At 41.5% G+C, this 72,089-nt stretch overlaps 1 protein-coding gene across 2 annotated transcripts; it reads left to right on the top strand.

The window, feature by feature from the left end:
- Positions 1-30,386: 30,386 nt before the first annotated feature.
- Positions 30,387-66,946, top strand: NAT16 (N-acetyltransferase 16 (putative)). 2 transcript variants are annotated; one of them, XM_056570180.1, is made up of 5 exons: positions 30,387-30,533; positions 42,552-42,664; positions 60,210-60,568; positions 61,895-62,119; positions 62,293-66,946. In XM_056570180.1, the coding sequence occupies exons 3-5, from the start codon at positions 60,371-60,373 to the stop codon at positions 62,842-62,844; spliced, it is 975 nt and encodes a 324-aa protein (XP_056426155.1). In that variant the 5' UTR covers positions 30,387-30,533; positions 42,552-42,664; positions 60,210-60,370; the 3' UTR covers positions 62,845-66,946. The 2 variants fall into 2 exon arrangements, with proteins under 2 accessions (XP_056426155.1, XP_056426156.1); XM_056570181.1 differs by having other exon boundaries at positions 42,552-42,678.
- The last annotated feature ends 5,143 nt before the right edge of the window (positions 66,947-72,089 follow it).

The following is a 72,089-nucleotide window of genomic DNA, read 5'->3' as shown; positions in this document are numbered from 1 at the left end:
GACACACACACATATACACATACATGCAGACACACATACATACAGACACACACACACACACACACACACATACAGACACACACACATATACACATACATGCAGACACACACACATGCAGACACACACACACACATGCAGACACACACACACACAAACATACATGCAGACACACACACACAGAAACATACATGCAGACACACACATGCAGACACACACACGCACACACACACGCACACACATGCAGACACACACATGCAGACACACACACGCACACACATGCAGACACACACATGCAGACACACACACACATACATGCAGACACACACACACACATGCAGACACACACACATGCAGACACACACACACACACACATGCAGACACACACACACATACATGCAGACACACACACACACAAACATACATGCAGACACACACACACACAGAAACATACATGCAGACACACACATGCAGACACACACACGCACACACACGCACACACATGCAGACACACACACACACACATGCAGACACACACACACACATACATGCAGACACACACACACATGCAGACACACACATGCAGACACACACACACATACATGCAGACACACACAGAAACATACATGCAGACACACACGCAGACACACACACACGCAGACACACACACACACATGCAGACACACACACAAACATACATGCAGACACACATACACATACATGCAGACACACATACACATACATGCAGACACACAAACACATGCAGACACACACACACACACGCAGACACATACATGCAGACACACACACATGCAGACACACACACACACATGCAGACACACACACATACATGCAGACACACACACACACAAACATACATGCAGACACACACAGAAACATACATGCAGACACACACGCAGACACACACACACACACACGCAGACACACACACACACACACATGCAGACACACACACAAACATACATGCAGACACACATACACATACATGCAGACACACACACACATGCAGACACACACACACACATACAGACACACACACAAACATACATGCAGACACACACACACATACATGCAGACACACACACACATACATGCAGACACACACACACACGCAGACACACACACACGCAGACACACACACACACACGCAGACACACACACACACATACACACATTGGGGGACATGTATCATTATTTGTGTATGGTAGAAGCAGTTTACCCCTTTTGACGAATTCTAAATTATGCGCAGAAGCGCTAAATTATCAATCAGGCGCAATGAGTTTCATAAATTGCGGTCAAATATAGTCATCTCAGCAATCCACTTTTTGAAAAATAGAATCGATGATTTAGAGCATCTCACTAAGTCCAAGATGGCTTATATTTGCGTAAAAGATATGGCCATCGCGCAAGATTTCTGCAGGTAAATGAAGTGTACGCAGTTAATAAATTCATGCGTACTAAATATGTGACTCCAAGGTACCCCGAAACCTACACATCTGGAGGAAATGCTCCACCAGAATGTACGCAACAAAAAGACACAAAAAAAGACAGCTTGCGCAAAATTTTGCGTGAAAAATGTGAATTTGATACATGTCCCCCAATTAGTTTTTTATAGATAAATAGATATTTTTTTTTCTTTTTTTGCATTCTCAGTGCATATTAGCTTTTAAAAATATGCCATGTTACTAGGTTTATTTTTAGCTTCTTGTCTATAAGGAGTTAATGTGCTAATGCAATATGTCATAACTTTATATATTTACATATATATATATTAATTTATATAGCTTCCTCTCTATAAGGAGTTAATGTGTATGCCTTCAGCACACAAGGGGTTCATGCACAGGTGTTCTCTTAATTAGTCTATTACATATACGTTATAGGGTGGCAACTATGGCGACAACTGTGACTTTTTTTTTTAGTGTTTTTTTTTTTAACCCTTTGAGGATGGAGCTATTCCTTCTCTCCTTCTGAAAATCATAACGCTTTAAATTTTCTACCTACAGACCCATATGAGGGCTTGTTTTTAGTGCCGCCAATTTCAATTTGTAATACTGTCAATCATTTCACCACCAAATCTACAGTGAAACCAGAAAAAATATATATTGTGAGGCAAAATAGAAAAATAAAGTGCCATTTTGTAACTTTTGGAGGCTTCCGATTCTACGCAGTACACTTTTCGGTAAAAATGACACCTTATCTTTATTGTGTAGGTCCATACGGTTAAAATGATCCCCTACTTATAAAGGTTTGATTTTGTTTTACTCATTTTAAAAAATTATAACTTTTTGTACGGAAATGACAAAGTTTAAAATTGTCCTCTTCTGGCCCCTATAACTTTTTTATTTTTCCGTATACGGGGCTATATGAGGGCTCTTTTTTTTTTGCGCTGTGGTCTGAAGTTTTATCAGTATAATTTAGACTTTTTGATTGTTTTTATAAATTTGTTTAGGGTATGCAATGGGACCAAAAATTAGCAATTTTGGACTTTGGAATTTTTTATGTACGCCATTGACCGTGCAGTATAACATGATACATTTATAGTTTGGACATTTACGCACGGGGCAATACCACATATGTTTATGATTATTTTTGTTTACATATTTTTTATGGGAAAATGGAGGGGATTCTAATTTTTATTAGGGAAGGGGTTAAATCACATTTATTAACTTTTTTTCCTCCTTTTTTTTTTTTTTAGCCCCAATATAAACCCTAGAAGGAGCTAGCTAGTGAGTTCTAGTTTCAGTTTAGCACATGCTGAGGAACATACGGTCTTGGCGCTTGTTTTGGGCACGCGGTCATGGTGTTTGTGCTGTGCATATGGTCTTGGCAGTTATGCACCAAACAAACTATGACTGTATGCACAGAACAAACTATATGAGTGTATACACAGAACAACTTTATTGATGTACGCACAGAACACACTATATGAGCGTATGCACAGAACCAACTATATGAACATATGCACCGCATGACTATATGAGCGTATGCACAGAACAAACTATATGGCAGTAGTCACTAAACAAACTTGTCGAGCTTATGCATAGAACCACTATATGAGCGTATGCACTGAACAAACTATGAGCGTATAAGCATATGCACAGAACAAACTATATGAGTGTATGCACAGAATAAGTATAAGAGCATGTGCATAGAACAGACTATGTGAGTGTATGCACAAACCTATAAGATTGCATGCACTAAACAACAATATGAGCATACACAAAACAAACTATCCGAACGTATGCACAGAACAAACTATGAGCATATGTACAGAATAACTATATGAGCGTGTGGTTAGAACAAACTGATCTGAGCTTATGAGCATATGCATGGAACCAACTATATGAGCATGTGCACAGAATAACTATATGAGCGTGTGCACAGAACAAACTACAGGCAAGTATGCACAAAACAAACTATGTAAACGCATGAGCATATGTACAGAACAATGGGACATTTTTTAATCACCTCTAAATAACTATACAGCTAACTGTATACCAAAGGGGAACAAATTTAAACGATTAAAACTAAATCCTACATGGCTGACAAATTATGTTAAAATGTAAAAAAAAAAGCTTAATAAAATCTGTAAAAATGTTATAAAAACAGCAAAAGGATGTACCTTTAAAAACGTTGGAATTTTTTATGTACGCCATTGACCGTGCAGTATAACATGATACATTTATAGTTTGGACATTTACGCACGGGGCAATACCACATATGTTTATTTTTGTTTACATATTTTTTATGGGAAAATGGGGGGGATTCTAATTTTTATTAGGGAAGGGGTTAAATCACATTCATTAACTTTTTTTCCTCCTTTTTTTTAATTTTTTAGCCCCAATATAAACCCTAGAAGGAGCTAGCTAGTGAGTTCTAGTTTCAGTTTAGCACATGCTGAGGAACATACGGTCTTGGCGCTTGTTTTGGGCACGCGGTCATGGTGTTTGTGCTGTGCATATGGTCTTGGCAGTTATGCACCAAACAAACTATGACTGTATGCACAGAACAAACTGATCTGAGTTTATGAGCATATGCATGGAACCAACTATATGAGCATGTGCACAGAATAACTATATGAGCGTGTGCACAGAACAAACTACAGGCCAGTATGCACAAAACAAACTATGTAAACGCATGAGCATATGTACAGAACAATGGGAAATTTTTTAATCAACTCTAAATAACTATACAGCTAAATATATACCAAAGGGGAACAAATTTAAACGATTAAAACTAAATCCTACATGGCTGACAAATTATGTTAAAATGTAAAAAAAAGCTTAATAAAATCTGTAAAAATTTTATAAAAACAGCAAAAATTCAAAATGAGAGACAGGTGGCCAAAGAAAGCAAAACTAATCTTAAATATTTTTTTTAGATATATAAATGCAAAAAAACCAAGGACAGAGCATGTAGGACCCCTTAATAATGATAATGGGGAGGTTGTCACGGGCGATCAAGAGAAGGCGGAGCTACTGAATGAGTTCTTTAGTTCTGTATATACTAGGGAAGAAGGAGGAGCTGAAATTGGCCAGGTCAGTGCTGGTAACACATCATGTAATGTACTGAACTGGCTTAAAGGTGTACCCCTAGACATCTTATCCTCTATCCAAAGGATAGGGGATAAGATGTCAGATTGCCGCGGTCCCGCTGCTGGGGATCCCCGGGATCCCCGCTGCAGCACCCCACTATCATTACAGCACAGAGCGAGTTCGCTCTGTGCATAATGACGGGCGATACAGGGGACGGAGCAGCGTGACGTCATGGCTCCGCCCCTCGTGACATCAGGGCCCGTCCCCTTAATGCAAGTCTATGGGAGGGGGCCCCCTCACGCCCCCTCCCATAGACTTGTATTGAAAGGGGCGGGCCGTGACATCATGAGGGGCGGGGCCGTGATGTAACGATGCTCCGGCCCCTGTATTGCCCATCATTACGTGCAGAGCAAACTCGCTTTGTGCTGTAATGATAGCGGGGTGCCGCAGCGGGGATCCAGGGGCTCCCCAGCAGCGGGACCGCGGCGATCTGACATCTTATCCCCTATCCTTTGGATAGGGGATAAGATGTCTAGGGGCGGAGTACCCCTTTAATGTAGAGATGGTACAAGGTTTGTAAGCAAATCTCCAGGACCAGATGGATTACACCCAAGAGTTCTTAGAGAGGTAAGTTCAGTAATATCTGTACCCTTGTTCATGATATTTAGAGATTCTCTGGTGTCTGGTATTGTGCCAAGGGACTGGCGCAAGGCGAATGTGGTGCCAATCTTCAAAAAGGGCTCTAGGTCTTCCCCAGGAAACTATAGACCGGTAAGTTTAATGTGCATTGTGGGTAAATTGTTTGAAGGACTTATAAGGGATTACATACAGGAATACATAGGGGATAATTGTATTATAAGTGATAGCCAGCATGGGTTTACTAAGGATAGAAGTTGTCAAACCAATCTAATTTGCTTTTATGAAGAGGTGAGTAGAAGCCTTGACAGAGGAATGGCTGTGTATATAGAGGGGGGGCTGTGTATATAGAGGGGGGCTGTGTATATAGAGGTGGGCTGTGTATATAGAGGGGGGGGGCTGTGTATATAGAGGGGGGCTGTGTATATAGAGGGGGGCTGTGGATATAGAGGGGGGCTGTGTATATAGAGGGGGGCTGTGGATATAGAGGGGGGGCTGTGTATATAGAGGGGGAGCTCTGTATATAGAGGAATGGCTGTGGATATAGTGTTTCTGGATTTTGCTAAAGCATTTGATACTGTCCCTCATAGACGTCTGACAGGTAAGTTAAGGTCTTTGGGTTTGGAAATTTTAGTTTGTAACTGGATTGAACACTGGCTCATGGATCGTACCCAGAGAGTGGTGGTCAATGATTCGTACTCTGATTGGTCCCCGGTTATTAGTGGTGTACCCCAAGGCTCAGTACTGGGCCCGCTGTTGTTTAATTTATTTATCAATGATATAGAGGATGGTATTAACAGCTCTGTTTCTATCTTTGCAGATGACACCAAGCTTTGTAGCACGGTACAGTCTATAGAGGATATGTATAAGTTACAAGATGACTTGGATAGACTAAGTGTCTGGGCATCCACTTGGCAAATGAGGTTCAATGTGGATAAATGTAAAGTTATGCATCTGGGTACTAATAGCCTGCATGCGTCGTATGTCTTAGGGGGGATTAAACTGGCAGAGTCACTGGTAGAGAAGGATCTGGGTGTACTTGTAGATCACAGACTACAGAATAGCATGCAATGTCAGGCTGCTGCTTCCAAAGCCGGCAGGATATTGTCATGTATCAAAAGAGGCATGGACTCAAGGGACAGGGACATAATACTCCCCCTTTATAAAGCATTGGTACGGCCTCACCTGGAATATGCTGTTCAGCTTTGGGCACCAGTCCATAAAAGGGACACTGCGGAGCTGGAAAGGAGCAGAGACGCGCGACTAAACTAATATGGGGCATGGAACATCTTAGCTATGAGGAGCGATTAAAGGAGTTACAATTGTTTAGTCTTGAGAAGAGACGTTTGAGGGGGGATATGATAAACGTATATAAGTATATAAATGGCCCATACAAAAAATATGGAGAAAAACTGTTCCAGGTTAAGCCCCCTCAAAGGACAAGGGGGCAATCCCTCCGTTTGAAGAAGAAAAGGTTTAGTCTCAAGGGGTGACGCGCCTTCTTTACCATAAGAACTGTGAATTTATGGAACAGTCTACCTCAGGAACTAGTCACAGCAGGAACGATTAATACATTTAAAACAGGGTTAGATACATTCCTGGAACAAAATAACATTAATGCTTATGAAGAAATATAAAATCCCATCCCTTCCCCCAATATCCCACCACACCCCTACCCTTCAATTCCCTGGTTGAACTTGATGGACGTATGTCTTTTTTCGACCGTACTAACTATGTAACAAACGAAATTAGCATATACCCAAAACAACTATATGAGCGTATGCTCTGAATAACCTGTATGCGTGTATGCATAGAACAACTATATGAGCGTGTGCAAAGAACAACTATATGAGCGTATACTCTGAATAAACTATATGTGTGTGTGCACAGAGCAACTATAAGAGCGTAAGCACAGAAAGAACAACTACATGTGCGTATGCACAGAACAAACTATATGCGCGTATGCACAGAATAAACTTTATGAGCGAATACACAGAACAAACTATATGAGCGTATGCACAGAACAAACTATATGAGTGTATGCACAGAACAAACTATATGAGCAGATGCACAGAACAAACTATATGAGCAGATGCACAGAACAAACTATATGAGCGTATGTCCAGAACAAACTATAGGAGTGTATGTACAGAACAAACTTTGTTAGCGTATGTCCAAAACAAACTATATGAGCGTATGTCCAGAAAAAACTACATGAGCAGAAGCACAGAACAAACTATATGAGCGTATGTCCAGAACAAACTTTATGAGCGTATGTCCAGAACAAACTATATGAGGGTATGAAGCACTGATGAAATGTGAGAAATGTTAAAACTTCACTTTTATTGCGTTCCCATAAAACATATTAGTGAACATATCAAAAAATGATGTGCAAAAATATTCGGCCGCCACCTTATTGCTGAAAATAAAGTTCATAGAAAAAACGGCAGTCATTTCTTTCATTTGTTCGGCTGAGCACACCCAAAAACACACTGCTGTTATATGTCTCTATACACACCAATCTTTGTTGTACAGCAGATTCATATATTTTACATCAAAACCGCAGTGCATTTTTGAGTGTGATCAGCTGAACAAATGAAAGAAATGACTGCCGTTTTTTCTATGAACTTTATTTTCAGCAATAAGGTGGTGGCCGAACATTTTTGCACACGATTTTTTGATGCGTTCACTAATATGTTTTATGGGAATAAAAGTGAATTTTTATATTTCTAACGTTTCGTCAGTGCTTTATACCTCATTATGCAGTGAGAAACAATTAGATACACTGTGTGATACACGGATCAGTGCAATATATATGAGCGTATGCACAGAACAAACTACATGAGCAAATGCACAGAACAAACTATATGAGCGTATGCACAGAACAAACTATATGAGTGTATGCATAGAACAAACTATATGAGCATATGTGCAGAACAAACTATATGAGCGTATGCACAGAACAAACTATATGAGCATATGCACAGAACAAACTATATGAGCGTATGTGCAAAACAAACTATATGAGCGTATGCACAGAACAAACTATATGAGTGTATGCACAGAACAAACTATATGAGTGTATGCATAGAACAAACTATATGAGCATATGTGCAGAACAAACTATATGAGCGTATGCACAGAACAAACTATATGAGCATATGCACAGAACAAACTATATGAGCGTATGTGCAAAACAAACTATATGAGCGTATGCACAGAACAAACTATATGAGTGTATGCACAGAAAAAACTATATGAGCGAATGCACAGAACAAACTATATGAGCGTATGTGCAGAACAAACTATATGAGCATATGTACAGAACAAACTATATGAGCGTATGTGCAGAACAAACTATATGAGCGTATGCACAGAACAAACTATATGAGTGTATGCACAGAAAAACTATATGAGCGAATGCACAGAACAAACTATATGAGTGTATGCACAGAACAAACTATATGAGCGTATGTGCAGAACAAACTATATGAGCGTATGCACAGAACAAACTATATGAGCGTATGTAATGAACAAACTATATGAGCGAATGCACAGAACAAACTATATGAGCGTGTGTCCAGAACAAACTATATGAATGTATACCCAGGACAAACTAAGACTGTATGCACAAAACTAACTACATGAACGTATGCACAGAACAAATGCTTGTACAGCATAACTGCTATGGGTGTATGTACAGTATAGATTCTATGAGCGTATAAACACCAATAATGTTATGAGCGTATGTACAACATAAATGCTACGGGTGTGTGTACAATATAAACGCTACAAGCGGATGCAAGGTATAAATGCTACTAGCGTATGTCCAGTATAAATGGTATGAGCCTATGTCCAGTATAAATGCTATGAGCGTGTGTATAGTACAAAAGCTACGAGTGCACATACAGTACAAAAGTTACCAGTGTACGTACAGCACCAACACTACAAGCGTATGCACCACACAAACGCTACGAGTGCACAGTCAGCAAAAACGCAAGACCCTCCCTGCCTGAAAGCGGGAGGGCCATGTCGTTTCTCCAAACAAACTAAGAACATATGCACCGAATAACTATATGACCATATACATGGAACAAACTATGAACATATGCACATAATCAACCCTCATAGCTTATGACAAGTATGTCATGAACTAAGAATTCCATATCCATGATTTTCAATGAGAGCGGGGTAAGCCTGAATAGATCTTGCAGGGAATTGATGCTACTACTGCGAGGATGAAAGCGACATAACGCATAACACACAAAAATGAGGGGGAGCGACGATAACAACCCCTGCGACCCTGTAATATCTCTACAATAGGCTATAAAGGAGCAATGCTTATGTCAGAACGCTTATGCGACAGCATAGACCCATAAGGATACATGCTGGATCTGCACCGGACCCAGCCCCTTAACCCCAATAATCACCTGCCCGTCCAATACCACCTTCCCTCTGCCTGCGCCAGCTCATGCTGAAATTGCTGTAGGGCTCCGAAGTACACACCTGCTGAACGTAAATACCGACATAGCAACTGGCAAGCCGCGGCTGGTGCAGAATGAGGTGTTGAATACATGTGCCTGGCTCCCGGTCTCCACCGCAACTTATACTTACCACCCAATGATCGTAGCTGCGGGAACCGGGAGCGCAGACAGGCATACTCACCACCCGGACGGACGCCACTTCCTCCTTCCGGTCAGCTGACTTGCTAATGTCACGTGACGAACCCATGGCGTGGAAAGCTGGAACAACGACGGGTTTTTAAAGGTACATCCGCCCCTCCATATATATACAGTGGGGATCAAATTTGTAAATTTGTAAAAATGTGTATTAATGTGCATAAAGAAGCCAAGGAAAGATGGAAAAATCTCCAAAAGGCATCAAATTACAGATTAGACATTCTTATAATGTCAACAAAAGTTAGATTTTATTTTCATCATTTACACTTTCAAAATAACAGAAAACAAAAAAATTGCATCTGCAAAAATTTGGGCACCCTGCAGAGTTAATATCTTGTACTGCCCCCTTTGGCAAGTATCACAGCTTGTAAACGCTTTTTGTAGCCAGCCAAGAGTCTTTCAATTCTTGTTTGAGGTATCTGCCCATTCTTCCTTACAAAAGTCTTCCAGTTCTTTGAGATTTCTGGGCTGTCTGTCACGCACTGCTCTTTTAAGGTCTATCCATAGATTTTCAATTATGTTGAGGTCAGGAGATTGTGAAGGCCATGGCAAAACCTTCAGTTTATGCCTCTTGATGTAATCCCCGTGGATTTTGAGGTGTGTTTAGGATCATTATCCATTTGTAAAAGCCATCCTCTCTTTAACTTCAGCTTTTTCACAGATGGCATCAAGTTAGCATCCAAAATTTGCTGAAATTTTATTGAATCCATTTTTCCTTCTACTCGTGAGCTGTTCCCTGTGCCCCTGGCTGCAATAAAACCCCAAAGCATGATTGACCCACCCCCATGCTTAACAGCTGGATAGAGGTTCTTTTCATTAAATTCTGTTTCACTTCTTCTCCAAACGTACCTTTGCTCATTCCGGCCAAAAAGTAAAATTTTAACCTCATCGGTCTACAGAACTTGTTTCCAAAATGCATCAGGCTTGTCTATATGTTCATTTGCAAAGTTCAAACGCTCATTTTTGTGGTGAGGACGTAGAAGAGGTTTTCTTCTGATGACTCTTCCATAAAGACCATATTTGTACAAGTATCTCTTTATAGTGGAATAGTGTACCACAACTCCAGTGTCTGCCAGATCTTTCTGGAGGGATTGTGCAGTCAAACGTGGGTTTTGAATAGTTTTTCTCACAATCCTGCGAGCTGTTCTGTCTGATATTTTTCTTGATCTTCCAGATCTTGCTTTAACTTCCACTGTGGGGGACTCAATTATTATTAGGGGGACAGACAGGGCAATCTGTCACAAAGACCGGGATCGCCGAACAGTGAGTTGTCTGCCTGGCGCACGAGTTCGGCACATCGCGGATCGGGTTGACAGGTTGTTGGGCGGGGCTGGAGAGGACCCAGCAGTCATGGTACATATTGGCACCAATGACAAAGTAAGAGGTAGGTGGAGTGTCCTTAAAAATGATTTCAGGGACTTAGGCCGCAAGCTTAAGGCAAGGACCTCCAAGGTAGTATTTTCTGAAATATTACCTGTATTACGAGCCGCACCAGAGAGGCAGCGGGAGATCAGGGAGGTAAACAAGTGGCTCAGAAGCTGGTGTAGGAAGGAAGGGTTTGGGTTCATGGAGAACTGGGCTGACTTCGCTGTCGGTTACCGGCTCTACCGTAGGGACGGGCTACACCTCAATGGGGAGGGTGCAGCTTTGCTTGGGGAGAAGATGGCTAGAAGGGTGGAGGAGTGTTTAAACTAGAGACTTGGGGGGAGGGAACCTACAGCAAAGAGGGGGAAGATAGTGTAAATAGAGAGGTGGGAATTATAAATGTACCTGGGGGTGGAGCGGAGGGAGGGGTTAGAATAGTTAATAGGAATAAGCTTCATAGGAAAATAAAACTTACACTTGAATCCCATTAACCCCAATAACATAAAGGATGGAAATGTAAAGTGTATGTTCACAAATGCCAGAAGCCTAGCAAATAAAATGGGGGAGCTTGAGGCCTTGATACTGGAGGAACATATTGATATAGTTGGGGTCACTGAGACATGGCTGGTGATATAGTTGGGGTCACTGAGACATGGCTGGACTCCTCGCATGACTGGGCTGTCATTCTGCAGGGGTTTACATTGTTTCGCAAGGATAGAATGAACAGAAAAGGTGGTGGAGTCTGTCTGTATGTAAGAAGTGGTATGAAAGTCAGTGTGAACGATGCCATAGTGTGTGATGATTCTGAGGAGGTGGAATCACTGTGGGTAGAATTACAAAAGGAGGGAAATATTGAAAAAATAATATTTGGGGTAATCTACAGACCCCCTAATATCACTGAAGAGATAGAAGGTCGACTGCATAAACAAATAGAGAGGGCCGCCCGGGCAGGTACAGTGGTAATAATGGGAGATTTTAACTATCCAGATATAGATTGGGGTCCGGGGTTGGCTAAAACTACAAAGGGGCGACAATTCCTAAATTTATTGCAGGATAATTTCATGGGCCAGTTTGTGGAGGACCCAACAAGAAGTGATGCCTTGTTGGATCTGATCATTTCCAACAACGCAGATCTGGTTGGTAATGTAACTGTGAGGGAAAACCTTGGTAATAGCGACCACAATATAGTTACTTTTGACTTAAAATGTAGAAAACAAAGACAGACGGGGAAGGCAAAAACATATAACTTTAAAAAGGCAAATTTCCCTGGGCTGAGGGCTGCACTACAGGACATAGACTGGGTGGAGGTGTTCTCAAATACTGATACAGAAGGTAAATGGGACATCTTTAAATCAACTCTAAATAACTATACAGCTAAATATATACCAAAGGGGAACAAATATAAACCATTAAAACTAAATCCTACATGGCTGACAAATGATGTTAAAAGAGCAATAAACAACAAAAAAAATAGCCTTCAAAAAATACAAATCTGATGGGTCAGCGATAACATTTAAACAGTACAAAGAGCTTAATAAAATCTGTAAAAATGTAATAAAAACAGCAAAAATTCAAAATGAGAGACAGGTGGCCAAAGAAAGCAAAACTAATCCTAAATATTTTTTTAGATATATAAATGCAAAAAAACCAAGGACAGAGCATGTAGGACCCCTTAATAATGATAATGGGGAGGTTGTCACAGGCGATGAAGAGAAAGCGGAGCTACTGAATGGGTTCTTTAGTTCTGTATATACTATGGAAGAAGGAGCTGACATTGGCCAGCTCAGTGCTGGTAACACATCATGTACAGGTCAGTGCTGGTAACACATCATGTACAGGTCAGTGCTGGTAACACATCATGTAATGTACTGAACTGGCTTAATGTAGAGATGGTACAAGGTAAGTTAAGTAATATAAATGTGAGCAAATCTCCAGGGCCGGATGGACTACACCCAAGAGTTCTTAGAGAGGTAAGTTCAGTAATATCTGTACCCCTGTTCATGATATTTAGAGATTCTCTGGTGTCTGGTATTGTGCCAAGGGACTGGCGCAAGGCGAATGTGGTGCCAATCTTCAAAAAGGGCTCTAGGTCTTCCCCAGGAAACTATAGACCGGTAAGTTTAACGTGCATTGTGGGTAAATTGTTTGAAGAACTTATAAGGGATTACATACAGGAATACATAGGGGATAATTGTATTATAAGTGATAGCCAGCATGGGTTTACTAAGGATAGAAGTTGTCAAACCAATCTAATTTGCTTTTATGAAGAGGTGAGTAGAAGCCTTGACAGAGGAATGGCTGTGTATATAGAGGGGGGCTGTGTATATAGAGGGGGGCTGTGTATACAGAGGAATGGCTGTGGATATAGAGGGGGGCTGTGGATATAGAGGGGGGCTGTGTATATAGAGGGGGGCTGTGTATACAGAGGGGGGCTGTGTATATAGAGGAATGGCTGTGGATATAGTGTTTCTGGATTTTGCTAAAGCATTTGATACTGTCCCTCATAGACGTCTGACAGGTAAGTTAAGGTCTTTGGGTTTGGAAATTTTAGTTTGTAACTGGATTGAACACTGGCTCATGGATCGTACCCAGAGAGTGGTGGTCAATGATTCGTACTCTGATTGGTCCCCGGTTATTAGTGGTGTACCCCAAGGTTCAGTACTGGGACCGCTGTTGTTTAATTTATTTATCAATGATATAGAGGATGGTATTAACAGCTCTGTTTCTATCTTTGCAGATGACACCAAGCTTTGTAGCACGGTACAGTCTATAGAGGATGTGTATAGGTTACAAGATGACTTGGATAGACTAAGTGTCTGGGCATCCACTTGGCAAATGAGGTTCAATGTGGATAAATGGAAAGTTATGCATCTGGGTACTAATAACCTGCATGCGTCGTATGTCTTAGGGGGGATTAAACTGGCAGAGTCACTGGTAGAGAAGGATCTGGGTGTACTTGTAGATCACAGACTACAGAATAGCATGCAATGTCAGGCTGCTGCTTCCAAAGCCGGCAGGATATTGTCATGTATCAAAAGAGGCATGGACTCAAGGGACAGGGACATAATACTCCCCCTTTATAAATCATTGGTACGGCCTTACCTGGAATATGCTGTTCAGTTTTGGGCACCTGTCCATAAAAGGGACACTGCGGAGTTGGAAAGGGTGCAGAGATGCGCGACTAAACTAATATGGGGCATGGAACATCTTAGCTATGAGGAGCGATTAAAGGAGTTACAATTGTTTAGTCTTGAGAAGAGACGTTTAAGGGGGGATATGATAAACGTATATAAGTATATTAATGGCCCATACAAAAAATATGGAGAAAAACTGTTCCAGGTTAAACCCCCCCAAAGGACGAGAGGGCACTCCCTCCGTCTGGAGAAGAAAAAGTTTAGTCTCAAGGGGCGACACGCCTTCTTTACCGTGAGGACTGTGAATTTATGGAACGGTCTACCTCAGGAACTGGTCACAGCAGAAACAATTAACAGCTTTAAAACAGGATTAGATACATTCCTGGAACAAAATAAGATTAATGCTTATGAAGAAATATAAAATCTCATTCCTTCCCCAATATCGCGCCACACCCCTACCCCTTAATTCCCTGGTTGAACTTGATGGACATATGTCTTTTTTCGACCGTACTAACTATGTAACTATGTAACTATGTTCCTGATGACTGCCATTTCTTAATTACATTCCGAACAGAGGATATTGACATCTGAAAACGTTTTGCTATCTTCTTATAGCCTTCTCCAGCTTTGTGAGCGTCAACTATCTGATCTGTCACTGTGCGCTGTGCAATGACGAGTGACGTCCACAACACGACGTCACTCATCAGTCAGTGCGCGGCGCACAGTGATAGATCAGGAGGCCGCCGGAGCATGAAGGACCACAGTCCCCAGGGCACATGTAACTATAAAACCGGGGACGGGGAGGGAATTTGGAAGTGGCGGCGGCGGGATATTTAACTATAAAAACGGGGACGGGAGGGAATTGGGCAGTGGCGGCGGCGGCGGGATATTTAACTATAAAACCAGGGATGGGGAGGGAATTGGGCCGTGGCGGCGGCGGCGGGATATTTAACTATAAAACCGGGGACGGGGAGGGAATTGGGCCGTGGCGGCGGGATATTTAACTATAACACCAGGGACGGGGAGGGAATTGGGCCGTGGCGGCGGCGGGATATTTAACTATAAAGCCGGGGACGGGGAGGGAATTGGGAAGTGGCGGCGGCGGGATATTTAACTATAAAACCGGGGACGGGAGGGAATTGGGCAGTGGCGGCGGCGGCGGGATATTTAACTATAACACCGGGGACGGGGAGGGAATTGGGCCGTGGCGGCGGCGGGATATTTAACTATAACACCGGGGAAGGGGAGGGAATTGGGCCGTGGCGGCGGTGGGATATTTAACTATAACACCGGGGACGGGGAGGGAATTGGGCCGTGGCGGCGGGATATTTAACTATAAAAACGGGGACGGGAGGGAATTGGGCAGTGGCGGCGGTGGGATATTTAACTATAAAACCGGGGACGGGGAGGGAATTGGGCCGTGGCGGCGGCGGGATATTTAACTATAAAACCGGGGATGGGGAGGGAATTGGGCCGTGGCGGCGGCGGCGGGATATTTAACTATAAAACCGGGGACGGGGAGGGAATTGGGCCGTGGCGGCGTTGGGATATTTAACTATAAAACCGGGGACGGGGAGGGAATTGGGAAGTGGCAGCGGCGGGATATTTAACTATAAAACCGGGGATGGGGAGGGAATTGGGCCGTGGCGGCGGGATATTTAACTATAACACCGGGGACGGGGAGGGAATTGGGCCGTGGCGGCGGCGGGATATTTAACTATAAAACCAAGGATGGGGAGGGAATTGGGAAGTGGCGGCGGCGGGATATTTAACTATAAAACCAGGGATGGGGAGGGAATTGGGCTTTGGCGGCGGCGGGATATTTAACTATAAAACCAGGGACGGGGAGGGAATTGGGCCGTGGCGGCGGCGGGATATTTAACTATAAAGCCGGGGACGGGGAGGGAATTGGGAAGTGGCGGCGGCGGGATATTTAACTATAACACCGGGGACGGGGAGGGAATTGGGCCGTGGCGGCGGTGGGATATTTAACTATAACACCGGGGACGGGGAGGGAATTGGGCCGTGGCGGCGGCGGGATATTTAACTATAACACCGGGGAAGGGGAGGGAATTGGGCCGTGGCGGCGGTGGGATATTTAACTATAACACCGGGGACGGGGAGGGAATTGGGCCGTGGCGGCGGGATATTTAACTATAAAAACGGGGACGGGAGGGAATTGGGCCGTGGCGGCGGTGGGATATTTAACTATAAAACCGGGGACGGGGAGGGAATTGGGCCGTGGCGGCGGCGGGATATTTAACTATAAAGCCGGGGACGGGGAGGGAATTGGGAAGTGGCGGCGGCGGGATATTTAACTATAAAACCGGGGACGGGAGGGAATTGGGCAGTGGCGGCGGCGGCGGGATATTTAACTATAACACCGGGGACGGGGAGGGAATTGGGCCGTGGCGGCGGCGGGATATTTAACTATAACACCGGGGAAGGGGAGGGAATTGGGCCGTGGCGGCGGTGGGATATTTAACTATAACACCGGGGACGGGGAGGGAATTGGGCCGTGGCGGCGGGATATTTAACTATAAAAACGGGGACGGGAGGGAATTGGGCAGTGGCGGCGGTGGGATATTTAACTATAAAACCGGGGACGGGGAGGGAATTGGGCCGTGGCGGCGGCGGGATATTTAACTATAAAACCGGGGATGGGGAGGGAATTGGGCCGTGGCGGCGGCGGCGGGATATTTAACTATAAAACCGGGGACGGGGAGGGAATTGGGCCGTGGCGGCGTTGGGATATTTAACTATAAAACCGGGGACGGGGAGGGAATTGGGAAGTGGCAGCGGCGGGATATTTAACTATAAAACCGGGGATGGGGAGGGAATTGGGCCGTGGCGGCGGGATATTTAACTATAACACCGGGGACGGGGAGGGAATTGGGCCGTGGCGGCGGCGGGATATTTAACTATAAAACCAAGGATGGGGAGGGAATTGGGAAGTGGCGGCGGCGGGATATTTAACTATAAAACCAGGGATGGGGAGGGAATTGGGCTTTGGCGGCGGCGGGATATTTAACTATAAAACCAGGGACGGGGAGGGAATTGGGCTGTGGCGGCGGCGGGATATTTAACTATAAAGCCGGGGACGGGGAGGGAATTGGGAAGTGGCGGCGGCGGGATATTTAACTATAACACCGGGGACGGGGAGGGAATTGGGCCGTGGCGGCGGTGGGATATTTAACTATAACACCGGGGACGGGGAGGGAATTGGGCCGTGGCGGCGGCGGGATATTTAACTATAACACCGGGGAAGGGGAGGGAATTGGGCCGTGGCGGCGGCGGGATATTTAACTATAACACCGGGGACGGGGAGGGAATTGGGCCGTGGCGGCGGGATATTTAACTATAAAAACGGGGACGGGAGGGAATTGGGCCGTGGCGGCGGTGGGATATTTAACTATAACACCGGGGACGGGGAGGGAATTGGGCCGTGGCGGCGGGATATTTAACTATAAAAACGGGGACGGGAGGGAATTGGGCCGTGGCGGCGGTGGGATATTTAACTATAAAACCGGGGACGGGGAGGGAATTGGGCCGTGGCGGCGGCGGGATATTTAACTATAACACCGGGGACGGGGAGGGAATTGGGCCGTGGCGGCGGTGGGATATTTAACTATAACACCGGGGACGGGGAGGGAATTGGGCCGTGGCGGCGGGATATTTATCTATAAAAACGGGGACGGGAGGGAATTGGGCCGTGGCGGCGGTGGGATATTTAACTATAAAACCGGGGACGGGGAGGGAATTGGGCCGTGGTGGCGGCGGCGGGATATTTAACTATAACACCGGGGACGGGGAGGGAATTGGGCCGTGGCGGCGGTGGGATATTTAACTATAACACCGGGGACGGGGAGGGAATTGGGCCGTGGCGGCGGCGGGATATTTAACTATAACACCGGGGAAGGGGAGGGAATTGGGCCGTGGCGGCGGCGGGATATTTAACTATAACACCGGGGACGGGGAGGGAATTGGGCCGTGGCGGCGGGATATTTAACTATAAAAACGGGGACGGGAGGGAATTGGGCCGTGGCGGCGGTGGGATATTTAACTATAACACCGGGGACGGGGAGGGAATTGGGCCGTGGCGGCGGGATATTTAACTATAAAAACGGGGACGGGAGGGAATTGGGCCGTGGCGGCGGCGGGATATTTAACTATAAAACCGGGGACGGGGAGGGAATTGGGCCGTGGCGGCGGCGGGATATTTAACTATAACACCGGGGACGGGGAGGGAATTGGGCCGTGGCGGCGGTGGGATATTTAACTATAACACCGGGGACGGGGAGGGAATTGGGCCGTGGCGGCGGCGGGATATTTAACTATAACACCGGGGAAGGGGAGGGAATTGGGCCGTGGCGGCGGCGGGATATTTAACTATAACACCGGGGACGGGGAGGGAATTGGGCCGTGGCGGCGGGATATTTAACTATAAAAACGGGGACGGGAGGGAATTGGGCCGTGGCGGCGGTGGGATATTTAACTATAACACCGGGGACGGGGAGGGAATTGGGCCGTGGCGGCGGGATATTTAACTATAAAAACGGGGACGGGAGGGAATTGGGCCGTGGCGGCGGCGGGATATTTAACTATAAAACCGGGGACGGGGAGGGAATTGGGCCGTGGCGGCGGCGGGATATTTAACTATAACACCGGGGACGGGGAGGGAATTGGGCCGTGGCGGCGGCGGGATATTTAACTATAACACCGGGGACGGGGAGGGAATAGAGAAGCGGCACTCTGGCCCCACAGAAGCCACTGCACGTAGATGATTTAAAGTGCTTGCTTTAAATCATTGAACTGCAGAAGCCGCCAGAAACAGTATATCGAGGTACACCTGCACACACACGCACCCTCATTTTTACAAGGATATTTTGGTAAAAAAAACTTTTTTACCAAAATTTCCTTGGAAAAATGAGGGTGCGTGTTATAGGCCGGTGCGTGGTATACCCCGATAAATACGGTATCCTCTATCCGCAGGGGTACGAGACGCACTGCTCCACAGGAGAGGCGGGGCTCCATACAGGAGATCATGGGTGGCCCCAGCGCTCGGACCCCCACGCGATCTAAAGCCTAACCCCGATCCTACGGGTAGGGGATACGTTTTATTCCATGAGATATATCCTTTAATTACTTAGTACAAGGAGTGCAGGATAAAACTGATAAAACTGACCAGGAAAGACTAAAGAAGAAAGAAGAGACAGAGAGGATATGATAGAAACGTTATATACATAAAGGAGAAAAACTACCAAGAGGACATAGTGTTATATAGAGGACATAATGTTATATAGAGACAAAGTGTTATATAGAAGACATAGTGGTATGACACAGTGTTATATAGAGGACATACTGTTATATATAGACAAAGTGTTATATAGAAGACATAGTGTTATATAGAGGACATAATGTTATATAGAGGACACAGTGTTATATAGAGGACATAATGTTATATAGAGACAAAGTGTTATATAGAAGACATAGTGGTATGACACAGTGTTATATAGAGGACATAATGTTATATAGAGACAAAGTGTTATATAGAAGACATAGTGGTATGACACAGTGTTATATAGAGGACATAATGTTATATAGAGACAAAGTGTTATATAGAAGACATAGTGGTATGACACAGTGTTATATAGAGGACATAATGTTATATAGAGACAAAGTGTTATATAGAAGACATAGTGGTATGACACAGTGTTATATAGAGGACATAATGTTATATAGAGACAAAGTGTTATATAGAAGACATAGTGGTATGACACAGTGTTATATAGAGGACATACTGTTATATATAGACAAAGTGTTATATAGAAGACATAGTGGTATGACACAGTGTTATATAGAGGACATACTGTTATATATAGACAAAGTGTTATATAGAAGACATAGTGGTATGACACAGTGTTATATAGAGGACATACTGTTATATATAGACAAAGTGTTATATAGAAGACATAGTGGTATGACAGAGTGTTATATAGAGGACATACTGTTATATAGAGACAAAGTGTTATATAGAAGACATAGTGGTATGACACAGTGTTATATAGAGGACATACTGTTATATATAGACAAAGTGTTATATAGAAGACATAGTGGTATGACACAATGTTATATAGAGGACATAATGTTATTTAGAGACAAAGTGTTATATAGAAGACATAGTGGTATGACAGAGTGTTATATAGAGGACATACTGTTATATATAGACAAAGTGTTATATAGAAGACATAGTGGTATGACACAGTGTTATATAGAGGACATACTGTTATATATAGACAAAGTGTTATATAGAAGACATAGTGGTATGACACAGTGTTATATAGAGGACATACTGTTATATATAGACAAAGTGTTATATAGAAGACATAGTGGTATGACACAGTGTTATATAGAGGACATACTGTTATATATAGACAAAGTGTTATATAGAAGACATAGTGGTATGACACAATGTTATATAGAGGACATAATGTTATTTAGAGACAAAGTGTTATATAGAAGACATAGTGGTATGACAGAGTGTTATATAGAGGACATACTGTTATATATAGACAAAGTGTTATATAGAAGACATAGTGGTATGACACAGTGTTATATAGAGGACATACTGTTATATATAGACAAAGTGTTATATAGAAGACATAGTGGTATGACACAGTGTTATATAGAGGACATACTGTTATATATAGACAAAGTGTTATGTAGAAGACATAGTGGTATGACACTGTTGTATAGAGGACATAGTGTTATATAGAGGACATAGTGTTATGTTTTTTATAGAGGGGAAAGATTTCTGCAGTATTATGAGGAATTATTACATTACTGAGAGAGTAGTGGATGCATGGAATAGCCTTCCTGCAGAAGTGGTCGCTGCAAATACAGGGAAGGAGTTTACGCATGAATGGGATAGGTATAAGGCTATCCTTCATATAAGATAGGGATAAGCATAAGCCTATCCTTCATATAAGATAGGGATAGGTATAAGGCTATCCTTCATATAAGATAGGGATAGGTGTAAGGCTATCCTTCATATAAGATAGGGATAGGTGTAAGGCTATCCTTCATATAAGATAGGGATAGGCATAAGGCTATCCTTCATATAAGATAGGGGTAGACATAAGGCTATCCTTCATATAAGATTGGGGTAGACATAAGGCTATCCTTTATATAAGATAGGGGTAGACATTAGGCTATCCTTCATATAAGATAGGGGTAGACATAAGGCTATCCTTCATATAAGATAGGGAAGGCATAAGGCTATCCTTCATATAAGATAGGGGTAGACATAAGGCTATCCTTCATATAAGATAGGGGTAGACATAAGGCTATCCTTCATATAAGATAGGGGTAGACATAAGGCTATCCTTCATATAAGATAGGGAAGGCATAAGGCTATCCTTCCTATAAGATAGGGGTAGGCTTAAGGCTATCCTTCATATAAGATAGGGATAGGTATAAGACTATCCTTCATATAAGATAGGGATAGGCAAAAGGCTATCCTTCATATAAGATAGGGATAGACATAAGGCTATCCTTCATATAAGATAGGGATAGACATAAGGCTATCCTTCATATAAGATAGGGATAGACATAAGGCTATCCTTCATATAAGATAGGGATAGACATAAGGCTATCATTCATAGCCACCCAACTCCCCTGAGGAAGTCACAGGGTGACGGAGCGAGTGGAGTCTAGTGGGATGTCAGTCCCTTCTGGTACTTTGTAGTATTTCTCTGGTCCTCCTACTTTGATAGGAGTTTGTCTAGGCTGCAGACAGTATTTCGGGGAATGCTTGTATTATGTATACTGTGCTGATTTATACAGTGTTATCATTCCATATTGTATTACATTGTTTGATACTAGCTGATAATTATCCCTGCGAGATGTGTATACGAGAGGGGTAGTTTGGAGGTTCAGGAGATCTGAAGATTCAGGAACGGGCCCCCAGGGTGGGATCTGCGGCCCCCCTGGTATGTGGAGTTGGCTTGGTAGGAACTATTTGAATTGTTTTAAATGTCTTATGTAAGTCCTGCTGATGTGTCATAATATAGATTTATATATTCTTATGGAATTAGAAGCGCACTTGTAATTGGTGTGAGATATTTTCTCTTTTGGTTTTGTTGTACAAGTACTGCACTATAGTGGCACCCTTGGTTTATTATTATTATTATTATTATTATTATTATCATTATATATTTTTTTGGCCTGAGCCTGCCCTTGATACATTTCTTTGGGTAATATTGTAGCACACTAGTTATTGTTACATTGTATCAACATATGATGTATATTATTGTAGCACAGTAGTTACTGTTACATTGTATCAACATATGATGTATATTATTGTAGCACAGTAGTTACTGTTACATTGTATCACTATGTGATGTATATTATTGTAGCACAGTAGTTACATTGTATCACTATGTGATGTATATTATTGTAGCACAGTAGTAACTGTTACAATGTATCACTATGTGATGTATATTATTGTAGCACAGTAGTTACATTGTATCACTATGTGATGTATATTATTGTAGCACACTAGTTATTGTTACATTGTATCAACATATGATGTATATTATTGTAGCACAGTAGTTACTGTTACATTGTATCAACATATGATGTATATTATTGTAGCACAGTAGTTACTGTTACATTGTATCACTATGTGATGTATATTATTGTAGCACAGTAGTTACTGTTACATTGTATCAACATATGATGTATATTATTGTAGCACAGTAGTTACTGTTACATTGTATCACTATGTGATGTATATTATTGTAGCACAGCAGTTATTGTTACATTGTATCACTATGTGATGTACATTATTGTAGCACATTAATTATTGTTACATTGTATCACTATGTGATGTATATTATTGCAGCACAGTAGTTACTGTTACATTGTATCACTATGTGATGTATATTATTGTAGCACAGTAGTTACTGTTACATTGTATCATTATGTGATGTATATTATTGTAGCACAGTAGTTACTGTTACATTGTATCACTATGTGATGTATATTATTGTAACACAGTAATTATTGTTACATTGTATCACTATGTGATGTATATTATTGTAGCACAGTAATTATTGTTACATTGTATCACTATGTGATGTATATTATTGTAGCACAGTAGTTATTGTTACATTGTATCACTATGTGATGTATATTATTGTAGCACAGTAGTTATTGTTACATTGTATCAACATATGATGTATATTATTGTAGCACAGTAGTTACTGTTACATTGTATCAACATATGATGTATATTATTGTAGCACAGTAGTTACTGTTACATTGTATCAACATATGATGTATATTATTGTAGCACAGTAGTTACTGTTACATTGTATCACTATGTGATGTATATTATTGTAGCACAGTAGTTACTGTTACATTGTATCAACATATGATGTATATTATTGTAGCACAGTAGTTACTGTTACATTGTAGCACTATGTGATGTATATTATTGTAGCACAGTAGTCACTGTTACATTGTATCACTATGTGATGTGTATTATTGTAGCACAGTAGTTACTGTTACATTGTATCACTATGTGATGTATATTATTGTAGCACAGTAGTTACTGTTACATTGTAGCACTATGTGATGTATATTATTGTAGCACAGTAATTATTGTTACATTGTATCACTATGTGATGTATATTATTGTAGCACATTAATTATTGTTACATTGTATCACTATGTGATGTATATTATTGTAGCACAGTAGTTATTGTTACATTGTATCACTATGTGATGTATATTATTGTAGCACAGCAGTTATTGTTACATTGTATCACTATGTGATGTACATTATTGTAGCACAGTAGTTACTGTTACATTGTATCATTATGTGATGTATATTATTGTAGCACAGTAGTTACTGTTACATTGTATCACTATGTGATGTATATTATTGTAACACAGTAATTATTGTTACATTGTATCACTATGTGATGTATATTATTGTAGCACAGTAGTTATTGTTACATTGTATCACTATGTGATGTATATTATTGTAGCACAGTAGTTACTGTTACATTGTATCACTATGGGATGTATATTATTGCAGCATAGTAGTTATTGTTACATTGTATCACTATGTGATGTATATTATTGTAGCACAGTAGTTACTGTTACATTGTATCATTATGTGATGTATATTATTGTAGCACAGTAGTTACTGTTACATTGTATCACTATGTGATGTGTATTATTGTAGCACAGTAGTTACTGTTACATTGTATCACTATGTGATGTATATTATTGTAGCACAGTAGTTACTGTTACATTGTATCACTATGTGATGTATATTATTGTAGCACAGTAGTTACTGTTACATTGTATCATTATGTGATGTATATTATTGTAGCACAGTAGTTACTGTTACATTGTATCACTATGTGATGTATATTATTGTAGCACAGTAGTTACAGTTACATTGTATCACTATGTGATGTATATTATTGTAGCACAGTAATTATTGTTACATTGTATCACTATGTGATGTATATTATTGTAGCACAGTAGTTACATTGTATCACTATGTGATGTATATTATTGCAGCACAGTAGTTACTGTTACATTGTATCACTATGTGATGTATATTATTGTAGCACAGTAGTTATTGTTACATTGTATCACTATGTGATGTATATTATTGTAGCACAGTAGTTATTGTTACATTGTATCACTATGTGATGTATATTATTGTAGCACAGTAGTCACTGTTACATTGTATCACTATGTGATGTATATTATTGTAGCACAGTAGTTACTGTTACATTGTATCACTATGTGATGTATATTATTGTAGCACAGTAGTTATTGTTACATTGTATCACTATGTGATGTATATTATTGTAGCACAGTAGTCACTGTTACATTGTATCACTATGTGATGTATATTATTGTAGCACAGTAGTTACTGTTACATTGTATCACTATGTGATGTATATTATTGTAGCACAGTAGTTATTGTTACATTGTATCACTATGTGATGTATATTATTGTAGCACAGTAGTTACTGTTACATTGTATCACTATGTGATGTATATTATTGCAGCACAGTAGTCACTGTTACATTGTATCACTATGTGATGTGTATTATTGTAGCACAGTAGTCACTGTTACATTGTATCACTATGTGATGTATATTATTGTAGCACAGTAGTCACTGTTACATTGTATCACTATGTGATGTATATTATTGTAGCACAGTAGTTACTGTTACATTGTATCACTATGTGATGTATATTATTGTAGCACAGTAATTATCGTTACATTGTATCACTATGTGATGTATATTATTGTAGCACAGTAGTTACTGTTACATTGTATCACTATGTGATGTATATTATTGTAGCACAGTAATTATCGTTACATTGTATCACTATGTGATGTATATTATTGTAGCACAGTAGTTACTGTTACATTGTATCACTATGTGATGTATATTATTGTAGCACAGTAGTTACTGTTACATTGTATCACTATGTGATGTATATTATTGTAGCACAGTAGTCACTGTTACATTGTATCACTATGTGATGTATATTATTGCAGCACAGTAGTCACTGTCACATTGTATCAACATATGATGTATATTATTGTAGCACAGTAGTTACTGTTACATTGTATCAACATATGATGTATATTATTGTAGCACAGTAGTTACTGTTACATTGTATCACTATGTGATGTATATTATTGTAGCACAGTAGTTACTGTTACATTGTATCACTATGTGATGTATATTATTGTAGCACAGTAGTTACTGTTACATTGTATCAACATATGATGTATATTATTGTAGCACAGTAGTTACTGTTACATTGTATCACTATGTGATGTATATTATTGTAGCACAGCAGTTATTGTTACATTGTATCACTATGTGATGTACATTATTGTAGCACAGTAGTTACTGTTACATTGTATCATTATGTGATGTATATTATTGAAGCACAGTAGTTACTGTTACATTGTATCACTATGTGATGTATATTATTGTAACACAGTAATTATTGTTACATTGTATCACTATGTGATGTATATTATTTTAGCACAGTAGTTATTGTTACATTGTATCACTATGTGATGTATATTATTGTAGCACAGTAGTTATTGTTACATTGTATCACTATGTGATGTATATTATTGTAGCACAGTAGTTACTGTTACATTGTATCACTATGGGATGTATATTATTGCAGCATAGTAGTTACTGTTACATTGTATCACTATGTGATGTATATTATTGTAGCACAGTAGTTATTGTTACATTGTATCACTATGTGATGTATATTATTGTAGCACAGTAGTTACTGTTACATTGTATCATTATGTGATGTATATTATTGTAGCACAGTAGTTACTGTTACATTGTATCACTATGTGATGTGTATTATTGTAGCACAGTAGTTACTATTACATTGTATCACTATGGGATGTATATTATTGTAGCACAGTAATTATTGTTACATTGTATCACTATGTGATGTATATTATTGTAGCACAGTAGTTACATTGTATCACTATGTGATGTATATTATTGCAGCACAGTAGTTACTGTTACATTGTATCACTATGTGATGTATATTATTGTAGCACAGTAGTCACTGTTACATTGTATCACTATGTGATGTATATTATTGTAGCACAGTAGTTACTGTTACATTGTATCACTATGTGATGTGTATTATTGTAGCACAGTAGTTACTATTACATTGTATCACTATGTGATGTATATTATTGTAGCACAGTAATTATTGTTACATTGTATCACTATGTGATGTATATTATTGTAGCACAGTAGTTACATTGTATCACTATGTGATGTATATTATTGCAGCACAGTAGTTACTGTTACATTGTATCACTATGTGATGTATATTATTGTAGCACAGTAGTCACTGTTACATTGTATCACTATGTGATGTATATTATTGTAGCACAGTAGTTACTGTTACATTGTATCACTATGTGATGTATATTATTGTAGCACAGTAGTTATTGTTACATTGTATCACTATGTGATGTATATTATTGTAGCACAGTAGTTACTGTTACATTGTATCACTATGTGATGTATATTATTGTAGCACAGTAGTTACTGTTACATTGTATCACTATGGGATGTATATTATTGCAGCATAGTAGTTATTGTTACATTGTATCACTATGTGATGTATATTATTGTAGCACAGTAGTTACTGTTACATTGTATCACTATGTGATGTATATTATTGTAGCACAGTAGTTACTGTTACATTGTATCACTATGTGATGTATATTATTGTAGCACAGTAGTTATTGTTACATTGTATCACTATGTGATGTATATTATTGTAGCACAGTAGTCACTGTTACATTGTATCACTATGTGATGTATATTATTGCAGCACAGTAGTTACTGTTACATTGTATCACTATGTGATGTGTATTATTGTAGCACAGTAGTTACAGTTACATTGTATCACTATGTGATGTATATTATTGTAGCACAGTAGTTACTGTTACATTGTATCACTATGTGATGTATATTATTGTAGCACAGTAGTTATTGTTACATTGTATCACTATGTGATGTATATTATTGTAGCACAGTAGTTACTGTTACATTGTATCACTATGTGATGTATATTATTGTAGCACAGTAGTTACTGTTACATTGTATCACTATGGGATGTATATTATTGCAGCATAGTAGTTATTGTTACATTGTATCACTATGTGATGTATATTATTGTAGCACAGTAGTTACTGTTACATTGTATCACTATGTGATGTATATTATTGTAGCACAGTAGTTACTGTTACATTGTATCACTATGTGATGTATATTATTGTAGCACAGTAGTTATTGTTACATTGTATCACTATGTGATGTATATTATTGTAGCACAGTAGTCACTGTTACATTGTATCACTATGTGATGTATATTATTGCAGCACAGTAGTTACTGTTACATTGTATCACTATGTGATGTGTATTATTGTAGCACAGTAGTTACAGTTACATTGTATCACTATGTGATGTATATTATTGCAGCACAGTAGTTACTGTTACATTGTATCACTATGTGATGTATATTATTGTAGCACAGTAATTACTGTTACATTGTATCACTATGTGATGTATATTATTGTAGCACAGTAGTTACATTGTATCACTATGTGATGTATATTATTGTAGCACAGTAGTAACTGTTACATTGTATCACTATGTGATGTATATTATTGTAGCACAGTAGTTACATTGTATCACTATGTGATGTATATTATTGTAGCACAGTAGTAACTGTTACATTGTATCACTATGTGATGTATATTATTGTAGCACAGTAGTTATTGTTACATTGTATCACTATGTGATGTATATTATTGTAGCACAGTAGTTACTGTTACATTGTATCACTATGTGATGCATATTATTGTAGCACAGTAGTTACTGTTACATTGTATCACTATGTGATGTATATTATTGTAGCACAGTAGTTACTGTTACATTGTATCACTATGTGATGTATATTATTGTAGCACAGTAGTTACTGTTATATTGTATCACTATGTGATGTATATTATTGTAGCACAGTAGTTACATTGTATCACTATGTGATGTATATTATTGTAGCACAGTAGTAACTGTTACAATGTATCACTATGTGATGTATATTATTGTAGCACAGTAGTTACATTGTATCACTATGTGATGTATATTATTGTAGCACAGTAGTTACTGTTACATTGTATCACTATGTGATGTATATTATTGTAGCACAGTAGTAACTGTTACATTGTATCACTATGTGATGTATATTATTGTAGCACAGTAGTTATTGTTACATTGTATCACTATGTGATGTATATTATTGTAGCACAGTAGTTACTGTTACATTGTATCACTATGTGATGTATATTATTGTAGCACAGTAGTTACTGTTACATTGTATCACTATGTGATGTATATTATTGTAGCACAGTAGTTACTGTTACATTGTATCACTATGTGATGTATATTATTGTAGCACAGTAATTACTGTTACATTGTATCACTATGTGATGTATATTATTGTAGCACAGTAGTTACTGTTACATTGTATCACTATGTGATGTATATTATTGTAGCACTGTAATTACTGCTACATTGTATCACTATGTGATGTATATTATTTTAGCACAGTAGTTACTGTTACATTGTATCACTATGTGATGTATATTATTGTAGCACAGTAGTTACTGTTACATTGTATCACTATGTGATGTATATTATTGTAGCACAGTAGTTACTGTTACATTGTATCACTATGTGATGTGTATTATTGTAGCACAGTAGTTACTGTTACATTGTATCACTATGTGATGTGTATTATTGTAGCACAGTAATTACTGTTACATTGTATCACTATGTGATGTTTATTACTATATATTGTATTTTTATTCTTTTGACACATTGTATCACTATACACAGATTGCGGTATTTGTTTCCCAGATTTGTATTTGTATTTTACTGTATTGCCTCAGGTTATAGTTTTATTGTTCTATACAGTCACAGCCATATTTACATCTTGTTCAGGCTTTTACATTATATCATCACGTTTTTACATCTTTTTCTGCATTTACTTGCTGATTTTATTCATGAATTGCCCTTCATCTTTGCCCTTCTCAGTGATAACACCCATGCGCATTGGGCAGAGGGGAAGTGTTTTGCCCACCAAGGCTGATTGCCCCTCAGTGATGCCTGGCACAGACATTCCCTTTATTTTCTGTCTCTATGGTGGTGGGGGTATGACACGTGCTGTCACCCGGAGAGGAGACAAGTGCCAGATGAATGCACCCTTCCTCTCCCTGATCTCAGAGGCCAGCATCTCTCACCATACATGTGCCCATTTCATGCCCAGCCCTCTGAATGGAAGTTGGATGTGGGAGGGATGCAGGGATAGGGAGAGATGGAGGGATGGTGAGAGACATGGGGTGCTTTTCTTTCTTCCATAGAGGGGGGAGGGGAGCAGCGAAAGGATTTCTGGATGGGGAGGGCTCATAGAGATGATATAGAGAGACAGAGGCACAGAGAGCAGGAGGGAGGAAGGCAAAGGAAGAATACCAAGGACTGTCACCGCACCGCTTCGGTAACATTGCCTAGATTCTGTCTACCCTGTGGATTTATATGTAAATGTGAGGGTCTGTATATAGAGAGGTTGAGGGTGAGGGGTCTGTATATAGAGAGGATGTAGGGTCTGTATATGGAGAGGATGGAGGGGTCTGTATATGGAGAGGATGGAGGGGTCTGTGTATAGAGAGGATGGAGGGGTCTGTATATAGAGAGGTGTAGGGTCTGTATATGGAGAGGATGGAGGGGTCTGTATATGGAGAGGATGGGGGTGAGGGGTCTGTATATGGAGAGGATGGAGGGGTCTGTGTATAGAGAGGATGGAGGGGTCTGTATATAGAGAGGTGTAGGGTCTGTATATGGAGAGGATGGAGGGGTCTGTATATGGAGAGGATGGGGGTGAGGGGTCTGTATATGGAGAGGATGAGGGTGAGGGGTCTGTATATGGAGAGGATGAGGGTGAGGGGTCTGTATATGGAGAGGATGAGGGTGAGGGGTCTGTATATGGAGAGGATGGAGGGGTCTGTATATGGAGAGGATGAGGGTGAGGGGTCTGTATATAGAGAGGATGGAGGGGTCTGTATATGGAGAGGATGGAGGGTCAGTATATGGAGAGGATGAGGGTGAGGGGTCTGTATATAGAGAGGATGTAGGGTCTGTATATGGAGAGGATGGAGGGGTCTGTATATGGAGAGGATGGAGGGTCTGTATATAGAGAGGATGGAGGGGTCTGTGTATAGAGAGGATGGAGGGGTCTGTATATAGAGAGGATGTAGGGTCTGTATATGGAGAGGATGGAGGGGTCTGTATATGGAGAGGATGGGGGTGAGGGGTCTGTATATGGAGAGGATGGAGGGGTCTGTGTATAGAGAGGATGGAGGGGTCTGTATATAGAGAGGTGTAGGGTCTGTATATGGAGAGGATGGAGGGGTCTGTATATGGAGAGGATGGGGGTGAGGGGTCTGTATATGGAGAGGATGAGGGTGAGGGGTCTGTATATGGAGAGGATGAGGGTGAGGGGTCTGTATATGGAGAGGATGAGGGTGAGGGGTCTGTATATGGAGAGGATGGAGGGGTCTGTATATGGAGAGGATGAGGGTGAGGGGTCTGTATATAGAGAGGATGGAGGGGTCTGTATATGGAGAGGATGGAGGGTCAGTATATGGAGAGGATGAGGGTGAGGGGTCTGTATATAGAGAGGATGTAGGGTCTGTATATGGAGAGGATGGAGGGGTCTGTATATGGAGAGGATGGAGGGTCTGTATATAGAGAGGATGGAGGGGTCTGTGTATAGAGAGGATGGAGGGGTCTGTATATAGAGAGGATGTAGGGTCTGTATATGGAGAGGATGGAGGGGTCTGTATATGGAGAGGATGGGGGTGAGGGGTCTGTATATGGAGAGGATGGAGGGGTCTGTATATGGAGAGGATGGAGGGGTCTGTATATGGAGAGGATGAGGGGTCTGTATATAGAGAGGATGGAGGGGTCTGTATATGGAGAGGATGAGGGTGAGGGGTCTGTATATAGAGAGGATGGGGGTGTCTGTATATGGAGAGGATGGAGGGGTCTGTATATGGAGAGGATGTAGGGTCTGTATATGGAGAGGATGGGGGGATCTGTATATAGAGAGGATGGAGGGGTCTGTATATGAAGAGGATGGAGGGTCTGTATATGGAGAGGATGGAGGGGTCTGTATATGGAGAGGATGGAGGGGTCCGTATATGAAGAGGATGGAGGGTCTGTATATGGAGAGGATGTAGGGTCTGTATATGGAGAGGATGGAGGGGTCTGTATATGGAGAGGATGGAGGGGTCCGTATATGAAGAGGATGGAGGGTCTGTATATGGAGAGGATGAGGGTGAGGGGTCTGTATATAGAGAGGATGGGGGGTCTGTATATGGAGAGGATGAGGGTCTGTATATGGAGAGGATGAGGGTGAGGGGTCCGTATATGAAGAGGATGGAGGGGTCAGTATATGAAGAGGATGGAGGGGTCTGTATATGAAGAGGATGGAGGGGTCTGTATATGGAGAGGATGAGGGGTCTGTATATGAAGAGGATGGAGGGGTCTGTATATGGAGAGGATGTAGGGTCTGTATATAGAGAGGATGGGGGGTCTGTATATGGAGAGGATGAGGGTGAGGGGTCCGTATATGGAGAGGATGGAGGGGTCTGTATATGGAGAGGATGGGGGGGTCTGTATATGGAGGGGATGGAGGGGTCTGTATATAGAGAGGATGGAGGGGTCTGTATATAGAGAGGATGTAGGGTCTGTATATGGAGAGGATGGGGGGTCTGTATATAGAGAGGATGGGGGTGTCTGTATATGGAGAGGATGGAGGGGTCTGTATATGGAGAGGATGGGGGGTCTGTATATAGAGAGGATGGGGGGGGTCTGTATATAGAGAGGATGGAGGGGTCTGTATATGGAGAGGATGGGGGTCTGTATATGGAGAGGATGGAGGGGTCTGTATATGGAGAGGATGGAAGGGGTCTGTATATGGAGAGGATGTAGGGGTCTGTATATAGAGAGGATGTAGGGGTCTGTATATGGAGAGGATGGGGGTGTCTGTATATGGAGAGGATGGAGGGGTCTGTATATGGAGAGGATGGGGGGTCTGTATATAGAGAGGATGGGGGGGTCTGTATATAGAGAGGATGGAGGGGTCTGTATATGGAGAGGATGGGGGTCTGTATATGGAGAGGATGTAGGGGTCTGTATATGGAGAGGATGGAGGGGTCTGTATATAGAGAGGATGGGGGGTCTGTATATGGAGAGGATGGGGGTCTGTATATAGAGAGGATGGGGGGGTCTGTATATGGAGAGGATGGAGGGGTCTGTATATGGAGAGGATGGGGGGTCTGTATATAGAGAGGATGGGGGGGGTCTGTATATAGAGAGGATGTAGGGTCTGTATATGGAGAGGATGGAGGGGTCTGTATATAGAGAGGATGGAGGGGTCTGTATATGGAGAGGATGGGGGGGTCTGTATATAGAGAGGATGGAGGGGTCTGTATATAGAGAGGATGGAGGGGTCTGTATATGGAGAGGATGGAGGGGTCTGTATATGGAGAGGATGGGGGTCTGTATATAGAGAGGATGGGGGGTCTGTATATAGAGAGGATGGAGGGGTCTGTATATGGAGAGGATGGAGGGGTCTGTATATGGAGAGGATGGAGGGGTCTGTATATGGAGAGGATGGGGGGGTCTGTATATAGAGAGGATGGGGGGGTCTGTATATAGAGAGGATGAGGGTGAGGGGTCTGTATATAGAGAGGATGGAGGGGTCTGTATATAGAGAGGATGTAGGGTCTGTATATGGAGAGGATGGGGGGTCTGTATATAGAGAGGATGGGGGTGTCTGTATATGGAGAGGATGGAGGGGTCTGTATATGGAGAGGATGGGGGGTCTGTATATAGAGAGGATGGGGGGGTCTGTATATAGAGAGGATGTAGGGGTCTGTATATAGAGAGGATGGGGGGGTCTGTATATGGAGAGGATGGGGGTCTGTATATAGAGAGGATGGGGGGGTCTGTATATGGAGAGGATGGAGGGGTCTGTATATGGAGAGGATGGGGGGTCTGTATATAGAGAGGATGGGGGGGGTCTGTATATAGAGAGGATGTAGGGTCTGTATATGGAGAGGATGTAGGGTCTGTATATGGAGAGGATGGAGGGGTCTGTATATGGAGAGGATGGAGGGGTCTGTATATGGAGAGGATGGGGGGTCTGTATATAGAGAGGATGGAGGGGTCTGTATATAGAGAGGATGGAGGGGTCTGTATATGGAGAGGATGGAGGGGTCTGTATATGGAGAGGATGGGGGTCTGTATATAGAGAGGATGGGGGGGGTCTGTATATAGAGAGGATGGAGGGGTCTGTATATGGAGAGGATGGGGGTCTGTATATGGAGAGGATGGAGGGGTCTGTATATGGAGAGGATGGGGGGGTCTGTATATAGAGAGGATGGGGGGGTCTGTATATAGAGAGGATGAGGGTGAGGGGTCTGTATATAGAGAGGATGGAGGGGTCTGTATATAGAGAGGATGGGGGGGGGGTCTGTATATAGAGAGGATGAGGGTGAGGGGTCTGTATATAGAGAGGATGGAGGGGTCTGTATATGGAGAGGATGGAGGGGTCTGTATATAGAGAGGATGTAGGGTCTGTATATGGAGAGGATGTAGGGTCTGTATATGGAGAGGATGGGGGTGTCTGTATATGGAGAGGATGGAGGGGTCTGTATATGGAGAGGATGGGGGGGTCTGTATATGGAGAGGATGGGGGTGTCTGTATATGGAGAGGATGGGGGGGTCTGTATATAGAGAGGATGGGGGTGTCTGTATATGGAGAGGATGGAGGGGTCTGTATATGGAGAGGATGGAGGGCTCTGTATATGGAGAGGATGGAGGGGTCTGTATATGGAGAGGATGTAGGGGTCTGTATATAGAGAGGATGGGGGGTCTGTATATGGAGAGGATGGAGGGGTCTGTATATGGAGAGGATGGGGGGTCTGTATATAGAGAGGATGGAGGGCTCTGTATATGGAGAGGATGGAGGGGTCTGTATATGGAGAGGATGGAGGGGTCTGTATATGGAGAGGATGGAGGGCTCTGTATATGGAGAGGATGGAGGGGTCTGTATATGGAGAGGATGGAGGGGTCTGTATATGGAGAGGATGGGGGGTCTGTATATAGAGAGGATGGGGGGTCTGTATATAGAGAGGATGGAGGGGTCTGTATATGGAGAGGATGGGGGGGGTCTGTATATAGAGAGGATGGGGGGGGTCTGTATATAGAGAGGATGTAGGGTCTGTATATAGAGAGGATGGAGGGGTCTGTATATGGAGAGGATGGGGGGGTCTGTATATGGAGAGGATGGAGGGGTCTGTATATGGAGAGGATGGAGGGGTCTGTATATGGAGAGGATGGAGGGGTCTGTATATAGAGAGGATGGGGGTGAGGGGTCTGTATATGGAGAGGATGGGGGTGTCTGTATATGGAGAGGATGGGGGGTCTGTATATAGAGAGGATGGAGGGGTCTGTATATGGAGAGGATGGGGGGGTCTGTATATAGAGAGGATGGAGGGGTCTGTATATAGAGAGGATGGGGGGGTCTGTATATGGAGAGGATGGGAGGGTCTGTATATAGAGAGGATGGAGGGGTCTGTATATAGAGAGGATGGAGGGGTCTGTATATGGAGAGGATGGGGGGTCTGTATATAGAGAGGATGGGGGGGTCTGTATATAGAGAGGATGGGGGGGTCTGTATATGGAGAGGATGGAGGGGTCTGTATATAGAGAGGATGGGGGGTCTGTATATGGAGAGGATGTAGGGTCTGTATATGGAGAGGATGGGGGGTCTGTATATAGAGAGGATGGGGGGGTCTGTATATAGAGAGGATGGGGGGTCTGTATATGGAGAGGATGGAGGGGTCTGTATATGGAGAGGATGGGGGGGGGGTCTGTATATGGAGAGGATGGGGGGGTCTGTATATAGAGAGGATGGAGGGGTCTGTATATAGAGAGGATGGGGGGGGTCTGTATATGGAGAGGATGGGGGGGGCGACCTGGATATGTCTATAAAGGCGACAATGCTGCATCGTGACACCAGGACAGAGAGGAGGAGGAGGAGGAGGAGGAGGAGGAGGAGACATCATGAGGGGAAATGGAGAGGGATGAAGGCTGGCAGGTGGCGAGACTATGTGAAAGTATGGATGGGGGGATCCTGATGTCTGTGTATTAGGATGAGGAGAGATTTGTGTGTCCTGATATCTGTGTATTAGGATGAGGAGAGGTCTGTGTGTCCTGATGTCTGTGTATTAGGATGAGGAGAGATCTGTGTGTCCTGATATCTGTGTATTAGGATGAGGAGAGATCTGTGTGTCCTGATATCTGTGTATTAGGATGAGGAGAGATCTGTGTGTCCTGATGTCTGTGTATTAGGATGAGGAGAGATCTGTGTGTCCTGATATCTGTGTATTAGGATGAGGAGAGATCTGTGTGTCCTATCTGTGTATTAGGATGAGGAGAGATTTGTGTGTCCTGATATCTGTGTATTAGGATGAGGAGAGATCTGTGTGTCCTGATATCTGTGTATTAGGATGAGGAGAGATCTGTGTGTCCTGATATCTGCATATTAGGATGAGGAGAGATCTGTTTGTCCTGATATCTGTGTATTAGGATGAGGAGAGATCTGTGTGTCCTGATGTCTGTGTATTAGGATGAGGAGAGATCTGTGTGTCCTGATGTCTGTGTATTAGGATGAGGAGAGATCTGTGTGTCCTGATGTCTGTGTATTAGGATGAGGAGAGATCTGTGTGTCCTGATATCTGTGTATTAGGATGAGGAGAGATCTGTGTGTCCTATCTGTGTATTAGGATGAGGAGAGATTTGTGTGTCCTGATATCTGTGTATTAGGATGAGGAGAGATCTGTGTGTCCTGATATCTGTGTATTAGGATGAGGAGAGATCTGTGTGTCCTGATATCTGTATATTAGGATGAGGAGAGATCTGTTTGTCCTGATATCTGTGTATTAGGATGAGGAGAGATCTGTGTGTCCTGATGTCTGTGTATTAGGATGAGGAGAGATCTGTGTGTCCTGATGTCTGTGTATTAGGATGAGGAGAGATCTGTGTGTCCTGATATCTGTGTATTAGGATGAGGAGAGATCTGTGTGTCCTGATGTCTGTATATTAGGATGAGGAGAGATCTGTGTGTCCTGATATCTGTATATTAGGATGAGGAGAGATCTGTTTGTCCTGATATCTGTGTATTAGCATGAGGAGAGATCTGTGTGTCCTGATGTCTGTGTATTAGGATGAGGAGAGATCTGTGTGTCCTGATATCTGTATATTAGGATGAGGAGAGATATGTGTGTCCTGATGTCTGTGTATTAGGATGAGGAGAGATCTGTGTGTCCTGATATCTGTATATTAGGATGAGGAGAGATCTGTGTGTCCTGATGTCTGTGTATTAGGATGAGGAGAGATCTGTGTGTCCTGATATCTGTGTAATAGGATGAGGAGAGGTCTGTGTGTCCTGATGTCTGTATATTAGGATGAGGAGAGATCTGTGTGTCCTGATATCTGTATATTAGGATGAGGAGAGGTCTGTGTGTCCTGATATCTGTGTATTAGGATGAGGAGAGATCTGTGTGTCCTGATATCTGTGTAATAGGATGAGGAGAGGTCTGTGTGTCCTGATGTCTGTGTATTAGGATGAGGAGAGATCTGTGTGTCCTGATATCTGTGTAATAGGATGAGGAGAGGTCTTTGTGTCCTGATGTCTGTATATTAGGATGAGGAGAGATCTGTGTGTCCTGATATCTGTATATTAGGATGAGGAGAGGTCTGTGTGTCCTGATGTCTGTGTATTAGGATGAGGAGAGGTCTGTGTGTCCTGATGTCTGTGTAATAGGATGAGGAGAGGTCTGTGTGTCCTGATGTCTGTATATTAGGATGAGGAGAGATCTGTGTGTCCTGATATCTGTATATTAGGATGAGGAGAGGTCTGTGTGTCCTGATGTCTGTGTATTAGGAGGCGGAGAGGTCTGTGTGTCCTGATGTCTGTGTATTAGGATGAGGAGAGATCTGTGTGTCCTGATGTCTGTATATTAGGATGAGGAGAGGTCTGTGTGTCCTGATGTCTGTGTATTAGGATGAGGAGAGGTCTGTGTGTCCTGATGTCTGTGTATTAGGATGAGGAGAGATCTGTGTGTCCTGATATCTGTATATTAGGATGAGGAGAGATCTGTGTGTCCTGATGTCTGTATATTAGGATGAGGAGAGATCTGTGTGTCCTGATGTCTGTATATTAGGATGAGGAGAGGTCTGTGTGTCCTGATGTCTGTGTATTAGGATGAGGAGAGGTCTGTGTGTCCTGATGTCTGTGTATTAGGATGAGGAGAGATCTGTGTGTCCTGATATCTGTATATTAGGATGAGGAGAGATCTGTGTGTCCTGGTGTCTGTGTATTAGGATGAGGAGAGATCTGTGTGTCCTGATATCTGTGTATTAGGATGAGGAGAGATCTGTGTGTCCTGATGTCTGTGTATTAGGATGAGGAGAGGTCTGTGTGTCCTGGTGTCTGTGTATTAGGATGAGGAGAGGTCTGTGTGTCCTGATGTCTGTATATTAGGATGAGGAGAGGTCTGTGTGTCCTGGTGTCTGTGTATTAGGATGAGGAGAGATCTATGGGGAAGAGTTATCAAAACCTCTCCAGAGGAAAAGATGCTGAGTTGCCCCTAGCAACCAATCAGATGGCTTCTTTCTTTTTCTAGAGGCCTTGTTAAAAATGAAAGCAGCGATCTGATTGGTTGCTATGGGCAACTCAGCATCTTTTCCTCAGGACAGGGTTTGATAAGTCTCCTGTGTGTCCAAAGATGAATAATTGAATAGGTCAATAACAATTGGATTATTCAGTATACAGTGAGCGCCCCCTAATGGTAGCTGCAAGAAGTTTACATTTTATCATTTTAATACTTTATGGGGGAGATTTATTAAAACCCGTCCAGAGGAAAAGTTGCTGAGTTGCCCATAGCAACCAATCAGATCGCTGCTTTCATTTTGCAGAGGCCTTGTTAAAAATGAAAGAAGCCATCTGATTGGTTGCTATGGGCAACTCAGCAACTTTTCCTCTGCGCAGGTTGTGATAAAATGATCCCAAACCTCTGACCCCTTAGATACTTTAATTCAGAAGTCTCAAACTGTGGCCCTCCAGATGTTGCAAAACTTCAACTCCCAGCATGCCCGGACAGCCAACGGCTGTCCGGGCATGCTGGGAGTTGAAGTTTTGCAACATCTGGAGGGCCTCAGTTTGAGAATACTGCTCTAATGGAAGGGCCATTTTCAATCTTTGCTTTTCACCCCTAGCTATAGAGCTGGTTACATCTAGATGCAATGTTAAAGGGGTACTCTGGTGGAAAACATTTCTTTTTTAACCCATTAAAGGGGTACTCCGCCCCTAGACATCTGGTCCCCTATCCAAAGGACAGGGGATAAGATGTCAGATCGCCGGGGTCCCGCTGCTGGGGACCCCGGGAATCGCTGCTGCAGCACCCCGCTATCATTACTGCGCAGAGCGAGATCGCTCTGCACGTAATGACGGGCAATACAGGGGCCGGAGCATCGTTAAGTCACGGCTCCGCCCCTGGTGGCGTCACGGCCCGCCCCCGTCAATATGGGAGGGGGCGTGGCGGTCATCACGCCCCCCTGCCATAGACTTGCATTAAGGGGACGGGCCGTGATGTCATGAGGGGCGGAGCCATGACGTCACGCTGCTCCGGCCCCTGTATCGCCCGTCATTACGCACAGAGCGAACTCGCTCTGTGCAGTAATGATGGTGGAGTGCCGCAGCGGGGATCCCAGGGGTCCCCAGCAGCGGGACCGCGGCGATCTAACATCTTATCCCCTATCCTTTGGATAGGGGATAAGATGCCAGGGGCGGAGTACCCCTTTAAGGACTCAGCCCGTTTTCAGCTTAAAGGGGTACTCCGGCGCTTAGACATCTCATCCCCTATCCAAAGGATAGGGGATAAGATGCCTGATCGCAGGGGTCCCGCCGCTGGGGACCCCCATTATCTTGCACGCCGCAATCCGTTAAAATCAATCCCCGGAGCGTGTTCCCTCCGGGTCTGATTACGGTCGATCACGGGGCCGGAGCGTTGTGACGTCAAGGCTCCGCCCCGTGTGACGTCACGCTCCGCCCCCTCAATGCAAGCCTCTGGGCTGTCACGCTCCCTTCTCATAGGCTTGCGCGATCAACAGTAATCAGACTGATTTTAACAGGGTGCGGCGTGCAAGAAAACGGTGGTCCCCAGTGGCGGGACCCCTGCGATCAGGCATCTTATCCCCTATCCTTGGGATAGGAGATAAGATGTCTAAGGGCCGGAGTACCCCTTTAAGGACTCAAAACAATCTTCGTTTTTGCATTTTCGATCTTCTAAAAATCATAACACGCTCAATTTTGCACCTACAGACCCATATAAGGGCTTGTTTTTTGCGTCACCGATTGTACTTTGTAATGACCTTACTTATATTATAACATAATCTGCAACGAAACAAAAAAAAATTTTGTGGGGTGAAATGAAGAAAAAAAACCACAATTTTGCAAATTTTTAGGGCTTCCGATTCTACGCAGTGCACTTTTAGGTAAAAATGACACCTTATCTTTAATCTGTAGGTCCATACGGTTACAGGGATACCCAATTTATCTAGGTTTTATTTATTTCACTACTTTAAAGAAATGATAACTACATGCGCCAAAATTAGAATGTTTAAAATTGTCATTGACCCCTATAACTTTTGGGGCTATATGAGGGCTTATTTTTTGCGCCGTGGTCTTTAGTTTTATCGGTACCATTTTTGTTTTGATGGGACTTTTTGATCGCTTTTTATTAATATTTTTATGGAATATAAAGTGACCAAAAGTTCACTATTTTGGACTTTGGTATTTTTAACGTGAACGCCATCGACCGTGCCATTTAGATAACCTTATATTTTAATAGTTCGGACATTTACACACGTGGCGGTACCACATATGATTTTTTTTTATTACATTATTTTATTTAAAAAATAGGAAAAAGAGGGTGATTTAACTTTTTATTGGGGGGGGGGCTTATTCACATGTATTCTCTTATTTTTTTTTTTAACACTTTTTACTTTTTCTTGCATAGTATAGCTCAGGGGGCTATACACTGTTAAATGCTATCCCATTGCACAGCATTGATCAGGGTTACCGGCGCTCTGCTGTTCTAGCCTGCTGCACAGGCATGGAGCAGCAGATCGCCGATTGGACGACGAGGAGGCAGTTGAGGACCCTCCTGTTGTCCAGGAAGCTGATTGGGACATCTCCGCTGAGCTGCCGGGATAGTTTCACTTTCAGTTTAGATGCCACGATCAACTTTAATTGCGGCGTCTAAATGGTTAATGCCGGGCATCGGCCCGATCGGCGGTGCCCGGCATTAGCCGTGGATCCTGGCTGCCCGTAGCAACCGGGACCCTTGGGGTTTAACCCGTTCTCCGCTTGTGAGAACGGTTTAAACCCCATTAGCAGGACACAGGATTTACAGGTACGCCCTGAGTCCTTAAGGACTCGGGAACGGGGGCATACCCATACGCCCTGCGTCCTTAAGGAGTTAAAATCAACTGGTGCCAGAAAGTTAAACATATTAGTAAATTACTTCTATTTACAAATCTTAAAGGGGTACTCCAGGAGTACCTTCCAGTACTTATTAGCTGCTGAATACTACAGAAGAAATTATTTTCTTTCTGGAACACAGAGCTCTCTGCTGACATCACAAGCACAGTGCTCTCTGCTGACACCTCTGTCCATTTTAGGAACTGTTCAGAGTAGGAGAAAATCCCCATAGCTCACATATGCTGCTCTGGACAGTTCCTAAAATGGACAGAGATGTCAGCAGAGAGCACTGTGGTCGTGATGTCAGCAGAGAGCTCTGTGTTCCAAAAAGAAAAAAAAATCCCTCTGTAGTATTCAGCAGCAAATAAGTACTGGAAGGATTATGATTTTTTAATATAAGTAATTTACAAATCTGTTTAACTCTCTGGCATCAGTTGATTTAAAAAAAAAAAAGTTTTCCACCGGAGTACCCCTTTAATTCTTCCAGTACCTATCATCTGCTGTATAATACTTTTCTTTTTGAATTTATTTTCTGTGTGACCACAGTGCTCTCTGCTGACACCTCTGTCCATGTCAGGAACTGTCCAGAGTAGGAGCAAATCCCCATAGCAAACCTATCCTACTCTGGACAGTTCCGGACATGGACAGAGGTGTCAGCAGAGAGCACTGTGGTCAGACAGAAAGGAAATTCAAAAAGAAAATAACTTCCTCTGGAGCACACAGCAGCTGATAAGTACTGGAAGGATTAAGATTTTTAAATAGAAGTAATTTACAAATCTGTTTAACTTTCTGGCACCTGTTGATTAAAAAAAAATAGTTTTCTAATGGAGTACCCCTTTAAGTATATTTCGTAAAATGTTTCTTTACTAATCTTCAGTATCTTTATCTTTTATACTCCAGACACCCCCAGAGCTGCGTTTACAGTTCAGCTTCTAATCCTACAGCTCGGCTCGCCCCCGTCTGTACATAGGCGGCTGCTCTTCCTCCCCGGCGTTGGATTTTGGGGAATTCTGGTAAGCTGCTGGGGGTGAGTTGGTGATGGATTTCCAGCACCTGTTGGCACAAAGTATGGTGAAGGCTTTGGATGTGACTAGAGTGGAAGGAGTAGCTAGGGTTGCCACCTTTCTTGCAAAAAAAAATATATATAAGCCGTGCAAATTTGCATAATTAATTATATATGCGTGACATCACAGGATGCACATTTTGTCCTATTCTGATTCCTATAAGCTTTTTTGTTATTTTTCCTTACGGGGGCTAATTTCCTGTACCCCAATCTGTAGCTTTTGATCCCTTTTTTTTATTTTTTTTATTAAATTCAGGAGTTGCCGTTAGTTACTAACTACAACTCCCAGCATGCCCTGATACAGCCTGTGGCTCAGCAGCTGCCCCAAATGAAAACTACAACTCCCAGCATGTTGGACTATATAGTAGTATATAGTATAGGTCAGTGTTTCCCTACCTGGGGTGCCTCCAGCTGTTGCAAAACTACAACTCCCAGCATGTTGGACGATATAGTAGTCTTTAGTATAGGTCAGTATTTCCCAACCAGAGGAGCCTCCAGCTGTTACAAAACTACAACTCCCAGCATGTTGGACGATATAGTAGTATATAGTATAGGTCAGTGTTTCCCAACCAGGGGCACCTCCAGCTGTTACAAAACTACAACTCCCAGCATGCCCTGATACAGCCTGTGGCTCAGCAGCTGCCCCAAATAAAAACTACAACTCCCAGCATGTTGGACTATATAGTAGTCTATAGTATAGATCAATGTTTCCCAACCAGGGGCACCTCCAGCTGTTACAAAACTACAACTCCCAGTATGCCCTGATACAGCCTGTAGCTCAGCAGCTACCACAAATAAAAACTACAACTCCCAGCATGTTGGACTATATAGTAGTATATAGTATAGGTCAGTGTTTCCCTACCTGGGGTGCCTCCAGCTGTTGCAAAACTACAACTCCCAGCATGTTGGACGATATAGTAGTCTTTAGTATAGGTCAGTATTTCCCAACCAGAGGAGCCTCCAGCTGTTACAAAACTACAACTCCCAGCATGTTGGACGATATAGTAGTATATAGTATAGGTCAGTGTTTCCCAACCAGGGGCACCTCCAGCTGTTACAAAACTACAACTCCCAGCATGCCCTGATACAGCCTGTGGCTCAGCAGCTGCCCCAAATAAAAACTACAACTCCCAGCATGTTGGACTATATAGTAGTCTATAGTATAGATCAATGTTTCCCAACCAGGGGCACCTCCAGCTGTTACAAAACTACAACTCCCAGTATGCCCTGATACAGCCTGTAGCTCAGCAGCTACCACAAATAAAAACTACAACTCCCAGCATGTTGGATGATATAGTAGTCTATAGTATAGGTCAGTGTTTCCCAACCAGGGGTGCCTCCAGCTGTTACAAAACTACAACTCCCAGCATGTTGGACTATATAGTAGTATATAGTATAGGTCAATGTTTCCCAACCTGGGGTGCCTCCAGCTTTTGCAAAACTACAACTCCCAGCATGCCCTGATACAGCCTGTGGCTCAGCAGCTGCCCCAAATAAAACAACTCCCAGCATGTTGGACGATATAGTAGTCTATAGTATAGACTACAACTCCCAGCATGTTGGACGATATAGTAGTCTATAGTATAGACTACAACTCCCAGCATGTTGGACGATATAGTAGTCTATAGTATAGGTCAATGTTTCCCAACCTGGGGCGCCTCCAGCTGTTACAAAACTACAACTCCCAGCATGTAGCACTATATAGTAGTATATAGTATAGGTCAATGTTTCCCAACCAGGGATGCCTCCAGCTGTTGCAAAACTACAACTCCCAGCATGCCCTGATACAGCCTGTGGCTCAGCAGCTGCCCCAAATAAAAACTACAACTCCCAGCATGTTGGACGATATAGTAGTCTTTAGTATAGGTCAATGTTTCCCAACCTGGGGCGCCTCCATCTGTTACAAAACTACAACTCCCAGCATGCCCTGATACAGCCTGTGGCTCAGCAACTGCCACAAATAAAAACTACAACTCCCAGCATGTTGGACGATATAGTAGTATATAGTATAGGTCAGTGTTTCCCAACCAGGGGCGCCTCCAGCTGTTGCAAAACTACAACTCCCAGCATGTTGGACGATATAGTAGTATATAGTATAGGTCAGTGTTTCCCAACCAGGGGCGCCTCCAGCTGTTGCAAAACTACAACTCCCAGCATGTTGGACGATATAGTAGTATATAGTATAGGTCAGTGTTTCCCAACCAGGGGCGCCTCCAGCTGTTGCAAAACTACAACTCCCAGCATGCCCGGACAGCCAACGGCTGTCCGGGCATGCTGGGAGTTGTAGTTTTGCAACAGCTGGAGGCGCCCCTGGTTGGGAAACACTGGTATAGTATATGGTGCAACATTCCGGGAGTTGGAGGATTGGTTGGATAAATACCGCCCATTGCATGGCCGGTATTTTTAATATAAAAATACCGTCAGGATAGCCAAAATACCGGCTGTGCCGGTAAAATACCGTCCAGGTGGCAACCCTAGGAGCAGCAGTAGTGCCCGCTGTCTGGTATTGTGCTGTGTGTGTCAGTCTTCACTGTCGTTCTCGTGTTCTATTCTATGAGTCCAGGCTGTTGGTAAGTGATGGGACATGTGACAGCTGTGGGGTCCCGTGGAGCGCTCTTTCCTGTGACGTCTTGGTGCAGTAAGGGGTTTTCATTGTGTGTGACAGCATGCACAGGGTGAGACGTGGTGGTGAGCACTTATCTCCAGGCTTATGTATTAATCATGGTGGGATATATTTAGATGTATGTAGAGATATGTGCAGCTGCTGCGGGGTGTAACAGCTGGGTCGCTCCACTGGATCCTCACGTTAGGCGGCACGGTTGTGCTCGCTGCGCACAGAACACAAGGTTCTTCCAAGAAGTATAGGAAGATGCCTCCAGGAACATTGGTCACCAACAAAAATATATCTGGTTTAAAAACTTGTAAAAATCCCATCCAGCAGGACAAGCTTGAGAAGGGCTGACGGGATTCGGCAGAAGCCTTCATCATGACCCCATTAAGGGTGAAATGCCTTGGACCTTCTAGTAAAGAGATATCTTCTCTAAGAGATATTCTACTGAAGCCCGCCGCTGCTGGAGGCATCTTGCTATACGTCTTGGATGTTACTTCTGGCTGTATACTCCCCGGTATACACCAAAGATGGCACCTCACAGGGTGAGAGAGAGGGTTCTGTATATATCAGGATGAAGATTCTACCGCAACAAAAGATTCCTTCATCTGTCAATAGGTCATCTACGAGGTCTCATACCCGCAACCACCTGTCAGCCATTCTTCATCACATGTTGTAAATCCGTCAATCACTTGATTTCTTTCATCATAGATACATATGAAATAGATAGAAATATATGAGATAAATAGATACATAGATAGATAGAAAGATAGATAGATAGATATGAGATAGATAGATATGAGATAGATAGATAGATAGATAGATATGAGATAGACAGATAGATAGATAGATAGATATGAGATAGATAGATATGAGATAGATAGATATATATGAGATAGATAATATAGATAGATATGAGATAGATAGATATATATGAGATAGATAATATAGATAGATATGAGATAGATAGATATATATGAGATAGATAATATAGATAGATATGAGATAGATAGATAATATAGATAGATATGAGATAGATATGAGATAGATAGATAGATATGAGATAGATAGATATATAGATGTGAGATAGATAGATAGATATGAGATAGATAGATATGAGATAGATAGATAGATATGAGATAGATATGAGATAGATATGAGATAGATATGAGATAGATATGAGATAGATATGAGATAGATAGATATGAGATAGATAGATAGATAGATAGATAGATATGAGATAGATAGATATGAGATAGATAGATATGAGATAGATAGATAGATAGATATGATATAGATAGATAGATATGAGATAGATAGATAGATAGTTAGATAGATGTGAGATAGATAGATAGATAGATAGATAGATAGATAGATATGAGATAGATAGATAGATATGAGATAGATAGATAGATAGATATGAGATAGATAGATAGATAGATATGACATAGATAGATATGAGATAGATATGAGATAGATAGATAGATATGAGATAGATATGAGATAGATAGATATGAGATAGATAGATATGAGATAGATAGATAGATATGAGATAGATAGATAGATAGATAGATATGAGATAGATATGAGATAGATAGATAGATAGATATGAGATAGATATGAGATAGATAGATATGAGATAGATAGATATGAGATATATAGATAGATAGATAGATAGATAGATAGATAGATATGAGATAGATAGATAGATATGAGATACAACCAAAGAATAAGTTGGCCAGCACTATTGATTCCAAACTATTATATGGACCTGGCTTACAGGTGCAGGCTGCTGGGCTAAATATACAGCGACAGGAGAATACAGCAGCACACTGCTAGCACAAAGATATAGATGAAACATGAGTATATAGATAAAACATGAGTATATAGATAGAACATGAAAAGCTATACAGCTGTAATGCAATAAATGAAGATATGAAACTATGAAAATATGAGGTACTTAGCTTGCAAATTTGGCGGCCAAATAGCGTGGACCGTCCCACCACAGTAAGGTGACCTCATTCTGGGATGGACCCTACACTGTGTATATGCCTCTGTGTGAACAGTACAGCAGGCATTGCAAGGTCTGAAACATCCAAGGCACCTTATATACACCTAATAGAGGTGGGTGGGGTGCAGGAGCCAACATGGAGGTAGCCAAAGAATAAGTTGGCCAGCACTATTGATGGCTCTTGCACCCCACCCACCTCTATTAGGTGTATATAAGGTGCCTTGGATGTTTCAGACCTTGCATGCCTGCTGTACTGTTCACACAGAGGCATATTCACAGTGTAGGGTCCATCCCAGAATGAGGTCACCTTACCGTGGTGGGACGGTCCACGCTATTTGGCCGCCAAATTTGCAAGCTAAGTACCTCATAATTTCATATTTTCATTTATTGCATTACAGCTGTATAGCTTTTCATATTCTATCTATATACTCATGTATACTCATGTTTCATCTATATCTTTGTGCTAGCAGTGTGCTGCTGTATTCTCCTGTTGCTAGATATGAGATAGATAGATAGATAGATAGATATGAGATAGATAGATTTGAGATAGATAGATAGATATGAAATAGATAGATATATAGATAGATATATATATATATAGATAGATAGATATGAGATAGATAGATATGAGATAGATAGATAGATAGATAGATATGAGATAGATAGATATGAGATAGATAGATATGAGATAGATAGATAGATAGATAGATAGATATGAGATAGATAGATATGAGATAGATAGATAGATAGATATGAGATAGATATATATATATATATATATATATATATATATAGATAGATAGATAGATAGATAGATAGATAGATATGAGATAGATAGATATGAGATAGATATGAGATAGATAGATAGATATAGATGGAAAAAGAGAGTTAAATCTGAAGTGCAGGTTATATTCTTGTATATAGGAGCTAGGGATCGACCGATATCGTTTTTAGGGCCGATACCGATAATCGGTGCAGGTTAGGGCCGATAGCGATAACTTATACCGATATTCCGGTATAAGTTATCGGCTATTTATCCCCCCGCGACACCGCTGCAGATCATTGATTTAAAGCGGGCGCTTTAAATCAATGCACTGCAGTGGCTTTTGCGGTGCCATAGGCCGCCGCCGACGCCACCCGCTTCTCTCCCCCTACCTGTCAGGGTGGTCCGGGCCATCCATCCTTCCTGTAGTGTCCGGCGGCATTCCGGGTGGAGGGTGAACCGGTCCGGGCTGTACTTCTTCTCCGGGGTCCTCTTCTCCACTCCGGGTAGGCTCCGGCCTAGTAACGCAGCATAGACGCCGCTGCGCAGTGACGCCCGTGCGCAGCGATGCACCTGACGTCACGGCGTAGCGGCATCTATGCAGCGTACTAGGCCGGAGTCTGCCCGGAGTGGAGAAGAGGACCCCGGAGAAGGACAGCCCGGACTGGTTCACCCTCCACCCGGAATGGCGCCGGACACTCCAGGAAGGATGGATGGCCCGGACCACCCCCATTAGGGTAAGTAAAAAATTTTTATTGACTCGGAGGGTGGGGGAGGGGCCCGACCAGTATAGCGGTATGGGCAAAAATCCATACCGTGGGAGAAAAAAAAACGGTATCCGGTTCATACCGGTATACCGCCCAGCACTACGGTGGGGGGTGCGGTGCGGTGGGCGGGGCATTATCGGCTTATCGGCAAGCTAATTGCCGGTACCGATAATGCCCAAAATCGTGATTATCGGCCGATAATATCGACCATACCGATAATCGGTCGATCCCTAATAGGAGCAGTATTATAGAAGTTATATTCTTGTAGATAGAGGCAGTATTATAGTAGTTATATTCTGTATATAGGAGCAGTATTATAGTAGTTATATTCTTGTATATAGAAGCAGTATTATAGTAGTTATATTCTTGTATATAGGGGGCAGTATTATAGTAGTTATATTCTTGTATATAGAAGCAGTATTATAGTAGTTATATTCTTGTATATAGGAGTAGTATTATAGTAGTTATATTCTGTATATAGGAGCAGTATTATAGTAGTTATATTCTTGTACATAGGAGCAGTATTATAGTAGTTATATTCTTGTATATAGGAGCAGTATTATAGTTGTTATATTCTTGTATATAGGAGCAGTATTATAGTAGATATATTCTTGTATATAGGAGCAGTATTATAGTAGTTATATTCTTGTATATAGGAGCAGTATTGTAGTAGTTATATTCTTGTATATAGGAGCAGTATTATAGTAGTTATATTCTTGTATATAGGAGCAGTATTATAGTAGTTATATTCTTGTATATAGGATCAGTATTATAGTTGTTATATTCTTGTATATAGGAGCAGTATTAAAGTAGTTATATTCTTGTATAGGAGCAGTATTATAGTAGATATATTCTTGTACATAGGAGCAGTATTATAGTAGTTATATTCTTGTATATAGGAGCAGTATTATAGTAGTTATATTCTTGTATATAGGAGCAGTATTATAGTAGTTATATTCTTGTATATAGGAGCAGTATTATAGTAGTTATATTCTGTATATAGGAGCAGTATTATAGTAGTTATATTCTTGTACATAGGAGCAGTATTATAGTAGTTATATTCTTGTATATAGGAGCAGTATTATAGTAGTTATATAATTGTATATAGGAGCAGTATTATAGTAGTTATATTCTTGTATATAGGGAGCAGTATTATAGTAGTTATATTCTTGTATATAGGAGCAGTATTATAGTAGTTCTATTCTTGTACATAGGGGCAGTATTATAGTAGTTATATTCTTGTATATAGGAACAGTATTATAGTAGTTATATTCTTGTATATAGGAGCAGTATTATAGTAGTTATATTCTTGTATATAGGAGCAGTATTATAGTAGTTATATTCTTGTATATAGGAACAGTATTATAGTAGTTATATTCTTGTATATAGGAGCAGTATTATAGTAGTTATATTCTTGTATATAGGAGCAGTATTATAGTAGTTATATTCTTGTATATAGGAGCAGTATTATAGTAGATATATTCTTATATATAGGAACAGTATTATAGTAGTTATATACTTGTATATAGGAGCAGTATTATAGTAGTTATATTCTTGTATATAGGAGCAGTATTATAGTAGTTATATTCTTGTATATAGGAACAGTATTATAGTAGTTATATTCTTGTATATAGGAGCAGTATTATAGTAGTTATATTCTTGTATATAGGGAGCAGTATTATAGTAGTTATATTCTTGTATATAGGGAGCAGTATTATAGTAGTTATATTCTTGTATATAGGAGCAGTATTATAGTAGTTATATTCTTGTATATAGGAGCAGTATTATAGTAGTTATAGTCTTGTATATAGGAGCAGTATTATAGTAGTTATATTCTTGTATATAGGGGCAGTATTATAGTAGTTATATTCTTGTATATAGGAGGCAGTATAATAGTAGTTATATTCTTGTATATAGGAGCAGTATTGTAGTAGTTATATTCTTGTATATAGGAGGCAGTATTATAGTAGTTATATTCTTGTATATAGGAGCAGTATTATAGTAGTTATATTCTTGTATATAGGGAGCAGTATTATAGTAGTTATATTCTTGTATATAGGGACAGTATTATAGTAGTTATATTCTTGTATATAGGAGAAGTATTATAGTAGTCATATTCTTGTACATAGGAGCAGTATTATAGCAGTCATATCAGCAGCCTAAAATGAGTTATTTTTTATTTACTTGTTTTTTCCCATTTTCATACATCTGTTTTTTCCATCTCCCATAATACTTCCCAGCCTGTTATCTCCCAGTGGCTGATATATAGCAGCTTATAATTACCGTATGTCACTCCATGTATTATTAATGAGGACTTTCAGCGAGCAGATGAATCTCATTTAATTTCCTATTAACCAATTGGATTTGGCTGGAGGAAGATAAAGTTCTCAGTAAATCTCTCTGTTTATTACAATGTAAACTCAGTCTTTATTTAAATCTAAATTTTCCTACATTTGCCTAGATAGATCCAACTTCGTGCTTCTCTTCTGACTACGGGATACAATGTGACCGCTCCGTGTTTGCCTATATATAGTTTCCAGGCATATTGCATTGACGTCTGTGTATCTAGACATGACGTATACAACGGTCTCAGTGGGAACACTGGATAACTACAGTCTCCATTTTTCCCCAAATTTACAGGAAAAAAAAAAAAAACTACTAGAATAGTGTTGTCTAAACAGTGTGTCTCCAGCTCTTGCAAAACTACAACTCCCATTTAGAGTAAATAGGGTTTTTTAGGATTTCTTTATGGAAATCATGGCGTACGACACAGGCGACACGAAAAAAAAAATCTTCTTGAAAAAGCTTTAGTAAATGAGGCCCACTGTTCGGAAAACACTGCTCTAGAAAAACCTGCAGATAAAAAAAATATATAAACCTGAACTAAAAGAAGCACAATAAAAAAAAACACAAAAAAACACAAAAAACACGATTAAAAAAAGAAAAATAATGATACATAAGCTAAAATTGTAAAATTAAAAAAACATTTAAAAAATACATAAATGTACATCAATTGCAATCACATAGCGTATACATATATTATTAAATACATAAAGAAACAAAAAAAAAACACAAAAGACAAGATGGAAAAAAAATAAATGATAATAAATAAGCTGGACTTAAAAAACAATAATGCTAAATTAATTAATCACGAAAAACTACTAGTTAACTCAGACACCATCATGACAGGGGGGGGGGGGGGGGGGGGGGGGGGCAACAGGTAGCGTAGGTGCATATCCCGTTTTTGTCTACAGCATCCTTACCCCTTAAAATAATTAAACTAGAAAACTATCTTAAAGGGGTTGTTTCATGAAGCTAAGTTAGTAAAATCTGATGTGTAGCACCTTCAGATGTGTAAAGGAGGACAAATCTATCCCTTGGATTTGATCAGTTCCTGATTTGATCAGTTCCTGATTTGATCACTTCCTGGTTTCATCACTTCCTGGTTTCATCACTTCCTGATTTGATCACTTCCTGGTTTGATCACTTCCTGATTTGATCACTTCCTGGTCTCCTCTCTGAACTGTGACACTGCAGTTGCCAGGCAACAGAGCACTCACTTTCCCACAATCCCCCTTGCTTACATATGCACTCGAGACCAACTGCCAATACTTCCTGGTTGGACCAGGAGATTCAGTTGAACTGAGCATGTGCGACCACCACCTCAGTGGATCGTAACCAAGGGCAACAGGTCTACCAATCAAATTTGGTTCTTGGGGGATTAAGAAGTCTATGGGGGAGATTTATCAAACCCCGTGTAGGGGAAGAGTGGTACTGGTGCCCATAGCAACCAATCAGATGGCTTCTTAAATTTTCCAGAGGTCTTTTTTTAAAATCAAAGAAGCAATCTGATTGGTTGCTATGAGAAACTGGTCAAGCTTTCCTCTACACAAGTTTTGATAAATCTCCCCCAATATCTCTCAAAAAGTATATTCTAATATGTTTCATTTCCCATTTCCCATATTTAGCTTCATGAGACAACCCCTTTAAGGACTTACTTTTAGGGTAGAGTCATGCGTAATGGATCCTTAGCATATTTTATGCTGCAGCTCTGCCACACCTGACCCTATAGTGTGCCTCCAGCTGTTCCCCGCCCCCTGTGTCCTGCTGGCAGCAGCAATCCGCCACAACGAGCAGCCAGACAGGGAAAAGCGCGTCACCGCGCACATGTGTAGTGTACTCAGACATTGCGCTGCTCCCTTTCCCAACAGATTTTGTGAAACTGATGGGATTCCTTTCAGGCAAATTGTCGCAAATTGTCGGCAACGGAAAAAAAAAATATACCGTATTTTTCGCCACATAAGACGCTCCGGCATATAAGACCCACCCAATTTTAAAGGATGAAAATCTAGAATAAAAAGATTCTGCACCAAATACAATGTAAAGTATAGGACAGTGATCTTCAACCTGCGGACCTCCAGATGTTGCAAAACTACAACTCCCAGCATGCCCGGACAGCCGTTGGCTGTCCGGGCATGCCGGGAGTTGTAGTTTTGCAACATCTGGAGGTCCACAGGTTGAAGACCACTGGTATAGGAGGTAATACTCACGTGTCCCCGCCGCTCCGGACCCATCACCGCTGCCCTGGATGTCACCCTCCATCGCTGTCGCCGCGTCCCCGGGGTGTCCCCGTCGCTCCGGAACGTCTCTGCTGCCCGGTATCCTCGCTCTCCGTCGCCGCCATCACGCCGCTACACACGCCGCTCCTATTGGATGACGGGTCGGCGTGCGTGACAACGTGATGACGACGGAAGGGGATCCTGGCACGGAGCAGTCATTCGCCCATCGGGACGCCGCGATTTCACCTCGGCGGTCCCGAACAGTGTCACTTTCGCTCCAGACGCGGCGGTCAGCTTTGATCGCCGCATCTGAAGGGTTAATACAGGGCATCACCGCGATCGGTGATGTCCTGTATTAGCCGCGGGTCCCGGCCGTTGATGGCCGAAGGGACCGACACAATGGGACAGGGTTTTAATGTGTATTTGCCGTATAAGACGCACCAACTCCAGTTTTGGGGAAGAAAAAGTGCATCTCATACGGCGCAAAATACGATACTTAAAAATACAGACAACTTTGAAACACATAGACAAACTAGTAGAATAAGTGTATAAACAAAAACAGACAAAACGATAATAACAATAATAAATAACTTTTAAAAAAGGTAACAAAAAAAAATAATAAATTGAAAACTATTATATAAATGGTAAAAATGTATTAAAAACAATATAAATAAGTCCTAATGATTAAAGTCTAAGCGAAAATAATGTATAAATACAAAAATGAAAACAATAAAAGAAAAATTATTTTAGCTTCTTTTTGGCCTGGTTTTTTAATGAATCGTTTGAAATTGAACCCAAGTCGTAATCTGTCCTATAATTGTAATCTTTTACATTCACAAGATTTTTTTTTTAATTATTATTTTTTATTCCTCTGCTCTCGAATTACCCATGTCTTTCTGCCGGCCTCTAATTTTGTCCTAATCTCTCCCCGAAATAGAACATCCTGTTCTAAATTTTCTATTTTTCATCATTTTGTTCAGTTGGCAAATTTTCTCCACCTCGTTTCCTACACCCACTCCTGGTGCCGTAATGAGGAAATTAAAAATGAGGATCCTGTGTGGCTTCACCGCGAAAATAATATATTCCGTCGTGATCCGCTCTCTCGGCACTTCGCTCATTACGCGGAAGCATTTTTAGGCTTGTTTACACATTGCCAGTCTTCCCATACTAAATATATTCAGAAGTTCATCCTGCGGGAAGAATCATATGGTAATGTAGGTTGTCGTTCGCTCAGGGTGACTTCTGCTCAAAAGGGGAAATAGATTAAATATTTAAATAAAAGGAGCACTCTAGAGAATTAATTTTTTGTTAATTACTTTAATTTAAAAATCCTAATCCTTCCAGTACTTATCAGCTGCTTTAAAATAAGTCATGTAGTCATTCCAGTCTGACCACAGTGCTCTCTGCTGCCACCTCTGTCCATGTCAGGAACTGTCCAGAGCAGGAGAGATTTGCTTTGGGGATTTGCTCCTACTCTGGACAGTTCCTGACACGGACAGAGATGACTGTGGTCAGACTGGAAAGACTACATGACTTATTTTAAGACATAAAACAGCTGGTAAGTACTGGAAGGTTTGAGGTTTTTTTTTTTTTTTTTTTTTTTTCAAGTAATTTACAAATTTGTATAGCTTTCTGGAACCAGTACATTTGAATTTTCTTTCCAGAGTGTCCCTTTAAAAGGGTTATTTAATTAATCTTTCTTGTTTTGGTACCCTTTAAATATGAAATATTTTTGAAAAATATTTTATCCATGGTGCTAAAGTGGTCCCTCAGAATTGTGTAGCTTCTTAATGGGTTTATCCTATGATTAAAGGGGTACTCCGGTGGAAAACTTTTTTTTTTTAAATCAACTGGTGCCAGAAAGTTAAACAAATTTCTAAATTACTTATATTAAATAATCTTAATCCTTCCAGTACTTATTAGCTGTTGAATACTACAGAGGAAATTATTTTCTTTTTGGAACACAGAGCTCTCTGCTGACATCACGAGCACAGCGCTCTCTGCTGACATCTCTGTCCATATTAGGAACTGCCCAGAGCAGCATATGTTTGCTATGGGGATTTTCTCCTACTCTGGACAGTTCTTAAAACGGACAGAGATGTCAGCAGAGAGCTCTGTGTTCCAAAAAGAAATGAATTTCCTCTGTAGTATTCAGCAGCTAATAAGTACTGGAAGGATTAAGATTTTTTTTAATATGTCATTTACAAATCTGTTTAACTCTCTGGCACCAGTTGATTTAAAAAATAAATAAAAAAGTTTTTCACTGGAGTACCCCTTTAATACTTGCCCCCTATTTCCAAGTTAGGGGATTACTGTATGATTATGGAGGGAATCTGACCTCTGTGATCTTAAGAATTGGGGCATGACTCTCCCGAATGGAGCAATGTACTGTTCTATCTCATAGACAGGGAACAGAGTGGTGTTTAAATTTTACACTAAAGTCTTACTCAGGGGACAACCCTATATCTTTTAAATGACGTAGACCTGTAGTTTGAACCATAGAATGCTGTGATCACTAGTGACCCCGGCATCTAAGAAGCTTAATAAGATGTGTCATTTTTGTGTGATTTTCAGTCCATTCCATTAAAAAAGCCTATTAAAGACAGGTGTTTTTAGAAGAAAGCAGCCATGTTTTTGTCGTCTAAAAAGCCCCTTATAAGGGAATTCTGGGATTTGTTTTTTTTTTATATGTTGATGGGAGGCTGCTAAAAAGAAAAAGTTAATGATATTTACCCAACCTGGTCTCCCCACAGAGCCTGGTCTGGTGACTTCCAGTCCCCTGCTGCTCCTGATCTGGTAACTTCCTGTGCGTTGATACTCCTGGTCTGGTGACTGCCGCTCCCCTGCTGCTTCCGGGCTGGTGACTTCCAGTCCTCTGATGCTCCCAGTTTTGTGACTACAAGTCCTCTGATGCTCCCGGTCTGTTGACTTCTGACCCCCTGCTGCTTCTTACTTGTATCTGCTTCAGGCAAAACATGTTGGAGCAGGGCCTTCCCACTTATTGGCCATAGCAGTATAATTTCTTGGCCAATGATTGGCTCTGTAGGCAGGTCCTGCTCAGAAGTGTCACCCCTGGAGCAGCGGGGGACCAGAAGGCAGCAGACCAGGAGCAGCTGTCCGAGCATGATGGGAGTTATCGTTCTGGAACAGCCGTTGGTCCGCAGTTTGGAGACCCCCGATGAAGAGGTAGACTTTATCAACAAAAATATGCAGAGAATAAAAACTAGGAGTAAAGCTGACCATATATAGAAGACTGTTGGCTCGATGCTCGCCTGATCACCCCATACACACATGCCCTCCTTAGATGAGCATACATGTGTTAAATGGGGAGAAGGGGGTTATCCTCCCAATCGAGCAGTCGAAATCCAATTCTTTTATTCTTATCTCTCCCAGCATCTACCATTAATTCAGAATCGGGAGGTCACCATACTATTAATTGGTCAACGGGTCCTACTAAAATCGGAGGGCTTTGCCAACATTCTTCTAATGTGTATGGAAAGCTTAAATAGGTACTCCAGTGGGGAAAAAATGAAATCAACTGGTGCCACAAAGTTAAACAAATTTGTAATTTTCTTCTATTTAAAAATCTTAATCCTTCCAGTACTTATCAGCTGCTGTATGCGCCACAGGGAGTTGTATTTCTTTCTGGTTCTTTTCAGTCTGACCACAGTGCTCTCTGCTGACACCTCTTTCCATATAAGGAACTGTCCAGAGCAGCAGAGGTTTGGTATGTGGATTTGCTTGTACTCTGGACAGTTCCTGACATGGACAGAGGTGTCAGCAGAGAGCACTGTAGTCAGACTAAACAGAATTCCAGGAAGAAATTTTACTTCCTCTGGAGTATACAGTAGCTGATAAGTACTGGAAGTATTAAGATTTTCCAATAAAAGTAATTTACAAAACTGTTTAATTTTCTGGCACCAGTTGATTAAAAAAAAATGTTTCCACCTGAGTATCCCTTTAAAGGGTACCTTTCATCAAAAAACTTTTGATATTTTATAGATTAATGTATGCAGAATAACTTTCTGATAGCATGTTATTAAAAAATATGCTATTTAATTTTCCACTTTGAAAAAATTACCACTAGGGGTCTCCCTACCAGTCCTTTTTTTTTTTTTTTATAGATTTCAGACTCATGCTGGAGTCCTAAATCTCAGACTGCAGCCGGGACACAGACAAACTCAGCACTGCTCCCTGCCAGAGAGTTTGTCTGTGTCCCGGCTGTAATCTGAGATTTAGGGCTCCAGCATGAGTCTGAAATCTATTAAAAAAAAAAGGACTGGTAGGGAGACCCCTAGTGGTCATTTTTTCAAATTGGAAAATTAAATAGAAAGAAGCATATTTTTTTTATAACATGCTGTTGGAAAGTTATTCTGCATACATTAATCTATATTATATCACATTTTTTTTTGATGATAGGTACCCTTTAAGGCTCTGTTCACACATTATTTTTATATTATCTTCTAAATACAGTACAGACCAAACGTTTGGACACACCTTCTCATTCAGAGTTTTCTTTATTTTCATGACTATGAAAATTGTAGATTCACATTGAAGGCATCAAAACTATGAATTAACACATGTGGAATTATATACAAAACTAAAAAGTGTGAAACAACTGAAAATCTGTCATATTCTAGGTTCTTCCTTTTGCTTTGATTACTGCTTTGGACACTCTTGGCATTCTCTTGATGAGCTTCAAGAGGTAGTCACCTGAAATGGTCTTCCAACAGTCTTGAAGGAGTTCCCATGATGCTTAGCACTTGTTGGCCCTTTTTGCCTTCACTCTGCGGTCCAGCTCACCCCAAACCTTCTCGATTGGGTTCAGGTCCGGTGACTGTGGAGGCCAGGTCATCTGGCGCAGCCCCCCCATCACTCTCCTTCTGGGTCAAACAGTCCTTACACAGCCTGGAGGTGTTTGGAGTCATTGTTCTGTTGAAAAATAAATAATGGTCCAACTAAACGCAAACCCGATGGAATAGCAGCCGCTGCAAGATGCTGTGGTAGCCATGCTGGTTCAGTATGCCTTCAATTTTGAATAAATCCCCAACAGTGTCACCAGAAAAGCTCCCCCCCCCCCACACACACACACACCATCACACCTCCTCCCCCACACCATCACACCTCCTCCTCCACACCAGCACACCTCCTCCCCCACACCATCACACCTCCTCCTCCACACCATCACACCTCCTCCTCCACACCATCACACCTCCTCCTCCACACTATCACACCTCCTCCTCCACACCAGCACACCTCCTCCCCCACACCATCACACCTCCTCCTCCACACCATCCCACCTCCTCCTCCACACTATCACACCTCCTCCTCCACACCAGCACACCTCCTCCCCCACACCATCACACCTCCTCCGCCACACCATCACACCTCCTCCTCCACACCATCACACCTCCTCCTCCACACCAGAACGTCTCCTCCTCCACACCATCACACCTCCTCCTCCACACCATCACACCTCCTCCTCCACACCAGCACACCTGTGAAGTGAAAACCATTTCAGGTGACTACCTCTTGAAGCTCAACAAGAGAATGCCAAGAGTGTGCAAAGCAGTAATCAAAGCAAAAGGAAGAACCTAGAATAGGACAGATTTTCACACTTTTTTGTTATGTATATAATTCCACATGTGATAATTCATAGTTTTGATGCCTTCAATGTGAATCTACAATTTCCATAGTCATGAAAATAACGAAAACTCTGAATGAGAAGGTGTCCAAACTTTTGGTCTGTACTGTAGGTGTAAAAAAAAGTTTTATGATCCAATTGACTTAAAATGCCATCAGTTACGGTACAACATTTTTTTTAACAAGAGAATGCTTCAGCTCACCCCAGGTGCGCACGGACCGGGCGTGGACCTTGCCCGCAACAGATTAGAACAAAGGAAGGGAGTCCAGCGTCCAAAACTCTGAGGATAACGTTTATTTCACCAGATGGCACATACAGGAACACAGGTACAAGTGCAGTGACGCGTTTCGGCCTTAGAACAAGGCCTTGTTCTAAGGCCGAAACGCGTCACTGTACTTGTACCTGTGTTCCTGTAATTGCTATCTGGTGAAATAAACGTTATCCTCAGAGTTTTGGACGCTGGACTCCCTTCCTTTGTTCTAACATTTTTTTAAGATTCAAAAAAGGAACATTCAACAGCGTTTTTTATACTCTGGCCTTGATTCCGTTTTTTTCACACTAACACTAGCTTTCATTAGATGACCCCATAATATTGAATGCAACAAAATACCGCGCTTCAGCACACATGCTCTATTACTCTCAAGCGTGAAAACTTTATCGATTCCCACAGGCTGAGATATTGATCGGGTTTTTTTTTTTTTTTTGGATCGATCCCTTCAGGGCCGAGAGAACAAGTATAGATGGGAGTCCTGGTGTTAACAGATGAGTTGGATACAGTCTGTTACCACTTAAAGTGCCCTTGTCATTTACCGTATATACAAATATTAAAAAAACACACAAAAAAACCTCAGTAGTGTCTTCATGGCTTTGACTTGGGTTGAAGAACACTGTATCCAACCCAGGACCAAAGACCCTCCGTAAAACCCAATGGGGCCAAGTGTGACCGTAATGGTCAGGTTTGATTCCCATTAATAAATTCAAAAAGTTGCACCATGTTTGGTCATTTTTAGGGTATAAAAAAAACTATAACTGGTGATATAAGGTTCAGGTACAAAGACCATAAAGACGATAAGTGAGTAGAATGTTAACACATGTTTTGATTTTGCATTTGCTTTTTGTCTTTCTGTGAAACTTTCTCCATAGATCTGTGATACCTTATCACAAAGATCCGTCTTAGCCGACGCCTCAAGTTCATCCAGTGTCTTCGAGCTTGCTTGGCCTACTGGTGGCAGTGGTTTCTTTCACTACTTCCCTGGCTGCCTCACTCTCTTTTCTTTGGCGTTCCTGGCTCTTCTGGCCTCCTCATGAAGATTGAAGCTATACCTGGTGCCCCCCAGAATGGGGATATGGAATTTGTGCTAGCCACCGAGAAAGAGTTTGAAGAAGTTGTCTCAATGTCCCATGGGATCTATGGAGGACTGGATTATCTGCCAAGTCGATACCACAGTTGGGTCAATGAGAAAGACCGAATGGTTGTGCTAGCCAAGAAGGAAGGAGATGTTGTAAGGAAATACAGTGGTTGAAAGACACCTCTACTTTTCATTACACTTTTGAGCTACTGGGCTTCCATCTTACCCTACTGGTTTAACATATTGCTTATGCCCATGGGTATATGTTAACTAACATCACTGTCTGCTGTCTCTGTCCATGGATAATGCCCTGTCTCTCAGCTCCTTTCTTCCTGCATTGATATGGACTTTAGGAGGCCACAAGGGCCATTCACACAGCCATTGGTGCAACGCAAAGAACTTTGTCGTATGACCCATTGAACTCTGATCATGAATTCGCCCGATATGCTGTGTCAATGGTCCTTCCAATCACTAGGTGCCATTAAATGGCGTTAAACCCAGTGAATGAACAGAAAAAGACTGAATGCCCAAATTAATCCACATCTGTACAAAATGGCATCGCTGTCTGTCAATTTTTTGAACAAAAATTCCCTAAATATTTTTTTTTCCATTTTTATTTTTGCCCAGTTAAAGTCTTCTGGATTAAAGAGGGTAAACTCGGATTCCCCTCCCAGCGCCACCCACCCTTTTCCTGGTGGAACTTGATAGACTTATATCTTTTTAACTCTATACAAAGTAATAATCTATATGTGTACAAAAATGGTCACCAAAAAAGCCGGCGGTTGGCAAATCCATAATTGCATTGAATTACTGGCCATGATGGAACACGTGACCATAAAAGTTGCACATATACATGTAGGGTTTTTAAAACCTAAATAATGGTCCAGTATTTTAACATTTCTGCTCTCTTTGGATCCAGAAAGTCTCCATATGCTGGACATCCCATTGGTCACCAAAAAGGATATGCAGAACAGTAATGTTTACCTTCAGTTGCTGGCATGTCCAGGAGAAATAGAGCCACCTTTGATAAATCAGGAGACCTGATGCCTTCCATGGATGGAGAATGGACTTAGATTGGAAGCCATCTTTGGCTTGTCTCTAGTTAGGGGAAGAGGGGGGTCCTGAGAAGGCGAGTCTAGATTATTGCATAAGCATGACATGAAAGGCCTACTTTTACGATAGACATTAACCACCATGTTGGGGCTTTAGTCATATATGGGCACACTTTATTAAAAAAAAAACCTGATAGAGAAAGTTCCGATAAGCATCCAGTTTGAAAGCCCAAGAAGGGTACATTGCATTAGGCCAAGCAGATCAGATAGAGGGAAGTACAAAAAGAACCTATAGTATGGGTTCACTAGTGGTGGCATCTTAGATTAGTGCATAGCATTCTCCAGAAGGTCACATAGACCCATAAGATAGCTTTTTTTTTTGCTCTCTTAGTGCATAGAGATGCTAACATTTTCTCTTCGACCCCAGATTGGCCTCCTTTCCATGTTTGTGGTGGATGGTGGACAGACAGCTCTACTTGAAGGACTGCGCGTGGCACCATGGGAGCGAGGCAGAGGCGTTGCAGGGGTTCTTCAGAGGTTCTGCTGCCAGTTGGTGAAGCATCGATACCCAAGTGTCAAAGTCATGAGACTGACACGGGACGACAAACTAACTCCAAAGGAGCTTAACAAGTACAGAGTCATCGCTAAACAGGTATGGCCATGGTATGGAATGGTGGGACAAGGAGGTGGTGGACCAGACTTGCAGTTTAAAGCTTCATGTTTGGAATATTTTGGAACCATAACAAAGTTTTCTCCTTTTTTTCCTCTCCCCCCTCCCTTCTGTCTATGTTGACATTTACATGCCATCTCATTTTTATCACACAGGGCATACTGCTTGTCCGTTTCAATGCACCCGAGTTTTCCTCTCGTTTATCTTCCATACCAATGCCCGCTGGGCCATCTCGTCCATCTCCACCTATCCTCCTGACTCCTGATGAGGTCCATGAAGTTTTCCTGGAGCGCGGTGGCCTGCTGAAAGACCTGCTGCCCAACCAGACTGTCATCCAGGACTGGCAACCATTCCAGGCCCTACCTGGGAATCATGATCTGCTACGCCGCAAGTCCCTTCGCTGGATGATGGATGATAGCATTCGACCCCGTGTGGCTACTCTCTGCACCGCACCATTCCCTGTCCCAGCAGGGCCGCTCTGCTTCTACCTCAACATTGATGTCTTTGGTTCTGGTTTGCGAGGGGCACAAGAGCAATTGATATCTCACCTAACTGCTCATGTCCCCCTGCTGCCAGGAGATGTAAAATGCCAGCTTTTCTTGCCCCCAAGTATGTGGAGGCCCATGGCTGATTTTTGTTCCTCTGTGCTGGGTTTCCAGCTGGAAAAAGGTTACACAGAGCAATATCTTCTAGAGGCAGATATATAAAGGGGCTTAGAGGCCTCCAAAAATCCCCTCCCCCCCTTTATTTTGAAATGAGGGCGGGAGAAAAACCCAATCCACATTATAATAACAGCCACTCCCTACAGCTGAACCCACCCATCAGATGTACATTGCACCTAGCTCCTTTCTCGCTCACTACAAATATACGTTTTGCCCACGTACATGAAAACTAAATCCTATATCTTCTATATTTTACTCAACACCCTAAGTATAAGGAGTCGTAGGATCATAGGATGCTGAATATCATTACATAGTGTCGTAACTGGCTCCTCATGGGTGAGGCTTCATAAGCAGGTGGGTGTGGCTAAATGTTGATTGGAGCTTGGGCCGTTTGCTCCTAGTGTATTGTAAATGATATATAATATGGAAAGAGACCTTTCCTTTTCGTACTGTTCTGCTAACCTTGCACTATACGTCTGAGTGTACGTGTTTGTATATATATATTTATTGATATATATATACACAATATATATTTATACGAGGGGCTAGGGGGGAGTGTAAGGTATAATAAGGGGGAGGCTTAGGGATTTTATACTCTGCACTGAGATTTCTGAGTGTGTGTGATAAAATATTTCTATATTTATTGCACTTTTTTCAGAGGGAGGGTCAGGCTGCTGCCAGGCATTGTGTATATATACATACACATACACAGTTTATATAGTGTAACTGTAGCTGTTTGGATATGATATTTATCTGTAGAAGAGAGAGATACGTAGACTTATGCAATAATTTGCACTGCACATTCTGATGTTAAAGTGGACCTGATATCTTTACATAGCTGTTAGCGGCCATTTTGTGGACCAAAATGGCTCCCTATATATATATATATATATATATATATATATTAGCACAGGCGATAACAGATAACATTTTAACAATCCTGCTGACTGGTCTGAGCATTGTGGGTGTGTATTAACCCCTTTATGGGAGTCAATCTTGGCAGGTGTATATTATATTAATAGATAGTATTAGTATAATATATATATATTTAGAGATTTTATGGTGAATTCACATGCAGTGGCCTCATATGGCATTCTGTAGACTCTAAATCAGTGGTCCGCAACCCAGTCCTCAAGGATCGCCAGGTTTTTATTAGTTACTCCAATGAAACAGAACAGGGAGCTCTTCTCTAAATAATACCAGCACATAACACCCATTGACCATCATCACTATAGGTTAGGACAACACTTTTTGGCTTGAGGGTCCACCGAAGATCCGGGACTGTTGGTGGGCCTTGAGGACTGGGTTGGGGAACTCTCCTCTATGATAATACCAGCCTTGTACCACGGAAACAGCATATAATATCCTTTGACTGTCATCACTATAGGTTAGGCCCATGTTTGAGGGGGGTCCCCTGAAGATCCCTGACTGTTGGTGGGCCTTGAGGACTGGGTTGAGGATCTCTCCTCTAAATGATAATTCCAGCCTTGTTCCATGGGAACAGCACATAATACCCATCGACTGTCATCACTATAGGTTGAGACCACACTTGAGGGTCCCCTTAAGATCCCTGATTGTTGGTGGGCCTTGAGGACTGAGTTGAGGAACTCTCCTCTAAATGATAATTCCAGCCTTGTTCCATGGGAACAGCACATAATACCCATCGACTGTCATCACTATAGGTTGAGACCACACTTGAGGGTCCCCTTAAGATCCCTGATTGTTGGTGGGCCTTGAAGACTGGGTTGAGGAACTCTCTTCTAAATGATAATACCAGCTTAGTACCATGGGAACAGCACATAATACCTAATAACCCTTATCACTATAGGTGAGGACCACACTTTTCGGTTTGAGGGTCCACCAAAGATCCTGGACTGTTGGTGGGCCTTGAGGACTGGGTTGGGGAATTCCACTCTAAAATGATAATACCAGCCTTGTACCATGGGAACAGCATATAATACCCATTCACCCTCATCACTATAGGTTAGGACCACACTTGCGGGTCCCCTGAAGATCAATTGATCATGAGAAGTTGCCTTCATGGGACCAGAATCAGCTAATATTTCCTAAGTGCTTGTCTGCTGCAGGGAAAGCTAAGCATTGTATGTCACCCACTTAAGCCAATGGGTGCCCATTGATTTTAGTAGATAGTAGGGAGAGGAAGAGGTTTGCTAGATATGTGCCCCTCCCCCTCCTCTCTGAGAAGGGGACCATTGTTTGCTGTGTAAACAAGCCAACCTTAGCATCAATGTGAATATTCCCTGGCAGCTACTTATGGTTACCACTAGATGTCGCTACAGTGCAACCCACACTGTAGGAATCACTGGTGTCCTTTCTTCCCCCAAACATGATGTAGTACATTGGTAGTATGTTCCCTTCTTCTCTGCTGCAGCTACCCATGCGTTACGCATTACGAAACTTGATGTATGCTTGAATATTGTGTTGCTTTGTACAATAATAATATGGATTTACTTGACATGCTACTAATATTTGCTATGAATCCTAATGCAGCTATTGCTCTCCGTCATGTCCCATTTTTTTTGTTACGTAAAAGAGCCGGGCTGCTGTGTCTTCCAGTCTTCCAACAGGATGGAAAGACCACCGTTAGCAGGACAATACCCCTTCCATTAACCCCTACCCGAATGGTTCCAGTTTTGTCTCAAACCTAGCCAGTGCATAGCCTCATAGGCCCGCCCATTTCCTCCTCATGCACCCACCCATTTATTCATCTCATTTGCATAGTGTGGCCTCAGACTAAGCAAGCCCATGGGCCGGCGGTGAGGTTGATGTTGGACCTGCTGTCCATACAATACTCACCCCCTTAAAAATAAGGGTGTAGTCATAAAATAAAATGCAATTAAACTAAATATAAAACAAAAAATTTATTGAATAAATTCAAATTTAAATGGAATAAATAAAAATAAATAAAAAATTTAATAGAATTCACTTTTTTTTTTTTAGAAGTTCCTAATACTATGTAAACATAGCCCCATTGGGGATTTCCACCAAAGAATTTCTATAGGCATAGATGGGTTTAAATATTTTTTTAAACTCAAGGGGAACTCCGCCTTTAATTAAAATAACATGGTATTCCATGTACTCATTACATGTACTTAGTTTATATGATTATTATTTTTTTTAAAGTATCTATTTTAATTTGAGTAGATACGACCCCACTGTAGATCAGTGTTTTCCAAACAGCCTGCCCCCAGCTGTTGGGAAACTACAACTCCCACCATGCCTTTCCAGGCATGCTGGGAGTTGTAGTTTCACAACAGCTAAATACTCCCTGGTTGGGAAACACTGCTATAGGGATTAATGATATTTACTTGGAGAAAGTGAACACAAAAAAATGGCGTAGTCGGCAGGATTCAAATCTGCACGGGGAGACCCCATTAGATTGCTAGTCCATAGCCTAAAGCACTCGGCCACGACTACAAAGCAAAAACTGATCCGATATGTAAAGGGTTGTCATGGCCCCGCCCCTAAAAAGTCAGTCAATAGCAATGTAATGCTGTCACATTATATTATGAGGCTTAAAATCACTATAATTTCTCTTTAAACAGCTCGTCTACTCAGGACAATTCTTTTATTGTGTCTCATAGGGGCGAGTTGACCTAAAAGAGTAGGGACAATTAATTGGGACCCCTTTAGTTGCGAAAGGGGGGCGCTGTTGCATTGGTGCCTATGGTGATACGATTGAAATGATGAAGTGGTGAAACTTGGTACTGCAAGTCATTAAAAACACTGAAACGTAAGTTGCAATAACTTTCGAAAGCTGTATCAAATAGAAATAGCCGGGGTATCACTTTTATCAGAGAGGTCATTATAACATATATAACAGGAGGAGGCCACTTTTTATTAGGGCGCAAAAAATCATCTATATACTAACCCTCGGTTTTATATTATGCAGCTAGGAAACAGTGTGTGGTCATGTCTCTTCCATTCGGCACAAAATGTGATATTATACATGTAATCGGCAAAGTGTCTATACATCCGCACCCCCCATGTCTGTATACTGCTGTAATATCTTATCCCTTGTTCTGCAGTGATGTGACCACCGAATCCCAGCTTCGTATAATAACTAAATATGTCCATCTCCTGTGTATGCACTTAATGAACCACATAAACAGCTTCCTGCAAAACCGCCGACGTCTGATACTTTACTTTATAGCAGGCGTAGTATCTCCACCATGTGATCAGCAAACAAGCTCCTCCCTGCAATAATAGTCACCAATCTACGCAGGTATGTATACCTACATAGGGGGCAGTATTATAGTAGTTATGTTCTTGTACATAGGGAGCAGTATTATAGTAGTTATATTCTTGTATATAGGAGCAGTATTATAGTAGTTATATTCTTGTATATAGGACAGTATTATAGTAGTTATATTCTTGTATATAGGACAGTATTATAGTAGTTATATTCTTGTATATAGGAGCAGTATTATAGTAGTTATATTCTTGTGTATAGGAGACAGTATTATAGTAGTTATATTCTTGTATATAGGAGGCAGTATTATAGCAGTTATATTCTTGTATATAGGAGCAGTATTATAGTAGTTATATTCTTGTATATAGGAGACAGTATTATAGTAGTTATATTCTTGTATATAGGAGGCAGTATTATAGCAGTTATATTCTTGTATATAGGAGCAGTATTATAGTAGTTATATTCTTGTATATAGGACAGTATTATAGTAGTTATATTCTTGTATATATAGAAGGTAGTATTATAGTAGTTATGTTCTTGTACATAGGGAGCAGTATTATAGTAGTTATATTCCTGTATATAGGAGCAGTATTATAGTAGTTATATTCTTGTACATAGGGAGCAGTATTATAGTAGTTATATTCCTGTATATAGGAGCAGTATTATAGTAGTTATATTCTTGTATATAGGAGCAGTATTATAGTAGTTATATTCTTGTATATAGGGAGCAGTATTAAAGTAGTTATATTCTTGTATATAGGTGCAGTATTATAGTAGTTATATTCTTGTATATAGGAGGCAGTATTATATTAGTTATATCCTTGTATATAGGAGCAGTATTATAGTAGTTATATTCTTGTATATAGGAGTAGTATTATAGTAGTTATATTCTTGTATATAGGAACAGTATTATAGTAGTTATATTCTTGTATGTAGGAGACAGTATTATAGTAGTTATATTCTTGTATATAGGAGCAGTATTATAGTAGTTATATTCTTGTATATAGGAGCAGTATTATAGTAGTTATATTCTTGTATATGGGAGCAGTATTATAGTAGTTATATTCTTGTATATAGGAGCAGTATTATAGTAGTTATGTTCTTGTACATAGGGAGCAGTATTATAGTAGTTATATTCCTGTATATAGGAGCAGTATTATAGTAGTTATATTCTTGTATATAGGAGCAGTATTATAGTAGTTATATTCTTGTATATAGGGAGCAGTATTAAAGTAGTTATATTCTTGTATATAGGTGCAGTATTATAGTAGTTATATTCTTGTATATAGGAGGCAGTATTATATTAGTTATATCCTTGTATATAGGAGCAGTATTATAGTAGTTATATTCTTGTATATAGGAGTAGTATTATAGTAGTTATATTCTTGTATATAGGAACAGTATTATAGTAGTTATATTCTTGTATGTAGGAGACAGTATTATAGTAGTTATATTCTTGTATATAGGAGCAGTATTATAGTAGTTATATTCTTGTATATAGGAGCAGTATTATAGTAGTTATATTCTTGTATATGGGAGCAGTATTATAGTAGTTATATTCTTGTATATAGGAGCAGTATTATAGTAGTTATATTCTTGTACATAGGAGGCAGTATTATAGTAGTTATATTCTTGTATATAGGAGCAGTATTATAGTAGTTATATTCTTGTACATAGGGAGCAGTATTATAGTAGTTATATTCCTGTATATAGGAGCAGTATTATAGTAGTTATATTCTTGTATATAGGAGCAGTATTATAGTAGTTATATTCTTGTATATAGGGAGCAGTATTAAAGTAGTTATATTCTTGTATATAGGTGCAGTATTATAGTAGTTATATTCTTGTATATAGGAGGCAGTATTATATTAGTTATATCCTTGTATATAGGAGCAGTATTATAGTAGTTATATTCTTGCATATAGGAGTAGTATTATAGTAGTTATATTCTTGTATATAGGAACAGTATTATAGTAGTTATATTCTTGTATGTAGGAGACAGTATTATAGTAGTTATATTCTTGTATATAGGAGCAGTATTATAGTAGTTATATTCTTGTATATAGGAGCAGTATTATAGTAGTTATATTCTTGTATATGGGAGCAGTATTATAGTAGTTATATTCTTGTATATAGGAGCAGTATTATAGTAGTTATATTCTTGTACATAGGAGGCAGTATTATAGTAGTTATATTCTTGTATATAGGAGCAGTATTATAGTAGTTATATTCTTGTATATAGGAGCAGTATTATAGTAGTTATATTCTTGTATATAGGAGCAGTATTATAGTAGTTATATTCTTGTATATAGGAGCAGTATTATAGTAGTTATATTCTTGTATATAGGAGCAGTATTATAGTAGTTATATTCTTGTACATAGGAGGCAGTATTATAGTAGTTATATTCTTGTATATAGGAGCAGTATTATAGTAGTTATATTCTTGTACATAGGAGGCAGTATTATAGTAGTTATATTCTTGTACATAGGAGGCAGTATTATGGTACTTTTATTTTCTTCTCAACTTCTTAAATGCCTGTAGTTTTCCCTCAGTAAAGTAGGTGGCAGCACTAAGCAAATCTTCTGGGTATCTTTAAGAAGATGGGTATCTCTATTTCTGTTATGTTTTCTTATTTCATGGTGGTTACTGAACTATATCTGGTCATACACCATCAATGTCTGTCAGAATGTTTGTTTGGCCAACATCTGTCGCTCCCATTCCCCCCATATATGTAAACGCTTGGCATGACTGAGCATTCATGTGTTCTCTATGGAGGAAATGGAGGCGATCAGATGACAGTCTTTTCTGAATGTAACTCATCTTCCCAAGAATTAAAGCGGTACTCTGCCCCTAGTCATCTTATCCCCTATCCAAAGGATAGGAGATAAGATGTCTGATCGTGGGGGTCCCGCCTCTGGGGACCCCCCACGATCTCGGCTGCGGCACCCCAGACATCCGGTGCACGGAGCGAACTTCGCTCAGTACTGGATGACTGGCGATGCGGGGCGGAGGCTCGTGACATCACTGCCGCACCCCACTCGTGAGGTCACGACCACGCTCCCTCAATGCAAGTCTATGGGAGGGGGCATGACGGCTGTCACGACCCCTCCCACAGACTTGCATTGAGGGGGCGTGGCCGTGACAACATGAGCGAGGCCCGGTCGGAATGTCACGAGCCTCCGGCACTGCACCCGATGCTGTCAACATATGTCAGGGGCAGCAGGGAGATCGCGGCGGTCCCGTCGCTGGGGGATAAGATGTCTAGGATAGGGGATAAGATGGGGATAAGATGTCTATGGGCGGAGTACCCCTTTAAAGGATTGGGAAGCTGAAATTCAACACACTCGACTGCCTTGACTTTATTTTTTGGGGGATAGTCAAGAGACCCCCCCCCCCCCCCCCCATACACATTAGTCAGATAGCAGAAATCAGCAGGTTTGGCCGACTTTTCACTGATGTGTATGAGGGCCTATAGGCCCTCATACACATTAGTGAAAAGTCGGCCAAACCTGCTGATTAATGTCAGCCAAAGCCACCGATCTGGGGAGGATGGGCCAACCATCTAATGTGTATTGGGGCCTCTTGACTCTTCCTCAATGGCAGATGTTATGGAAGAGAATAGTTGGGTATGGAAGATTTCAGCATGTCCGATCTGTCCTCGGGAAGATGTTTGGCCGACTGCTATCTAAAATGTATGGCCAGCCCTAAACCTTAAGACATAGTTCACACAATACACATGGTGGAGGAGATTTATCAAAACCTGTCCGGAGGAAAAGTTTCTGAGTTGCCCATAGCAACCAATCAGATATCTACTTTCATTTTTTAAAAGGCCTCTGAAATATGAAAGAAGCGATCTGATTGGTTGCTATGGGCAACTCAGCAACTTTTCCTCTCGACGGGTTTTGATAAATCTCCCCCGATGTTTTTCAAAAATAGAAATGAAGAAAATCATTGTCTCCAGTATGAAGGTAAGTCGTGGGCTGGAGAAGAAGAAGACGACAAAGAGACACGGATGTGTGCTTCATCATTAGGTACGGAACTCAATGAACTCAAGGGGGTGTGGCATGCTGGGGGTACACTCAGGGCTAAAGTCCTGCAGGAACGCACAGGAATGGAGTTCCTGCACTTTTTCCAGAGCAAGAACTCTGTTCCCATTAGCAGGAGTCCTGCAGGACTAGCCTTTGAGTGGAAATCATGGGTGAGTTCCCACACTTTTTCCCTTAAAAAAACAACTATGGAAATAGGGGGTCTGCACATATAATGGTTAGGGTTGCCACCCATACGGTATTTTACTGGCACAGCCAGTATTTTAATGCCTCTTCCGGTAATTTCGTAGAGAAAATATGCAAAAGCCGGTATTTTTTTTTTAGAAAAGATCCCCCAGCCACTGCGGACAGAATAAAAAAATGTGCTCTGGCCCTACAAAGAGTATGGCACCGGGGGGTGGGGCTAAATCAATTGAAATGGTTAAATGTTTATGGCACAGGGGGATCGATGGGAGGGGGAGATAAATCAATTGGAATGGTTATGGCACAAGGGGATGAGTGTAAAGGGGGGGGGGAATTAATCAATTGGAATTGTTATGATACGGGGTTCAGAGGGGGGGAGTCAATTGAAATGAGTAAAAGAGTATGGCACTGGGGGAAACAACTGGAATGATTATGGCACAGGGGGATCAGAGGGGGGAAGGGTTAATGTGATGTCACACATATATAATTAATTATGCAAATTAGAATAGCAGGTATTTTTGGGCAAGAAAGGTGGCAACCCTAAAAATGGTAGTCCTTGGCCCTGGGTCACTCTATGGTGATAGTGTATGGATTTATTGTTCCCGTGGATTTCGGTCCCAAAACAGGTGTAAACTTTAAACAGGAACAACATTTCATGTGAGGACAACGATACAGTATACAGCGTCCTTACAGCACAGGGTGATCACAAGCTCAGTGGCTTGTATGGGAAGAGAGTAACAATAAGTCGCTTTCTTAGTAGGGGTTTTGTTGTAAGTCTTGAAGCACTTAAAGACCTTCAGGTGTTGCTTTAGAATCCAGTCCAGAAAGTTAAACTCTACAGATAGAG

Source organism: Hyla sarda, chromosome 4 (genome assembly GCF_029499605.1).
Source record: "Hyla sarda isolate aHylSar1 chromosome 4, aHylSar1.hap1, whole genome shotgun sequence".
Classification (NCBI taxonomy): Eukaryota; Metazoa; Chordata; class Amphibia; order Anura; family Hylidae; genus Hyla; species Hyla sarda.
The sequence above is the reverse complement of the archived record's forward strand: the minus strand, read 5'-3'. Positions and strand labels throughout refer to the sequence as shown.

Bases quoted from the DNA above. Each gene is read 5' to 3' on its own strand.
- NAT16 (XM_056570180.1), top strand. From the start codon at position 60,371: ATGAAGATTGAAGCTATACCTGGTGCCCCCCAGAATGGGGATATGGAA. The intron at 60,569-61,894 runs GTAAGGAAATAC...CTTCGACCCCAG, and splicing joins CCAAGAAGGAAGGAGATGTT to ATTGGCCTCCTTTCCATGTT. The intron at 62,120-62,292 runs GTATGGCCATGG...TTTATCACACAG, and splicing joins ACAGAGTCATCGCTAAACAG to GGCATACTGCTTGTCCGTTT.